The 60,948-nt window shown below is 42.9% G+C and overlaps 3 protein-coding genes across 6 annotated transcripts in view; 1 reads left to right on the top strand and 2 right to left on the bottom strand.

Moving 5' to 3' along the window:
* bcl6b (BCL6B transcription repressor) overlaps positions 1 to 15,862 on the bottom strand; it is a 16,817-nt gene extending 955 nt beyond the window's left edge. The window contains exons 1-7 of the mRNA XM_062984547.1: positions 15,573 to 15,862; positions 11,834 to 12,055; positions 9,232 to 9,657; positions 8,907 to 8,962; positions 7,231 to 7,410; positions 5,970 to 6,100; positions 3,080 to 3,217 (exon numbers count right to left, since the gene is read on the bottom strand). Of these exons, the coding sequence (XP_062840617.1) occupies positions 3,080 to 3,217; positions 5,970 to 6,100; positions 7,231 to 7,410; positions 8,907 to 8,962; positions 9,232 to 9,657; positions 11,834 to 12,055; positions 15,573 to 15,739 (1,320 nt within the window). The 5' untranslated portion in view covers positions 15,740 to 15,862. The remainder of the gene's footprint in view (positions 1 to 3,079; positions 3,218 to 5,969; positions 6,101 to 7,230; positions 7,411 to 8,906; positions 8,963 to 9,231; positions 9,658 to 11,833; positions 12,056 to 15,572) is intronic.
* A 9,142-nt stretch (positions 15,863 to 25,004) lies between these two features.
* On the top strand, positions 25,005 to 45,276 carry trip6 (thyroid hormone receptor interactor 6). Of its 4 annotated transcripts, none has more exons than XM_062984535.1 (11): positions 25,006 to 25,156; positions 30,268 to 30,396; positions 30,795 to 30,998; positions 32,348 to 32,466; positions 33,859 to 33,987; positions 35,350 to 36,006; positions 38,926 to 39,016; positions 40,110 to 40,279; positions 41,567 to 41,745; positions 42,040 to 42,160; positions 44,566 to 45,276. In XM_062984535.1, the coding sequence occupies exons 3-11, from the start codon at positions 30,806 to 30,808 to the stop codon at positions 44,695 to 44,697; spliced, it is 1,791 nt and encodes a 596-aa protein (XP_062840605.1). In that variant the 5' UTR covers positions 25,006 to 25,156; positions 30,268 to 30,396; positions 30,795 to 30,805; the 3' UTR covers positions 44,698 to 45,276. The 4 variants fall into 4 exon arrangements, with proteins under 4 accessions (XP_062840603.1, XP_062840605.1, XP_062840606.1 ...); XM_062984536.1 differs by having other exon boundaries at positions 25,007 to 25,146; XM_062984533.1 differs by lacking the exon at positions 30,268 to 30,396 and having other exon boundaries at positions 25,005 to 25,156.
* Positions 45,277 to 52,203: 6,927 nt separating this feature from the next.
* On the bottom strand, positions 52,204 to 60,694 carry LOC134300003 (protein FAM186A-like). The gene is made up of 2 exons (XM_062984532.1): positions 60,524 to 60,694; positions 52,204 to 55,086 (listed from the first exon to the last, which is right to left on the bottom strand). Exon 2 carries the CDS (start codon positions 54,939 to 54,941, stop codon positions 52,515 to 52,517), a length of 2,427 nt encoding a protein of 808 aa, XP_062840602.1. The 5' UTR covers positions 54,942 to 55,086; positions 60,524 to 60,694; the 3' UTR covers positions 52,204 to 52,514.
* Between the last annotated feature and the right edge of the window lie 254 nt (positions 60,695 to 60,948).

Below are 60,948 nucleotides of genomic sequence, written 5' to 3' on the forward strand. Positions count from 1 at the left end.
CCAGTTGGGCCAGAAGATGGGCTGCAAGAAGATGGCATGGGAATACAGGCTGATTCAGAGGCTCGAGAATTGCAGTTTGAGCAGAATGAACTGTTGACCCCAGAAGCCATAGATAACAGCCAGGATGACATTCCCATGGGAATTAATGAGCAAGTGAGCTCTCAAGTCCCGGTTCAGGTGCAAGATAACGAAGACCTTGAATTATCTAGGGCTGACTGGTTGTTATGGAGAGGATTTCAGGTCCGTAGGAGTGAGAGGCTCGCAAGAAAGAAAGAGGCCACTTCTGGGAAAAGAAATGCCTTCCTGGGGTGCTTTTAAAAGTGTGTGTTTGCAGATAGCTCTTCGTCAAAGCAAATCCTTGCTAAATCTGTGTGGATGTTCTTCTTTTCATGCCTTTCATGCCGGCCCAGTTCTATTGTGTTTTAGCGTATTGTTATTGCTTGTGGTTTATACTGTTTTAATTCTTTTAATTTGCCTTTGTTTTGTATTGTTATATTGTGTGTTGAGGCCTTGGCCTTTGTAAGCCGCATCAAGTCCTTCGGGAGATGCTAGCGGGGTACAAATAAAGTTTAATAATAATAATAATAATAATAATAATAATAGAAGTTTCCTGGATCTTTGTACCTTTGGGACTTTGTTTTTGGGATAAACTGTCTACTGCCTTGACTTATGGATTATTAGATTGCTATGGTTTATGGACTAATTGATTTTTATAGCTTATGAACTAATTGGATTCCTATTGACTCTTTTACTGCAACTTTGAAAGACCTTTCAACTGCCTGCTTTGATTTATATATTTGCTTTTGCTCAATAAAACTTCAAAAGACTTTCTTGTGTGTCTGACTGAGTGTCTATAGCAAGGTGAACTATTCTGACGTGCGACACATGGGGTTCTGTGTGCCAAGTGTGGTCCAGGTCTATCATTAGTGGAGGTCACCGGTTCTCTGGTTGTGGGTGAACTACAGCTCCCAGAAAGGAAGGTCAGTTCCCCCTAAACCCCTCAAGTAATCAAATTTTGGCCTATCAGGTATGTGTGCCGAATTTGGTCCAGACCATCCATGTTTGGGTTCACAGTGCTCTCTGGATGTAGGTGAACTACAACTCCCCTAAATCAATGTGAATTTTCCCCAAAGACCTCCAGTATTTTTTGCTGGTCATGGGGGCTCTGTGTGCCAAGTTTGACCCAATTCCATCTTTGGTGGTGTTCAGAGTGCTTATTGATTGCAGGTGAACTATACATCCCAGTATCTACAACTCCAAAATGTGCAAGCCAATTCCCCTCAAAACCCACCAGTATTCAAATGTGGGCGTATCAGGTTTGCATGATAAGTGTGGTCCAGATCCATCATTGTTTGGGTTCATAGTGCTCTCTGGATGTAGGTGAACTACAACTTCCACAAAACAAGGTGAATTATGTTGGGAATCATCCTGGACTACTCAAGTCTAAATGTAATTAGATAGATGATAGAGTTAGATTGAGGGAATCCTTTCCCTGTTTCCAAAGTATGCCTAGACAGGTTTTACTGTGTTTCACTCTATCCTGTGTTTGTCACATCCCTTACTTTGAAGTTAGTAGAAATGTGAATCTTTAGGGACACTAACTTCTCATTGGTCAGAATGTCTTTTATGGCCCAATAAACCGGACCATGAGGTTGGAACCATTTTGGTTCAGTCTCTTCTCCCTTTGTTTTTCTAGCTAACAAGAAGCATCTTGCTGTCTCTCCTGGCAAAATGTAACTATTTAGATGTTTGTTATTTCTCCTTTCTTATTTTTCCTTAGAAACCAGTCTAGAGTAACTAGACAGCTCCCAAGCCTTTCTATCTACAATGGAGTTCTTTTTACCTGAATAAATACTTTTTGAACTTTTATTGAGACTCTGCACTCCATTGCAATCCTAAATAGACAAAGGCCTCTCTTTGCTCACCCCGTGTAAGTAACTGCTGCATTTGAAAGCTTTGTTTTTGCTACTCTGCTGATTTTGGTGGAATCTCCCCCAGAGAGGGTTAAATTGAGTCTAACCGCTCAGAGTTTCCACAACAAATTATTCCCAAAGACCGCCAGTATTTTTTCTTGGTCGTGGGAGTTCTGTGTGCCAAGTTAATTCCAGTTCCATCGTTGGTGGAGTTCAGGGTGCTCTTAGATTGCAGGTGAACTATACATCCAAGTACCCACAACTGCTATAAATTATGATGGTTTCTCCCCAAACCTGTCTAGTATGTTCAGTTGCTGATCTATTTCTCTGTTTGCTGTGTGCCACAAAAAAGGAATAGGAAAGGGTTGTGGGAGAGGCAGTGGGCGGGGTCATGCAAATTCCACATCAATGGAGAGAATCAGAAACACTGGGATGTCTGTGGTGGAGGACAAACAGAAAATCTAGGAGGAACTTGTCCCCGTATGAAAGCCTTCACTTGGGTGGTGAGTAGGATGGTGTTTGTGGAGGACATTGGCAGGGCTCTTGGACATGTTTACACCGCTCACTATAACCTGCAATGTCATTGAGGATTCTGGATGAATGGATTCTAATCTTGGACATGCTTAAAATTTGATATAATGTGATTTTATTTTCTAATGGTATCTGTTTTATATGAATTGTTGTTTTTACATTGTTTTTAGGCATTGAATTTTTGCCTATTTATTGTAAGCCGCTTTGAATCCCCTTGGGGAGAAAGGCGGGGTAAAAGTGATGTAAATAAAATAATAAATAAATAAATTGGAGGGAGGGCCATTAGTGGCTCCTGAATAGTGAGAGTTATAGCTATATGTGGAAGTGGGAGCTTGGCTGTGGAAGTAGACACCCCAGCCACATGCACACACATATTTTCACATTTATTATGTGTATAGATTGTTATGATGTTTATTTATACCCCGCTTCTTCTCTCCACAAAGGAGGCTCAAATCAGCTTTATTTGAGGGTTGATTGGATCAATTAGGTCTCTTTAAGAATCGAGGCGCTCCAATGCGATGCCGTGATCCATTTGCGCCAGAATGGCTAACAGAGTCATCCTGGAGGAGCTTGAGATTCCTATCTGGTCCCTACCCAACTTTAGGGTTCATTTGATACCCCCAAATGGGACTCACCTGGTAGGGCTTCTCTCCGGTGTGGATGCGGATGTGGCTCTTGAGGGTCTGGAGGTGCCGGAAGCGCGTCCCGCACGTCCCGCATGGGTACGGCTTCTCTCCAGTGTGGATCAGCACGTGGGCCCGCAGGTGGGCCACCTGCAAGCAAGCCATGCAGTAAGCGTGGAGGCCTCCTCAACAGCGCCCCTAGTGGATTTTGTGCCACCTGCAGTTGCTTACCTGGCTTATAGCTTCAGCCGCCCCTGTATGTACATATAACTTGTAAGGCGCCCTGAGTCCCCTTCGGGGTGAGAAGGGCGGGATATAAATGTCGCAAATAAATAAATAAATAAGCAACCAGGCTGTTCCAAGGTGAGAATGTCACATGTCATTCCCCACCTGCCCAGTAGGTGTCGCTGTTGCGGAATGTGTCAAGTTTCAATAGACTGAGGATGAAGCATGCGCAAAGTGAACTTCTAAGCATTGCTTGATTTATTTATTGATTTAATTATTAATTAGCGACATTTATACCCCGCCCTTCTCACCTCAAAAGGGACTCAGGGCAACTTACAAGTTATAGGTACATACAATATATTATATTATTGGTATAGCACAATATAAGCATTATATATTACTATATTGTACTATACCGCTATGCTGCAATATTATTAGTAATATTAAATGTAATATATAATATACAATTATAATAGTGTATTATTATTATTATTATTGTATTGCATTATAATATTATCAATATTACAAATATATATTTATATATATACACACACAATATATTATATTATTAGTATAGCATAATATTAGTATTATATATCAGGGTGGCTTACAAGTTATAGACACATACAATATATTATATTTTTGGTATAGCACAATATAAGCATTATATACAGTAGAGTCTCACTTATCCAACATAAACAGGCTGGCAGAACATTGGATAAGTGAATATGTTGGATAATAAGGAGGGATTAAGGAAAAGCCTATTAAACATCAAAATAGGTTATGATTTTACAAATTAAGCACCCAAACATCATGTTATACAACAAATTAGACAGAAAAAGTAGTTCATTACACATTAATGCTATGTAATATATAATATACAATTATAATAGTGTATTATTATTATTACAGAATATTGTATTGTATTATAATATTATTATTGATATTATATGTATATACACTATATTGTATTATTAGTATAGCATAATATTAGTATTATATCTCAGGGCGGCTTACAAATTATAGGTACAGTAGAGTCTCACTTATCCAAGACTTGCTTATCCAACGTTCTGGATTATCCAATGCATTTTTGTAGTCAATTTTTTCAATATATCGTGATATTTTGGTGCTAAATTTGTAAATACAGTAATTACAATATTACTGTGTACCGAACTACTTTTTCTGTCAAATTTGTTGTATAACATGATGTTTTGGTGCTTAATTTGTAAAATCATAACCTAATTTGATGTTTAATAGGCTTTTCCGTAATCCCACCTTATTATCCAACATATTCGCTTATCCAACATTCTGCCGGCCCGTTTATGTTGAATACGTGAGACTCTACTGTATAAGCATTATATATTACTATATTGCACTATACCGCTATGCTGCAATATTATTAGTAATATTACATGTAACATATAACATACAATTCATTATAATATTATTATTGATATTACTATATGTATATACACTATATTATATTATTAGTATAGCATAATATTAGTATTACTGTATATCTCAGGGTGGCTTACAAATTATAGGTACATAGAATGTATTATATTATTGCTTTAGCACAACATAAGCATTATACATTATTGTATTGTACTATACTGCTATGCTGTAATATTATTAGTAATATTACGTGTAATATATAATATACAATTATAATAGTGTATTATTATTACTATTATTTATTTATTTACAGTATTTATATTCCGCCCTTCTTTCTCACCCCGAAGGTGACTCAGGGCGGATCACATTATATACATATAGGGCAAACATTTAATGCCCATATACACATAGAACCGAGACAGAGACAGACGCAGAGGCAATTTAACCTTCTCCTGAGGGGATGTTCGATTCTGGCCACAGGGGGGAGCAGCTGCTTTATCATCCACTGTGATGGTACTTCCTCATTCCAACGTCGTAAATTAGTTAAATTTGCCTCCCCACTTTTATAAGTGGTACCTTTTTCCTACTTGATAGATGCAACTATCTATCAAGTAGGGCTGTGGCGCAGGCTGATAAAGCAGTCAGCTGCAACAAATCACTCTGACCAAGAGGTCATGAGTTCGAGGCCAGCTCGGAGCTGCATTTGTCTCTGTCTTTGTTCTATGTCAAGGCATTGAATGTTTGCCTCTATGTGTGCAATGTGATCCGCCTTGAGTCCCCTTCGGGGTGAGAAGTGCGGAATATAAATACTGCAAATAAATAAACTATCTTTCAGCTTGCTAGGTCAGCAACGAGCAGGGGCTATTTTTTATTTTTTAATTGACGGGTGGTCACCCCACCACGGGCTGGCCTCGAACTCATGACCTCATGGTCAGAGTGATTTATTGCAGCAGGCTGCTCACCAGCCTGCGCCACAGCTAATACTATTGCAGCATAGCGGTATAGTACAATATAGTAACGTATAATGCTTATATTGTGCTATACCAATAATATAATATATTGTATGGACCTATAACTTGTAAGCCGCTCTGAGTCCCGTTCAGGAAGAAAAGGGCGGGATATAAATGTCGCTAATATATAAATAATTCATCCCAAATTGCACATTATTGTGCCCTTACTTCACACCTGTCTCTATTCTTTGGGCCTTGCTTTCTCCATCTCTGTGCATTGCCCAGTATGCCAGGCTCCTTTCTAACTCTCCACCTATAAGTACAACCTTTACCTGTACAAATCGGGATCCGCAGGTTTCGCACTTGTAGGGTTTTTCGCCGGAATGGATGCGCAGGTGGGTCTTGAGGTTGGCCGGCCGGTTGAACTGCGCTCCGCAAATGCCACAGTGGTACGGCTTGTCTCCTAAATGGGAACGGAAAGTGGGACATGGTAAAGGAATGGGAAATAGTGCGCAAAAACATGATTTGAGGGTGCAAATCCCCCCCCCCCCCATTTTGGAGGGTTATGCTCCTAAAGGAAAGAGCCCTGTGCAATTATCCAGCTTCTATTTGCAAGCATTAACTGATTTGCAACTTGCAAGGACTCTCTAAGGAACCCTACAGAGCTTCTCCCTTTCCTCTTAATGTTTTTTGGGGTGGTGCCAGGGCTCACCCTCTACTCTGCTCTAAATCAAACTTCTGGCTAAAAACAAATAGACTAGGACCCCATCTACCGTGACATATAATGCACTTGCAAATGGCATTATATGATCAGTGTAATAATAATAATAATAATAATCATCATCATCATCATCAGCATTCTTGCCCACCTCTTCTTGTGGTTCAAGGTGGGTTACAACACAGTTAAATCACACAGACATTGCAAAATGCAGTGCACTTGCAAGCAGCATTATATGATCAGAATAATAATAATAATAATAATAATAATAATAATAATAATAATTCTTGCCCGCCTCTTCTTGTGGCTCAAGATGGGTTACAATACAGTTAAAACACACAAACATTGCAAAATACAATGCACTTGCAAATGGCAATATATGATTAGTGTAATTATTATTATTATTATTTTATTTCTTACCTGCCTCTTCTCATGGCTTGAAATGGGTCACAACACAGTTAAAACACACAATGTACTTGCAAACAGCAATATATAATAAGTGTTGTTGTTGTTGTTGTTGTTATTATTATTATTATTATTATTATTATTATTATTATTTTATTTCTTACCTGCTTCCACTCATTGCTTGAGGTGGGTCACAACACAGTTAAAACACATAAGCATTGCAAAATAAAATTCACTTGCAAACAGCAAAATATGATTATGATGATGATGATTATTATTATATTTCTTACCTGCCTCTGCTCATGGCTTGAGGTGGGTCACAGCCCAGTTAAAACACACAAACATTGCAAAATTCTATAAACACACATGTTAAAATGTCCTATAAAAGACATATTAAAACCTTCCGGAACCAGTGGGAATCCCATCAGCCGGCCAGTGATTTGAAGGCACACCTGTGCAAAATGACACACCTGTATGCAGCGTCCGATGGCTTGCCAGGTTTCCTTTGTAGCGGACGCCTGAGCTGCAGAAGTGACACTTGTAGGGCTTCTCTGGGGGGCTGTCAGAGGCTGTTGGTGGACTGGGCCCTCCAATATCTTCCTGAAGTATTGGCAGATCAAACCCCCCACAGTGGTACGATCCTCGGCCTACTAGAAGAAGGTAAGATTCAGGTTGTCATTTCCCCCCAAAAAATCAAAACTACTTTCTGTTTACACTGTGGAATTAATGCAATTTGGCCCCACTTGGTTTCATACTTGGGCATCCTGGGAGTTGTGGTTTGGTGATGCACCAGAAGAAGCTGTAGACCCAGTTATTTACTATTCAGAAATGGAGTTATTATTTTTGTAAATACACCTTTTGCAATGTTAAAGACAGAACTCTGCACGTCTGTTTCCTAAGCTCTAAATTCTCTACAGCCACGTGACACTTCACGCTCTGCTTGTTGTGAGCTGAATGCTTAACAATAAGTATATCCAGTGTTTGTACATTTTTGGATGCTCTGCTGACCTAATTGTTTACTATTTGGAAATGTAGTTATTATTTTTGCTAATATACCTTTTGCAATGTTAAAGACAGAACTCTGCATGTCTGTTTCCTAAGCTCTAAATTCTCTACAGCCACATGACACTTCACACTCTGCTTGCTGTGAGCTGAATGCTCAACAATAAGTGTATATCCAGTGTTTGCATATTTTTGGATGCTCTGCTGACCCAGTTGTTTACTATTAAGAAATGTAGTTATTCTTTTTGTTAATATACCTTTTGCAATTTTAAAGACAAAACCCTGCATGTCTGTTTCCTAAGGTATAAATTCTTTACAGCCACGTGAGACTTCACACTCTGCCTGCTGTGAGCTGAATGCTCAACAATAAGTATATCCAGTGTTTGCATATTTTTGGATGCTCTGCTGACCCAGTTGTTTACTATTAAGTAATGTAGGTTTTTTTTGTAAATACACCTTTTGCAATGTTAAAGACAGAACTCTGCACGTCTGTTTCCTAAGCTCTAAATTCTCTACAGCCACGTGACACTTCACGCTCTGCTTGTTGTGAGCTGAATGCTTAACAATAAGTATATCCAGTGTTTGTACATTTTTGGATGCTCTGCTGACCTAATTGTTTACTATTTAGAAATGTAGTTATTATTTTTGCTAATATACCTTTTGCAATGTTAAAGACAGAACTCTGCATGTCTGTTTCCTAAGCTCTAAATTCTCTACAGCCATGTGACACTTCACACTCTGCTTGCTGTGAGCTGAATGCTCAACAATAAGTACGGTATATCCAGTGTTTGCACATTTTTGGATTCTCTGCTGATTCAGTTGTTTACTATTAGGAAATGTAGTTATTCTTTTTGTAAGTACGCCTTTTGCAATTTTAAAGACAGAATTTTGCATGTCTGTTTCCTAAGCTCTAAATTCTCTACAGCCACGTGACACTTCACGCTCTGCTTGCTATGAGCTGAATGCTCAACAATAAGTACGGGATATCCAATGTTTGCAGATTTTTGGATGCTCTGCTGTTGGACCCAACTTTAGTTTAGTTTAGAGGCTTGTCCATCCTCAACTTATGAGAGTCAAGGTGACAACGACCCCCAACCCATCATTCACTAAACAGCCCATCATCCACTTCTCTTCTGGGACTCACCAACCCCAAAGGAGTCTCGGTTGCAGACAGAACAGCGGGGCAGAGCCGGGGAAGTCCTAAAGAAAGAGGGAAAAGATATTTATAATCCAGGAACAAAAAGTATAATTCAACTTGGGCCTACTGTGCAGTTGTTTTGGACTGCAACTCCCATCATTCCTAATAGCCTCAGGCCCCTTCCTTTTGCCCCTCCGCCGCTTAAGCGGCGGAGGGGCATAAGGAAAGGGCCTGAGGCTGTTAGGAATGGTGGGAGTTGCAGTCCAAAACACCTGGACGGATGACATTTGCCCATGCCTGGGTTAGATATTAAATTTATATTTTTTCCAACCTGCGAAAGATGCTTTGTCCCGTTCCCGAGTTGTTTCTATCCGTATCCATGTGGTCAGGGGATTTTGGGGTGTCCAGTCGTCCTTCCTCCTCCTCCTCGTTGTCTTCGTGCATCCTGGAGTTCAGGATGATGAATTTGTACTTCTTCCAGTTGCAAGCCTTGGGGTCCGGGGTGCTGGACCCCCGAGGCGAGGCCGGCCAGCCAGGAGGAGACTGACTCCCATTTCCAGGAGAGAAAAAAGACCCATATGGCTTGTCTTTGGGACTGTAGGATACGGCGGGCAAGGCAGCGGTCACTGCGGCCGGAATGGGACTATCGGGTGTCCGTCTTTGCAAATGGTCAGCGGATGGGTCTTCTACAGTCTGGAAATGATGGTGGAGGAAGTCCGCCGTTGGAGGAGTCAATAAAGAGCTGACGCGGTCATAGCTGCAAGAATTGGAAAGAAATCAACTGCATTGTTATCTCTAGATGTTGGCACTATCACACCACAAAGTTCCCAGCATCTCCAAGCAATGTCCGCTCCAGTTTTTAGTCAGAACTCCGAAGAAGCTGTTCAATGTGCTGAACCAGCCATGGCTATGTTTGGGGGGTGTTAACTCACACTTGATAGGGTTGCTGTGAGTTTTCAGGGCTGTCTGGCCATGTTCCGGAAGCATTCTCTCCAGACGTTTCACCCACATCTATGGCAGGCATCCTCCTTCTGCTGAAAACTAGGCAAGTGGGGTTTATATATCTGTGGAATAATGTCCAGGGTGGGAGAAAGTGGGTTGCTGTGAGGTTTTTTTGGGGGGCTGTATGGCCATGTTCCAGGAGCATTCTCTCCTGATGTTTCGCCCACATCTATGGCAGGCATCCTTAGAGGTTGTGAGGTCCGTTGGAAACTAGGCAAGTGGGGTTTATCTATCTGTGGAATAATGTCCAGGGTGGGAGAAAGTGGGTTGCTGTGAGGTTTTTTTTGGGGCTGTATGGCCATGTTCCAGGAGCATTCTCTCCTGATGTTTCGCCCACATCTATGGCAGGCATCCTTAGAGGTTGTGAGGTCCGTTGGAAACTAGGCAAGTGGGGTTTATCTATCTGTGGAATAATGTCCAGGGTGGGAGAAAGTGGGTTGCTGTGAGTTTTTTTGGGCTGTATGGCCATGTTCCAGGAGCATTCTCTCCTGATGTTTCGCCCACACCTATGGCAGGCATCCTCAGAGGTGGTGAGGTCCGTTGGAAACTAGGCAAGTGGGGTTTATCTATCTGTGGAATAATGTCCAGGGTGGGAGAAAGTGGGTTGCTGTGAGTTTTTTTGGGCTGTATGGCCATGTTCCAGAAGCATTCTCTCCTGATGTTTTGCCCACATCTGTGGCAGGCATCCTCAGAGGTTGTGAGGTCTGTTGGAAACTAGGCAAGTGGGGTTTATCTATCTGTGGAACAATGTCCAGGGTGGGAGAAAGTGGGTTGCTGTGAGTTTTTTTGGGCTGTATGGCCATGTTCCAGGAGCATTCTCTCCTGATGTTTCGCCCACACCTATGGCAGGCATCCTCAGAGGTGGTGAGGTCCGTTGGAAACTAGGCAAGTGGGGTTTATCTATCTGTGGAATAATGTCCAGGGTGGGAGAAAGTGGGTTGCTGTGAGTTTTTTTGGGCTGTATGGCCATGTTCCAGGAGCATTCTCTCCTGATGTTTCGCCCACACCTATGGCAGGCATCCTCAGAGGTGGTGAGGTCCGTTGGAAACTAGGCAAGTGGGGTTTATCTATCTGTGAAATAATGTCCAGGGTGGGAGAAAGTGGGTTGCTGTGAGTTTTTTTGGGCTGTATGGCCATGTTCCAGAAGCATTCTCTCCTGATGTTTTGCCCACATCTGTGGCAGGCATCCTCAGAGGTTGTGAGGTCTGTTGGAAACTAGGCAAGTGGGGTTTATCTATCTGTGGAATAATGTCCAGGGTGGGAGAAAGTGGGTTGCTGTGAGTTTTTTGGGCTGTATGGTCATGTTCCAGAAGCATTCTCTCCTGATGTTTTGCCTGCATCTGTGGCTGGCATCTTCAGAGGTCTGTCTGTTGGAGGTGAGGCAAGTGGAGTGTATATATAATAATAATAATAATAATAATTATTATTATTATTATTATTATTATTATTATTATTATCAACACAACGACGTTGTATGGCACACCAAACAAGATAGATATGCTGGATTTCGTTTTGCAAAACCACAAGTCGAACACTTCCCAAGTGTCTAGGACTGTGTGATGTATTTTCTGATGATGTGTGCAGATCCCAGTAGGGTGGCCTTTTGCAGTTGGCAGATGGTGATTTTGTCAATGTTATTATTATTATTATTATTATTATTATTATTATTATTATTATTATTATTATTTATATACCGCCCTATCTCCCCAGGGGGACTCAGGGCAGTTTCCAACCATAAAACAACAACGTACACTAACACACAATATTAAAACAAGATAAAACTATATGATTAAAATAAACAATAAATAACAATTACAACAAGCCATGAACGAGGGGACAGGGATCATTAACCAAATATATTAACATAAAACGGCTCAAGCCAACCAAGGTCCTAAACTTTGCTCCTCCCGCCCCAACCCGAATGCCCGTACCTGGCTTGGATGAAGCGGTGGCAGCTTTCGGCCACGTGTTCCATCTGCAAGTAGGACGCGGCGGCCAGGACGGCCGGCACGGTGCCCGGCGTGAGAAGCAGGCGAGACGTGTACATGAAGTCCAGGATGGCCTGGAATCCGGCCGGCTCGATGGAGCTGGGGAGGGTCAGGACGCTCACTTGGTGGCCCCCTTGGCCCAGGAAGATGGAGTAAAAGAAGCCGCTGTTGGGGACGGACAGAAGGAAAGAAGCATTGGTCAAGGAGAGAGATCTAAGCCAAGGCCCTCTGACATTTTGCAGGTGCAAACCAGGACATGATGGCAAAAAGGTATGAATATGGAAGAGCCAACAAATTAGGAGACGTTGCCGCAGTCTGCTTTGGACTGAGTCAACTGTTCTCTGGTCCTGCAGTGGGCAAAGATTTCCTTTGCAGCAGTTGAAGCAAGCTGAGGACCAAAGGGGAGGGCGGAGCGAGAAACCGGGACATTTTACAGCAGATGCAAAAAGTAGGATGGCAAGGGATTATTTCTCGCATTTATATCCCGCCCTTCTCACCCGAAGGGACTCAGGGCGGCTTACAACAGTGGCAACAATTAGATGCCCATACAAACCAATATAAAACAGCACATAAAACAGTTAAAACTATTAAAATCTATATATATAAAAGAGTGATGGCCTCACGGCGACCGACAAAACAACAAAACTACAGCCCCCCCCAACCTCGAAATTTGACAACACAACCCATCATCCACGCCTCTAAGTTGATACAACAAAAAGAAAAGAAAATTAAAGTCATAATTAGAGGGAGAGGAATAATTGCTTTTATCCAATTGCTACCAGTTAGAAGGCTAAGCTCCTCCAACTTGGTCTCCAAGCAACCCAATCAAAAATAATAAAAAACACAAAAAAAATAATTAAAAACACGAAAAAATTAATACAATAAAATACTATAATAACAGAAAATAACTAAAAATAATACAAGAAAATAATAAAATAGAATAAATAAAAAGATAACTTACAATAAAATTAATTAAATAATACAAATAACGTCAAATAAAAATTACACAACAATTTTTAACCAATACCACCACCACTTTGCCACAGCAACGCGTGGCCGGGCACAGCTAGTACATTATGAATTAAAAATATACATTTCAAACATAAAATCAGATCCGTTCTTCCTCATGCATTGTCTATGGTTCAGTCCGTGTCATTTTCACCATTTATTGATTAAAAGCCTGGGCACACAGCCATGTTTTTAAGGCTTTTCTGAAGCCCAACAGGGTTGGAATTTGACGCATCTCTCTTGGGAGGGAGTTCCACAGCCGGGGAGCCTCCACCGAGAAGGCCCTGTCCCTCGTTCCCACCAGCCGCGCATCCGAGGCAGGTGGGACTGAGAGCAGGGCCTCTCCAGATGATCTCCAGATGAACATGCAGATTACATTATGCTGTGCTTTACAACTACTAAACAAGATTATTCACATTACAATAATATTGGGGCAACTGCAGGGTTTCTAAGTCCCAGGGAGGACCACCCTTCCCAGCATGCTCTGGGAAGAAAACCACAATTCCCAGCATGTTTTGTCACGCTAAGCCAGGAGTTCTCAAACCTTTAAAGCAGTGGAGTCCTTTCTGAAGGAAACGTTTCTCGTGGAGCCCCAAGAAACTTTTGGATACAGAAGACACATCACATTTTAAAATTTGAGACTATTTCAGTGGAAAACCCCAGGCGTCATCCAGCCTTTGCAATAACAGCAGCAGCAACAACAACAACAACAACAACAACAACCCCAGGAGGCACCCAGTCCAACCTGTATCTGCCATGCAGTAAAAGCACAAAAATCAAAGCACCCCCAAACATCTCCATCCAGCCTTTGAAATAGCAATAACAATAAGAGGAGGAGGAGAAGGAGGAGTAACCTAGGGGTCACCCAATCCAGCCTGCTTCTGCCTTGCAGGAAAAACACAGTCAAAGCATCCCCACCAGATGACCAGCCAGATTTTGAAATAAACATAATAATCATAGTAATAAAAGTGATGATGATGACAGACTGTTGGAGCATAATACTCTTGACCTCATGATCGTGGTAAAAAAGTATGGATCGTTGATGTTGTGATCCGATGTGACAGCAGAATCAACAACAAGCAACTGGAAAAGCTTACGTGATATAAAGATTTAAAGATCGAACTGCAAAGATTCTGGCACGAACCAGTCAAGGTGGTCCCAGTGGTGATCGGCACACTGGACGCAGTACTTAAAGACCTTGGCCAGCACTTAAACACAATCAGTTCTGAAAAAATTATCAGCTGCAAAAGGCCACCCTACTCGGATCTGCATGCCTTATTCGTAGATATATCACATTGTCCTAAACACTTGGGAAGTGTCCGACGTGTGATCCAATACAACAGCCAACAGAGTAATCTTGTTTGCTGTGTGCTAGTCTTGTTGTGTATCTCATAATAATAACAATAACAACAATAATAGGAATGACCCCAGGGGCCACCCAATCCAATCGTCTTCTGCCTTGCACACACACATATTCAATCTTCTCCTAAGGCTAAGTTCATAGCAAGGAACTAAAATACATCAGTAATTTTGGCCTTGCTTTATCTCTTGTAGCAAACAAGCGAACTTTTTCTCATGTCAGAAGCAACTTGAGAACATACTGCAAGTTGCTTCTGGTGTGAGAGAATTGGCAGTCTACAGAGACATTGCCCAGGAGATGCATCCTGCTGGGAGGCTTCTTTCATGTCCCTGCAAGCTAGAGCTGACAGATGGGAGCTCACCAAACCGCAAGCCTTTAGGTCAGCAAACCAACCCTCAGGTCAGCAGTTCAGCAGGCACAATTTTTATATATATATATAATGTTTATTTATTTTCATTCATTCAAATATACATACATTGCAAGTGTTTGCTGCATACAGTGCAATACTTTCATCTATTAGTCTTTCATAATCATTTCTCAGACAATATATTTTCAATAAGGGGTCACAGGCTTCTATTTGTATAGTACATATAATAATATAATAATATCCAAATTTATATCCGTTTCCTCCTTGCCTTCAGTCTATTAGCTTCCTCTATGTACATTTTTAGATTAATTTTACATTGAAATGTTGGATCATTGGTTGCCATTCATTAGCAAAGTTCTCTAACGGTTCTCCTCTTAAGTGCATCCTTATTTTGTCCACCATCAGCAACTCTATAATATATTGTTCCAGTTCTGCTAAGGGAGGTACCACTGAGGTTTTCCAATATCTAGCGTATACTATCTGAGCTGCCACTGTCATGTAAAACAAAATTCTTCCATATTTCCTTTCCAATAGCTGTCTACTTTGTTGCATGACTACCACAGGTGGTAAAATGTGCCTTTTTCTTTCCCACATTTCCAGCATTTATCGGTGCAATGGTACATCTTCGCTAATCTCTCTGGAGGGAGATACCACCGCAAATGTATTTTGTAAATATTTTCTTTTAGGTTTTGACATGCCATATACTTCATTCTTCTATTCCATGTTTTTTTCCCCATTGGACCATTTTTATCTCTTGGCTGATGTTTTGAGCCAAAACCCAGTGTGCCACTGCGGAAGGCCACAGATCTGATGTGTTCCCCTAGCCACCAGCCATATGGGCTCACTTGCCCCATGAAACCACCACTTAGGAGGTTCGCATGCCCATCCGGAACAACTGTCATGCCAAAACAACATTACAAGGTTGGCGAAATGTCCCGCTGTCTTACCTGCAGGCGGTCAGGACGGCTTTGTGGGCATGCAGTGGGCACCCTCCTACTCGCAAGGTGACATCGGTCAGGATGCATCGCTTGCGCAGCTCGTTCAGGTTCATGAGGACGTCACTGGCGTGGCGGGTGAACTCCCGGACGTAGCTTTGCTCTCCCGGCCCAGCCATGTCACCTGCCTGCTGAACCACCGTGGGCCCCTCTGGCCCCCGTCCCCTGCCCGCAGGGGGATGAGGGGGTCCCAAGCCCAGCTGGACCCCCTCCCCGTGTCCCTTGAGAAGCCCCGACGCCCTGAGAACCAGCCTCAAAAGCCAGGCGGGCCAGGGAGGGTCTTTTATAAGGTCGGGCACAAAAACCGTAAAGGAAATGGTGTAAGTCACATCCTTCCTATCTTCCTTTGAGCTCCGCCGTCAAGGGAAGGATGGAGGGGGCAGCCCAGGGGTGGGTTTAATTATAGAAAGAACGGTCACTCACTTCGGAACCAGGAACCTTTCCAGCTTGGCAACCTTGCAAGTCGAAACAGCGTTAAGAAGGGACCCTAAAGGACATCCAGCCCAACCCCTTTCTGCCTTGTCACTGATTCTGAAATTCCTCCTGCCTCTGCTTTTAATATCCTTGGATGTAGTTCACTTGGCCCCAGAGACCTGACTTTATTTAGATTAGGCACAAACTCTTGTTTTGCCTCTTTACCTATTCCGTGTGACCTTTCCTGTAATGCATCTTCTACTACTCAGTTATCTCTTGAATTTATTTGGAGTAGCCAGATATTCCTGTGTTCTTCTGTACCTATTCTGTGCTGCATTCCCCTACAATATCTATTATCTCCTGAATAATAGATACAAGGGTTATCCAGAAAGTAGATTATGTTTTGGAATTAATAATGAACAAAGTACAGTAGAGTCTCACTTATCCAAGCCTCGCTTATCCAAGCTTCTGGATTATCCAAGCCATTTTTGTAGTCAATGTTTTCAATATATCATGATATTTTGGTGCTAAATTCGTAAATACAGTAATTACAACATAACATTACTGCGTATTGAACTACTTTTTCTGTCAAATTTGTTGTATAACATGATGTTTTGGTGCTTAATTTGTAAAATCATAACCTAATTTGATGTTTAATAGGCTTTTCCTTAATCCCTCCTTATTATCCAAGATATTCGCTTATCCAAGCTTCTGCCGGCCCGTTTAGCTTGGATAAGTGAGACTCTACTGTATAGGAGAAAACATTTACCATATGCAGTTGAAGGCCACACCCAAATGCCACTTCTCAACATAGTCGCCATTCAAATCTAGGCACTTACCATAGCGAGGAATGAGCTTGGCAACTCCTTCCAAACAAAACTCTGCTGATTCCAGCCGGTCACCCCTTCCCGCAACTGCCAAAATGCTGCGTAGAGGACACAAGTGGCAGAGTTTTGTAGGGAAGGAGTTCCCAAGCAAATTCATCGCTATGATAAGTGCCTAGATTTGAATGGCGACTATGTTGAGAAGTGGTATTTGGGTGTGGCTTTCAACTGCATATGGTAAATGTTTTCTCCTATACGTTTTGAGAGCGCAAGTGGCAGAGTTTTGTGGGGAAGGAGTTGCCAAGCTCATTCCTCGCCATGATAAGTGCCTAGATTTGAATGGCGACTATGTTGAGAAGTGGTATTTGGGTGTGGCTTTCAACTGCATATGGTAAATGTTTTCTCCTATACGTTTTGAGAGCGCAAGTGGCAGAGTTTTGTGGGGAAGGAGTTTCCAAGCTCATTCCTCGCTATGATAAGTGCCTAGATTTGAATGGCGACTATGTTGAGAAGTGGTATTTGGGTGTGGCTTTCAACTGCATATGGTAAATGTTTTCTCCTATACGTTTTGAGAGCGCAAGTGGCAGAGTTTTGTGGGGAAGGAGTTGCCAAGCTCATTCATCTCTAAGATAAGTGTCTAGATTTGAATGGCGACTATGTTGAGAAGTGGTATTTGGGTGTGGCTTTCAACTGCATATGGTAAATATTTCCTCCTATACTTTGTTCATTATTAATTCCAAAACATAATCTACTTTCTGGATAACCCTCATAGATTAGCCAGATATCTCCATACCTGTTCTATGCTGCATTACCCTGCTGCATCCTCAGCTCCATCATCCCCAAATGAGCATTATTAATTATTTATCACAGTGCCTTGCACAATACTTCAGTGTGGTCACCCTGCACCGTTCTTTTTGCTAAAGCTACTCAAACACACGCTTCTTCCTGCTCCGAAACACCCGATTGGTGACGATCCGCTCTCCGTTGACCATTGTTCTGTCCCGCACTTCCTTGCATTGTCACCTCCCGTGGGTAGCAGTGTGTGTGTGTGTATTTTTGTGTGTGTGTATGGAGGGAAGTGTGTGGGTGGCAGAAGGAAGCACCTGCTCGCATGAGGCCATATCCTCCTCTTCTGCTCCCAACCCTCTCCTTCCAGATCCTTTGGCAACACAATGGGACTGAGCCAAAGGAGGAGGCTTGGGGGCGCATCTACACTGTGGAGTCAATACAGTTTGACATCACTTTGATTTCCATGGCTTAGTGTTATGGGATCTCAAGAGATGTAGCTTGGTGACGCAACCAACCCCCTCTGGCTAAAGTCCTTGCCAAACTATATATCTGAAAAGTGCCATGGCATGTGTGAAAAAATGTATGAGGGTTGAATGAAAAGTAATGCCTCCACCTTCGTAACTCCTCGACAGATGGCAGTCCTGGTCTGAAGCAGGTCCTGGCTTGTTCGGTAGACTCCCCTCTACAGTGAGTTCCATTTGGCAGGAAGCCTTAGCACTGAACGGTTGTGTTGTTAAAGTGCGAAGTATGGAACCCTGCGCAGACAGGGAAGCCTTAGCCTTGAACGGTTGTGTTGTTGAAGTGCAAAGTATGGAACCCTGCGCAGACGGGGAAGCCTTAGCCTTGAACGGTTGTGTTGTTGAAGTGCGAAGTATGGAACCCTGCGCAGACGGGGAAGCCTTAGCATTGAACGGTTGTGTTGTTGAAGTGCGAAGTATGGAACCCTGCGCAGACGGGGAAGCCTTAGCATTGAACGGTTGTGTTGTTGAAGTGCGAAGTATGGAACCCTGCGCAGACGGGGAAGCCTTAGCATTGAACGGTTGTGTTGTTAAAGTGCGAAGTATGGAACCCTGCGCAGACGGGGAAGCCTTAGCCTTGAACGGTTGTGTTGTTGAAGTGCGAAGTATGGAACCCTGCGCAGACGGGGAAGCCTTAGCCTTGAACGGTTGTGTTGTTGAAGTGCGAAGTATGGAACCCTGCGCAGACGGGGAAGCCTTAGCATTGAACGGTTGTGTTGTTAAAGTGCGAAGTATGGAACCCTGCGCAGACGGGGAAGCCTTAGCATTGAACGGTTGTGTTGTTGAAGTGCGAAGTATGGAACCCTGCGCAGACGGGGAAGCCTTAGCATTGAACGGTTGTGTTGTTAAAGTGCGAAGTATGGAACCCTGCGCAGACGGAGAAGCCTTAGCATTGAACGGTTGTGTTGTTAAAGTGCGAAGTATGGAACCCTGGCAGACAGTCGGTCAATGCGACTTAAGCAACATGCAGTCATTGAAGGTGTCACCCCAAAGGAGATTCATCAGAGAATGCAAGCTGTTTATGGGGATTGTGTTGATGTGAGTACTGTGCGTCGTTGGGCGAGTAAGTTTAAAGATGTTGAGGTGGGAACATCTGACTTGCGTGACAAACAAAGAGTTGGATGTCCTGTGACAGCAACCACCGAGTTTCACAAGCAAAAGGTTGACAGATTGATTCAGGACGATCATCGTATCGCTCAGAGAGAAATTTCAAGCATAATTGGCATTTCACAAGAACGTGTGGGTCACATGATTGCTTTGCTTGGCTATCGGAAGATCTGTGCACAATGGGTCCTGTGAGACGTCGGTTGTGGAAACAGAGTGTCGACTTCTTCTGTGACGGCTTCAGAACACTCGTTCATCGTTGGCAGAAATGTATCCAATTGTCTGCTGATGATGTGGAAAAGTGAATAGTGGTCGTTAAAGAGCACATTCTAAGGATTTTTTCTGCATTTGATTTATTAAAATATTCCCATCCAAACCCAAGTCACGAAGGCGGAGGCATTACTTTTCATTCAACCCTCGTACACTGTGGAATCAATACAGCTTGACATCACTTCAATTTCCATGGCTAATGTTATGCGATCTCAAGAGATGTAGCTTGGCGACGCAACCAACCCCTTTTGGCTAAAGTCCTTGTCAAACTATATATCTGAAAAGTGTCATGACGTGTGTTTCTGTTGTAGGCCATTCTCATATGAAAAAATGTAGTAATTGTTAATTGCTAGGTTCCATGTGGAGGACAGGGGCATTATTATTTCAGCAGAATTTATGTGAGATTAGGAGTATCACGAGGTGCTTCGTCAGCATGATTTGGACAAATGTCTCCATCTGACCAAATCTGAATTTTGAAATCTGTGCTAGATCTCTCTCGCCAATCCCGCAACAACAAACCAGGGATGTGCTTGCAGCACTGCTTAGTTTGAAGGAAGTCAGCAAAGCCATCAGCCAACTAAAAAATTGTGGATGCTGAATAGGAGGGATAATTAAGGACTATGGCAAGGATGTGAATCACGCCACACTCCAGATATCCTTGGACTGCATCTCCCAGCATTCCTCACCATGGGGCTGATGGGAGGTGCAATCCAACAGCATCATCATGCAACGGGTCTGATCATTCTTTTCTAACCTTTTGGTCTATGGCTCAGTTCAGCTTCCACCCACCCAATTTCGAAATTCACCTGACTACATATCCCATCATCCCCAAACCACGTGATGGTATCTATAGTCACAAATACATTTGATGGCGGGTGCATAATTCAAAGTTTTAATTCAGGCAAACTTGGGCCCTCCAGGTGTTTTGGACTACAACTCCCACAATTCCTAACAGCCAGTAGGCTGTTAGGAATTGTGGGAGTTGTAGTCCAAAACACCTGGAGGGCCCAAGTTTAAGCCCACCGTGCCAAGAAAGGGTCGATCTGGGATTTGTAGTTCAGAGAAAGGGCATTTGGAACCCTCAACCAAGAGGTTTCTTACGGTGCTTTGCCAAACTACAAATCCCAGTATTCCTTATAGTATTGTAATTAATATTACGCTTCAATCCTGCCCTATATTTCCTAGCTTCCAGCTACTACGATGTTTGCTTATTTTATTTTTAGTGTCTGTTATACATTTTCTGAGTTGGCTGCCAAGACTGATAAGGAAGGCTGATAACAAAAAAAAGCTTGGGAAGGAGCCAAAGGCAATGGCTTCGTAGTTTATTATGGAAGTTTATGCCAAACTACAACTTCCAGGATTCCATACATTTGATGCTATTTTAATCGTTGCAGCTCAACGCCATGGAGTTCTGGGAGTTGTAGTTTGGCTAAGGTGACTGGACTCTTTGGCAAAGAAAACCGAAGTCCTTGCAAAACCACAGCTCCCAGGATTCCATATCATTTGATGCCATTTTTATAATTGCAACTCAATGTCATGGAATTCTGGGAGTTGTAGTTTGGGAAAGGCCCCAGCACTCTTTGGCAAAGACAACCAAAGTCCTTGCAAAACTACAACTTCCAGGATTCCATACATTTGGTGGTATTTTAATCACCGTAGCTCTACGCTATGGCATTCTGGGAGTTGTAGTTTGGCAAAGGCTCCAGCACTCTTTGGCAAAGAAAACCGAAGTCCTTGCCAAACTACAACTCCCAGGATTCCATACATTTGATGTCATTTTAATCACCTTGGCTCAATGCTATGGAGTTCTGGGAATTGTAGTTTAGCAAAGGTGACTGGACTCCTTGGCAAAGAAAATTGAAGTCTTTGCAAAACTACAACTCCCGGAATTCCATAGTATTTGATTCCAATTTAATCACCATAGCTCAATGCTATGGAGTTCTGGGAGTTGTAGTTTAGCAAAGGCGACTGGATTCTTTGGCAAAGAAAACTGAAGTCCTTGCAAAACTACAACTCCCAGGATTCCATATCATTTGATGCCACTTTATTCATCAATGTCATGGAATCTTGGAAGTTGTAGTTTGGCAAAGGTGGCCCCAGCACCCATTGGCAAAGAAAACCAAAATCCTTGCAAAACTACAACTCCCAGGATTCCATATCATTTGATGCCATTTTTATAACTGCAACTCAATGTCATGGAATTCTGGGAGTTGTAGTTTGGGAAAGGCCCCAGCACTCATTGGCAAAGAAAATCAAAGTCCTTGCAAAACTACAGCTTCCAGGATTCCATACATTTGATCCCATTTTAATCACCGTAGCTCAATGCCATGGAGTTCTGGAAGTTGTAGTTTGGCAAAGGCGACTGGACTCTTTGGCAAAGAAAACTGAAGTCCTTACAAAACTACAACTCTCGGAATTCCATAGTATTTGATTCCATTTTAATCACCGTAACTCAACGCCATGGAGTTCTGGGAGTTGTAGTTTAGCAAAGGTGACTGGACTCTTTGGCAAAGAAAACCGAAGTCTTTGCAAAACTACAACTCCCAGGATTCCATATCATTTGATGCCATTTTATTCATCGCAGTTCAATGTCACGGGATATTGGAAGTTGTAGTTTGGGAAAGGCACCAGCACCCATTGGCAAAGAAAACCAAACTCCTTGCAAAACAACAACTTCCAGGATTCCATACATTTGATGCCATTTTAATCACCATAGTGCAACACCATGGAGTTCTGGGAGTTGTAGTTTGGCAAAGGCAACTGGACTCTTTGGCAAAGAAAACTGAAGTCCTTGAAAAACTACAACTCCCGGGATTCCATAGTACAGTAGAGGCTCACTTATCCAACTCTCGCTTATCCAACATTCTGGATTATCCAACGCATTTTTGTAGTCAATGTTTTCAATATATCGTGATATTTTGGTGCTCAATTCATAAATACAGCAATTACTACATAGCATTACTGCGTATTGAACTACTTTTTCTGCCAAATTTGTTGTCTAACATGATGTTTTGGTGCTTCATTTGTAAAATCATAACCTAATTTGATGTTTAATAGGCTTTTCCTTAATCCCTCCTTATTATCCAACATATTCGCCTATCCAACATTCTGCTGGCCCGTTTATGTTGGATAAGTGAGATTCTACTGTATTTGATTCCATTTTAATCACCGTAGCTCAATGCCATGGAGTTCTGGGAGTTGTAGTTTGGCAAAGGCCCCAGCACGCTTTGGCAAAGAAAACCGAAGTCCTTGCAAAACTGCAACTCTCAGGTTTCCATAGTATTTGAGACATTGGCTGTGAAAGTTTGGGAAGCACTGGTTCTGAGATATATAGCAATTCCAGGGACTTTTGCACTCTGCACATGCTCTTCCATACCTGACATGGTTCTTTAGAGCCTGGAAAAGTTACTTTTTTTTTTTTGGACTGGAATGTCCAGAATCCACCCAGATTCTAGGAATTCGATGCAAAGTATAATGACGGATAAGAAAGAGGTATTTTGGAAGGTCCTGTTTGGGGAGGATAAGTTACTTTTTCCTACTTGATCTGACACTGGATCTAGACAGCTTCAGGATGCACTGAACTGGATTATACGGCAAGTGTAGACTCATGTAATCCAGTTCGGTGCAGCTCATTTGCATTCTGAAGCTGCATTAAATGTCAGGGTAGACTCAACCTCATTCTTTCTTTTCAAAGCCCACATGATGCAGTTTCAACACGCATTGAACTGGGTCATATGGCAAGTGTAGACACATATAATTCAGCTCAATGCAGGGACAGGTCCGGACATGTCAATACGAATCTCAGAATTGGGGGAAATGCGGCCTCCGTCCCATCCCTGTCCGGCAGGCATCGACTTGCCTAAAACAAAGCACAAAAAGCCTGGCTCTTAATGGTTTTGCTGGCATAGAAGCCAAGAGAGCAGTTGGGTGTTTTGGACTACAACTCCCACAATTCCGAACAGCCTACCGGCTCTTGTCGAAGGCTTTCATGGCCATGTTCCAGAAGCATTCTCTCCTGACATTTCGCCCGCATCTGTGGCATGTATTCTTAGAGGCTGCGAGGTCTGTTGTAAACAAGGCAAGTGGGGTTTATATAATTATAATTATTATTATATTATATAATAAAATTCAGCATATCTATCTTGTTTGCTGTGTCATACAATAAATAATAATAATAATAATGGCTTTTTGTGTGTTTTTTGGGCCATGTTCCAGAAGCAGCATTCTCTCCTGACATTTTGCCCACATCTGTGTGGCATGTATTCTTAGAGGCTGCAAGGTCTGTTGTAAACTAGGCAAGTGGGGTTTATATAATAATAATAACAATAATAATAATAATGGCTTGCTGTGTGTTTTTGGGGCCATGTTCCAGAAGCATTCTTTCCTGACGTTTGCCCACATCTATGGCAGGCATCCTCACAGGTGTGACAACACAATAATAATAATAATAATTTATTATTTATTTATTAGCAACATTTATATCCCGCCCTTCTCACCCCGAAGGGGACTCAGGGTGGTTTACAAGTATATATACATACAATATATTATATTATGTGACTATATTGCAATATTATTAGTAATATTGCATGTAATATAAATATACAATTATAATAGTGAATTATAATTATTATTACTTTGTATTACATCATAATATTATTATTAATATTACATGTGTAATAATAATCTTATTTTTGTATCCCGCCTCCATCTCCCTGAAGGGACTTGAGGTGGCTCGCATGGGGATAAGCCCGAACAACATAAATTAAAAACATGTTTTTATAGTTTTAATGGTTTAATCTACAGTTGTATGTAGTTTATTTAGATATGTGATATATTTTTATATATTTGTAAGGCATTGAATTTTGCCATTTATTATGTTGTAAACCGCTTTGAGTCCCCCCAGGGGTGAGAAAAGCGGTATAGAAATGCAGTTAATAATAATAATAATAATAATAATAATAAATCAGCCACTTTGATTAGCATTGAATGGCCTTGCAGATTCAAAGCCTGGCTGCTTCCTGCCTAGGGGAATCCTTTTTTGGGAGGTGTTAGCTGGCCCCGATTCCAGTGATATATATTAACCCCACTTGCCTCGTTTCCAACAGACCTCACAACCTTTGAGGATGCCTGGCATAGGTGTGGGCGAAACGTCAGGAGAGAGTGCTTCTGGAACATGGCCATGCAGCCTGGAAACAAACCTCACAGCAACTCAGCCTCCATGATAGAGTCATGCATTCATAGAGTGGCATGGATATCCAACCTCATCCTGCCAGAGATAGGAAGGCACACTCCAATCCCTCCCAACAGATGGCCATCCAGCTGTAGCTTCAGAAAACTCCAGACTCTTCCACTATTAAACTTTTAGGCTGCCCATTCGTTCGTTCATTCATTCATTCTTTCCTCCCTCTTTCCTTTCTTCCTCCTCCCCATTCACCCCCCCCCGCCCACCGGAAGTGGCAGGAATTCCCAGGCTCCACGTGACGCTTTGGAATGCGGTGGTGACGTCATCCCCGGGGGTGGGGGTCTCTCTGTCTCTCTCTCTCTTTGCAAGAAAAAAAATACAAATAAAGTTTGGAAAGGAAGCAGGAGCAGAAGCGGCGGACCCAGGTGAGAGCAGGTAGGAAAAGACGCCAGGTCTTGGGAAAAGTTACTTTTTGCAACCCACAGCATGGCTAGGAGCGAAAGCTTCTCAAAGAGAGTGTGGAAAAGTTACTTTCCCCCCACCCTCCCTAGGTTCTAGGAGCTTTCGGCCACCCAAAAAGTAACTTTTCTTAAGTTCTCTTTGATCTGATAGGAAACCCCCCTCTTCCTAATCATTCCTCCTACAATCTCTCCATCAAAAGAAAAGTAACTTTTACAAATCTCTTTTTTTTCTCTTCCTCCCACCTTTTGGTGCTTTTGGGGTCCCAAAAAAGTAACTTTTCCAAGGCCTGATAGATTCTGAATGATTCTGGGAAGTGTCAAGCAAGAAGGTAACTTTTTGAAAAGTCTGAAATCTTTTTTCTCCTTCCTCCTACTTTTTGTTGATTTGGGGGTCCCCCCCAAAAAGTAACTTTTCCAAGTCCTGATTCTGGGAAATGTCAGGCAAGAAAGTAACTTTTGCAAAGTCTGATAAGAAATCTCCCTACTTTTTGCTCCTTCCTCCCACTTTTTGGTGGTTTTGGGGTCCCAAAAAGTAACTTCTCCAAGGCCTGATAGACTGGCTAAATGATTCTGGGAAGTGTCAGGCACGAAAGTAACTTTTGCAAAGTCTGATGAGAAATCTCCTAAGTAACTTTTGCAAAGTCTGATAATAAATCTTTTTTTGCTCCTTCCTCTTACTTTTTGGTGGTTTTGCGGTCCCAAAAAGTAACTTTTCCAAGTCCTGATAGATTGGCTGAATGATTCTGTGAAGTATCAAGCAAGAAAGTAACTTTTGCAAAGTCTGATAAGACACCTCCTTTTTTGCTCCTTCCTCCTACCCTTTCGTCGTTTTTGGGGTCCCAAAAAGTAACTTTTCCAAGTCCTGATAGATTGCCTGAATGTGTCTGGGAAGTGTCAAGCAAAAAAGTAACTTTTGCAAAGTCTGATAATATATCTCCTTTTGGCTCCTTCCTCTTACTTTTTGGTGGTTTGGGGTCCCCAAAAAAGTAACTTCTCCAAGCCCTGATAGATTGGCTGAATGATTCTGGGAAGTGTCAGGCAAGAAAGTAACTTTTGCAAAGTCTGATAAATCTTTTTTTCTCCTACTTTTTGATGGTTTTGGGGTCCCAAAAAGTAACTTTCCCCAAAAGTAACTTGAAAAGTAACTCAGATTCTGAATGATTCTGTGAAGTGTCAAGCAAGAAAGTAACTTTTCCAAAGTCTGATGAGAAATCTCCTAAGTAACTTTTGCAAAGTCGGATGAGAAATCTCCTAAGTAACTTTTGCAAAGTCGGATGAGAAATCTCCTAAGTAACTTTTGCAAAGTCTGATGAGAAATCTCCTAAGTAACTTTTGCAAAGTCTGATGAGAAATCTCCTAAGTAACTTTTGCAAAGTCTGGTAATAAATCTCTTTTCTCCTTCCTAGTTTTCGATGGTTTTGGGGTCCCAAAAAGTAACTTTTCCACGTCCTGATAGATTCTGAATGTTTCCGGGAAGTGTCAGGCAAGAAAGTAACTTTTCTCCAACATTCTGGTTCCTTCCCATTTCCTCCCAAGCCATGGTTGAGGAAAGTAACTTGGTTGAACATTTCCTTTGCCTTTTTTTTGCATGCTGATTCAAGAGAACCATGAACATAAAAAAGTAACTTTTCCAAGCATCCCTGGGGGCTGGAGGCCAAAAAAGTAACTTTTCCAAGCTCTGAGATTTCCAAGACCCCAACATTTTGAAAGAATATTTTGAAGTATATTTTAATTGCTTTTTATTTCTTTGTAAACCAGGTATGGGCAAACTTGGGCCCTCCGGGTGTTTTGGACTCCAACTCCCACAATTCCTAGCAGCCGGTAGGCTGCTAGGAATTGTGGGAGTTGGAGTCCAAAACACCCGGAGGGCCCAAGTTTGCCCATACCTGTTGTAGACTGAACGGTGATGCAGAAAATATAATGTATTATTATTATTATTATTATTATTATTATTATTATGAAATACACATTGTTTATTTGAACCTGGGTGGCTGGGAAAGGATTGTACGCAGAACTTGTTTTCCGTGCAAAATGATTTTTTAAAAATATATTATAATATTACCTCCAGGCTACGTCTAGAAGGCAATTTCATGTCTCGACTTGTACCTGAATTTGTTTATTATGCACATGCAAATGTTCCAAAACACATTGGCTCCAAAACACATTTCGGATAGGCTCATGCTTGACTACACTATAAAACTAATGCAGTTTAATACCACTTTAACTGCCATTGAATGATCCTAGGTCATCAAGGGAGTTGTAGTTTTGCAAGGCCTTTGAAAGGACAGACGAGGAAGGGGAGAAATCTCCATTTTCTTTCTATGTTTCTCCTAAAATGGATATGGAGATATATATATATATATATATATATATATATATATATATATATATAAACACACAAACACATGAGATGAGATATATAATTTGCTAGCTTTGCGGCTTTCAGGGTGTGTCAAAAGAGCTTCTGCTTCTTTGTTTAGCGGGACTAAAGTTAGATTTTTTCTTGAGTCAGCCGGCCTCCAGATGTCCAGGGTGGGAGAAAAAACTCTTGAGGCAGGAAGCAGCCAGGCTTTGAAGCTGCATGGCCATTCGGTGCGAACCAAGATGGCCAGTTGCAACATTCACACTTGCAGACAACAGGCAAAAGTTCTTTCTCCCACCTTGGACATCATTCCACAGATATATAAACCCCACTTGCATAGACCTCACAACCTCTGAAGATGCCTGCCATAGATGTGGGTGAAATGTCAGGAGAGAATGCTACTAGAACATGGCCATACAGCCTGGGAAACTCACAGCAACCCAGTGATTCCGGCCATGAAAGCCTTCGACAACACTTTAATATAGATTTTTATATGTTTATCTCCTGATTGAGAGGCAAAGCGGATGTATGTCAGGAGAGAATGCCACTGGAATATGGCCATACAGCCCGGAAAACTCACAGCAAACCGTTATATATAGATATAGATATATAGATATGAGGTTTTTAGACAAATGGATCTGATTTACATATGTTTTAATTTTATAATGTATTTTAATGATGTATTTTTATAGTTTTAATTGATTATATGTACTTTTTTGTTTTATTATTATGTTCTTGGCATTAAATGTTGCCAACTGTGTAAGCCGCCCTGAGTCCCCCCGGGCGAGAAGGGCGGGGTATAAATCCTGGAAATTAAATAAATAAATAAATAAATAAAGATATAGATATAGAAATAGCTAGCTAGCTAGATAATATATTATACATATATATATTTGTGTGTGTGTGTATGTACAGACAGATAGATAGATAGATAGATAGATAGATAGATAGATAGATAGAGAATATATTATACATATATACCCTGTTTCCCCTAAAATAAGACATCCCCATAAAATAAGACCTAGTAGAGGTTTTGCTGAATTGCTAAATATAAGGCCTCCCCCGAAAGTAAGACCTAGCACAGTTTTTGTTTGGAAGCATGTCCGCCAAACAGAAGATGGAAATATTGGTAATAACAAGAAATTCTTGATAGGATTCAGAGTTTGTCTGATTATGCTGGTTTATGATGACAACTACTGTACAGTATATAGTAAATGATTATTTTTTTGTTCAACAATAAATGTGAATTCTTTTTCATGGAAAAATAAGACATCCCCTGAAAATAAGACCTAGAGCAAAAATTAATATAAGACACTGTCTTATACTGGGGAAACATGGTATATAATATTAGATACCGTGTTTCCCCGAAAATAAGACAGTGTCTTATATTAATTTTTTCTCCCAAAGATGCTCTAGGTCTTATTTTCAGGGCATGTCTTATTTTTCCATGAAGAAGAATTTACATTTATTGTTGAACAAAAAAATGAACATTTATTATATATTTCCATCATTTCTATCCCGCCCTTCTCACCCGAAGGGACTCAGGGCGGCTTACAAAACTGGCAGAATTCGATGCCAATACACAACAATACAAAAGAATAAAACATAAGCAATTAAATACAGATTATATATTATAATATTATATATTACTGTATTGAACTATACCACTCTACTGTAATATTATTAGTAATATTATGTTGGATAAGTGAGACTCTACTGTATTATTATTATTATTATTATTATTATTCACCTGACATTAAGTCTAGTTGTGTCCATCTTTGGGGGTTGGTGCTCATCTCCATCTCCAAGCCGAAGAGCTGGCGTTGTCTGTAGATGCCTCCAAGGTCATGTGGCCATGACCGAAAGGAGCGGGGTGAGCTCCTGCTGTTAGCCCCAGCTTCTGCCAACCTAGCACTTCAAAAACATGCAAATGTGAGTAGATCAATAAGTACTACAATGGCAGGAAGATAACAGCGTTCCATGCAGTCATGCCTATGGCCACATGACCTTGGAGGTGTCTATGGACAATGCTGGCTCTTGATCTTAGAAATGGAGATGCAATATATTATATTATTATATATTATTGTATATTATATTATATTCTGTATACTGTACAGTAGTTGTCATCACAAACCAGCATAACCAGATAAACTGTGAATCCTATCAAGAATTTCTTGTTACTACCAATATTTCCATGTACAACACTTTATGGTACGTACATTTACCGATCCTGCATGCTCTGGTGTTCTGTTTGGCGGGCATGCTTCCAAACGAAAACTTTGCTAGGTCTTACTTTCGGGGGAGGCCTTATATTTAACAATTCAGCAAAACCTCTACTAGGTCTTATTTTCTGGGGATGTCTTATTTTAGGGGAAACAGGGTAGCTAGAGAATATATTATACTATACATATACATACATATATAATATATAATATATATTAGATAATATATTATGCATATATATATATATATAATATTAGGTAGATAGATAATAGATTTTATATATATATATATACACACACACACATATAATATTAGATAGATAGATAATATATTATGCATATAAATTTTTATATATAATATTAGATAGATAGAGAATATATTATACATATAGGTATATAGTCTTCCAGGGAAGCAAACTTTGCTACATCTGCCATCAAAGAATGGAAATTTACAGCCTTGGAGGGTCTCTATTTCCCGCCCCCCGCCCCCAATTTATTTAGGGAAAGCAGAAACTATTTTTACGATCCTGGATCATCGTCTGTCCTGCGATTGCCTAAGAGAAATTCCTCGCCCTTATCTCTCCCTGGGTCCAAATTCAAGCCGGCTTTGCAAAGAAAAAGAGGGAAAAGGTGAGGCGAGTTTGGGCCTTCCGTCCAGGTGTTTTGGACTGCAACTCCCATCATTCCTAACAGGCTCAGACCCCTTCCTTTTGCCCCTGAGGCTGTTAGGAATAGAGGGAGTTGCAGTCCAAAACACCATGGTTTACACCAGGAAATATAATCCGATAATGGGACACACTTTACAAATGTCCATGGGAGTTGCAGTCCAAAACTCCTTAAGCGGCTGAGGGGCAAAAGGAAGGGGCCTGAGGCTGTTAGGAATGATGGGAGTTGCAGTCCAAAACACCTGGAGGGTCCAAGTTGGCCCATACCTGGTGTGGATGGACACCTTCCACTTTGTCCGTCTCGTTCTTGAATTGCAGTGTCCATAATAGGACACATGTATGATGCTGACCTTCTCCCCGCAGCCTCTCTCGTGATGTCCGGCCCCACCTGGCTCCCTCCCAAACAGGTGGGCACCCCGGACATCACCGCCTCCGCTCCGGCCACCTGCAGACCCCAAAAGAGCTTTGTCTCGGTCCCGGTCTTGCCCAAACCGTACGGGTTTCCGGAGGCGAACGGGACCATGAACGCGGCCGGACTCTCTCCTCGCTACCAGCCACCTGTGCCAGGTAAGTCGGGTAGGTACCGCTTTATGCGGGGAGGCTAATTTAACTTATTAACATAGCCTAACTCGTTGTTGACCTAAGCAACTCAAAAGATAGTTGCATCTATCAAGTAGGAAATTTAGGTACCGCTTTATGTGGGGAGGCTAATTTAACTAATTTAATTATCCTAGCTCGTTGTTGGCCTAAGCAACCCGAAAGATAGTTGCATCTATCAAGTAGGAAATTTAGGTACCGCTTTATGTGGGGAGGCTAATTTAACTAATTTAATTATCCTAGCTCGTTGTTGGCCTAAGCAACCCGAAAGATAGTTGCATCTATCAAGTAGGAAATTTAGGTACCGCTTTATGTGGGGAGGTAATTTAACTAATTTAATTACCTAGCTTGTTGTTAACCTAAGCAACCTGAAAGATAGTTGCATCTATCAAGTAGGAAATTTAGGTACCGCTTTATGTGGGGAGGCTAATTTAACTAATTAAAATAGCCAAGCTCGGTGTTGACCTAAGCAACCTGAAAGATAGTTGCATCTCTCAAGTAGGAAATTTAGGTACCACTTTATGCGGAGAGAATAATTTAATTAATTAAAGTAGCCTAGCTCGTTGTTGACCTTAGCAATCCGAAAGATAGTTGCATTTATCAAGTAGGGAATTTAGTTACCACTTTATGCGGGGAGGCTAATTTAACTAATTAAAATAACCTAGCTCGTTGTTGACCTAAGCAACCCAAAAGATAGTTGCATCTATCAAGTAGGAAATTTAGATACCGCTTTATGCGGGGAGGCTAATTGAACTAATTAACATAGCCTAACTCGGTGTTGACCTAAGCAACCCAAAAGATAGTTGCATCTATCATGTAGGAAATTTAGGTACCACTTTATGTGGGGAGACTAATTGAACTAATTAAAATAGCCTAGCTCATTGTTGACCTAAGCAAACCGAAAGATAGTTGCATCTATCAAGTAGGAAATTTAGGTACTGCTTTTAAGCGGGGAGGCGAATTTAACTAATTTACGACACCATAAAAAAATCGTCCAGCAGCGTGTGGAAGAATGAGGAAGTAATCCATCAAGGACTCGGTGTCACAGTGGATGATGAAGCGGCAGCTCCCCCTGTGGCCGGAATTGAGCAGACCCTCATGAAGCCGGAAGCTGGAAAATTGTTAAATTGCCTCTATGTCTGTGTCTGTATGTTGTATGTCTAATGGCATTGAATGTTTGCCATGTATATGTGCATTGTGATCCACCTTGAGTCTTCTTCGGAGTGAGAAAGAAGGGCGGAATACAAATAGTGTAAATAAATAAATAATAATAATAAATAATAACCTTCTCGTCTTCCGTTGTTCTTCGGCATTGCCAGGGCCTCCTCCTCCTCCTCTTCTCCGGGATTCCTCACCTGAACATCGTTACTCACCTGCAGACGAGCGCGGACCGGGAGGATCCTGGGCGGGCATCTCCCACTCCGCCTATGCCTTGCAGGTCAGTGGAGTATTTCGGTTTCCAAAGGGCCGAGAAGCAAATTCCTAACAACCACATCCTAGAACACTGTGCCTGGTCACTATGTCTTGAAGTTTTGTCATTGGTTTTAAACCTTTGTTACATGACTATATCTCTTATTTATTTATATTTATGTGGTATTGGGTTTTAATTGCTGTATGGTTTTCGCTTGTTGTATGATTTCTGTTGTATTGCAAACCTCGAGGAGAGAGGGTGGTATATAAATAAAGTATTGTTATTATTATTATTATTGACACAAAGACATAGTATGACACAACAAACGAGATATATATGCTGGATTTATTCAGGCACAAGCTTAATGGTTACAGTAACTTCTCTTTAGAGGCACTTGGACTAACCATTGCAAAGCTATATTGAGGTGTTTCAAATTCGTTAAAATATCACTTCCTTCTCTACTGCTTTCAACTGCAGTCACCCTGTGAATTTCAATCACAGACTATCTGTTCCTTATCTGGAAACAGACTACCTTAAAATAAGCCACCAAACTTATTTCAAACTGTCTCAAATAAGCACTTGAGTCTCCCTGATTCTCCAACTGAGAATCAGTCTTAACTGTACCTCAGCAGGGCACAGACTAACTGCAGGAAAATCGCATTCAAAACACCCCCGATAGATGGCCATCCAGCCTCTGCTTAAAAGCCTCCAAAGAAGAAGCTTCCACCATGCTTTCTCCAGGGCAGAGAGTTCCACTGCTGAACAGCTCTAACAGTTAGGAGATTCTTCGTAATGTTCAGGTTGAATCTCCTTTCCTACAGTTTGACTTCCCCTCATATCTTGATCCATGGCTCCTCTCAGCCTTCTCCTCTGCAGGCTCAACATGCCCAGCTCTTCAAACCGCTCCTCATAGGGCTTGTTCTCCAGATCCTTGAGTCGCCCTCCTCTGGACATTTTCCAGTTTGTCAACATCTCCCTTCGGTTGTGGTGCCCAGAATTGGACACAGTGTGATTCCAGGTGTGGTCTGACCATGCTGCTGATAAATCAATTTAAACATTGCATTTCTGATTATTCAATGGCTAAAGCACCTGGTTTGCATCATGTCATATTTGCATTGTGTCATGTTTGTTGTTAGCTGCCTTGAGTCCCTATATTGCAGGCATGGGCCAACTTCGTCCCTCCCTCCAGGTATTTTGGACTTCAACTCCCACAATCCCGAACAGCCTGCCGGCTGTTCGGGATTGTGGGAGTTGAAGTCCAAAACCCCTGGAAGGAGGGACGAAGTTGGCCCATGCCTGCTGTAGAATGAACACAGTTCGATTATCATTCCAATCCTGGGAGTTGTAGTTTGGCGAGGTCCTAGCCCTTGCAAAACCGCACATCCCAGGGTCCTCTTTCTTCCTCTCCTCCTCCTCCAGCAGGGGGCGCCCTCGCTGGACCAGGGCCCGCCGCACTCCACCAGCATCGACCTCCAGATCGACTCGCTGACCAGCATGTTGGCCGACATGGAAGGCACCCGGCAGCAACAGCGGCGAGGAGAGAGGCCGGTAAGCAGCGGGCAGCAGGGATGAAATGTCCGGGGGGATTCCGGGAGTTTCACGTTTTGCCTGCATATGTGGCTGGCATCCTCAGAAGTTTGTTCAGTGGTCTGTTGGAGGTGAGGCAAGTGGAGTGTGTGATATATATATATAATATATCTATCTATCTATCTATCTATCTATCTATCTATCTATCTATCTGTGGACTGGCCAGTTTTGGATTGTATAGCCATATTCCGCTAGCATTCTCTCTTGACGTTTTGCCTGTATATGTGGCTGGCATCCTCAGAAGTTTGTTCAGAGGTCTGTTGAAGGTGAGGCAAGTGGAGTGTGTGTGTGTGTATATATATATATGTGTGTGTGTGTGTTTGTGCGCACTGGCCAGTTTCGGGTTGTATGGACATATTCTACTAGCATTCTCTCTTGGCGTTTTGCCTGCATATGTGGCTGGCATCTTCAGAGGTTTGTTCAGAGGTTTGTTGGAGGTGAGGCAAGTGGAGTGTGTGTGTGTGTGTATATATGTATATATGTGTGTGTGTGTTTGTGCGCACTGGCCAGTTTCGGGTTGTATGGACATATTCTACTAGCATTCTCTCTTGGCGTTTTGCCTGCATATGCGGCTGGCATCCTCAGAAGTTTGTTCAGAGGTCTGTTGGAGGTGAGGCAAGTGGTGTGTGTGTGTGTGTGTGTATATATATATATACAGTAGAGTCTCGCTTATCCAACATAAACAGGCCGGCAGAACGTTGGATAAGCGAATATGTTGGATAATAAGGAGAGATTAAGGAAAAGCCTATTAAACATCAAATTAGGTTATGATTTTACAAATTAAGCACCAAAACATCATGTTTTGCAACAAATTTGACAGAAAAAGTAGTTCAATACACAGTAATGCTATGTAGTAATTACTGTATTTACGAATTTAGCACCAAAATATCATGATGTATTGAAAACATTGACTACAAAAATGCATTGGATAATCCAGAACGTTGGATAAGCGAGTGTTGGATCTGTGGACTGGCCAGTTTCGGGTTGTATAGCCATATTCTGCTAGCATTCTAATCTAGGCACTTATCATAGCGATGAATGAGCTTGGCAACTCCTTCCCCACAAAACTCTGCTGCTTGCGTCCTCAACCAGCCGGTCACCCCTGCCCGCAGCTGCGCATCATCACCAAAATGCTGCGACTTTGTTGAGAAGTGGTATTTAGGTGTGGCTTTCAACTGCATATGGTAAATGTTTTCTCCTATACTTTGTTCGTTTTTAATTCCAGAACGTAATCTACTTTCTGGATAACCCTCGTATGTTCCTGATCCCGGCCATGAACGCCTTTGACGACACACTGAGCTCTTTTCCTTTCCTCTCCTGCAGAACCTGGACCCCTCCCCTTACTCTCCGGCCCTTCCGCAGCCCGGCGTCGCCAAACCGGTGCCAGTCTACAAGCCAGGACTTTCCGGAACCTTCCCTCCGGCCAGGCCTTCCGCCTTCATTGCCACCGACAGCGCCTTCACCAAGAGCGGATCCAACTACAGTGCTGTCCAGTCCTATCCGGCCGCCTCTCCTCTTCCGGGGGATTCCTACGGCTACCACCGGGCAACCGGGGTGCCCAGGCCGTTCCCGCAGCCCATCCCGGCCTCTTACACCACCACCTCGTCTGCCACGGGGCCGCCGGTCAACGTCCAGGTGAAGGTGGCCCAACCGGTGTTGGGGTACCACCAGCCCAGGCGCCGGCCGGAGCTCGCCTACGGGCCTCCATCTCCGCGGCCCAGCTACGGGGCCAGACCACCCCCGCAGTACGCCTCGGAGCCGGGGGTCCGGGCCCGGCCTCTGGAGGCGGGGGAGCCATGGTATCCAGAGCCCCCCTCCTACGGCCGGCGGGTGGCCGAGGGCGAGCTCTACCCCAAGGGGGGGGCACCACAGCCGGGCGTCGGGCCGTTTCTGGCCGGGATGGGCAAACCGGCCAAGGAGGATGCGGCCGTCGCCCCCCAGATGCCCTCGAGCGGCGGAGGGATGAGGTACCAGCACCAGGTAAATAATAACAACACTTTTAATAAGACTTGGTTTATATTCCGCCCTTCTTCCTATAGGGACTCAGAGTGGATTATAGTATAAACAGATACAGGCAAACATTCAGTGCTTTGTTAGAATACAATGAGACACGTATACACAAACAAAGGCAAAGGCTTCTCCTTTCATTTCTGGCTTTGGAGGCCGTGCTCATCTCTGGCTCTGGGGAGGAACTCGTCTCCATTTCCAAGCCAAGGAGCCAATGTTGTCACCTCCTGGTTGTGTGACAGGCATGATTGCTTCAAGCATCTTTATACCTTTCCCACCCAAGCAGTACCTATTTATCTACTCACATATGCACGTTTTTGAATTTTTTCGTGTTAGAAATTACTTGAGAAAATGCAAGTTGCTTATGGTGTGATAGAATTGGCCGTCTGCAAGGACGTTGCCCAGGGGACATTGCCCAGATGTTTGATGTTTTACCATCCTTGGAGGAAGTTGAGAATATGTCTTCACATGGGGAGCTGGAGCTGACAGAGGGAGCTCATTCACGCTCTCCTCAGGTTGGATTCGAACTGGCAACCTTCAGGTCGGCAACCCAGCCTTCAAGTCAGCAGTCTTCCGGCACCAAGGTTTAACCCAGTGCTTCACCGGGGGCTCCGTTTTTGAGCCGCTAGGTTGACAGGAGCTAGGGCTAACAGCAGGAGCTCACCTTGTCCTGCGCATTTGAACTGCCAACCTTCAAGTCAGCAGTTCACCAGCACAGGCATTTAACCCATTGCACTACTGTGGCCCCTAAATAGAATAATGGTTATCATTGTAGTAGTAATAATAACACCATGTAACAAAAATGATGCATATAACATATTACCAAATCTAATCATAATAATATGTAACAATGTAACACTATGTAACAAAATTTGAAAACAAAATTCTGTTTCTGTTTGTGTGACCCTTACTTTGAAAGTAGTTGTTCTAGTTGTTCTATTCCTGAAACTTTTGCTTTGTAGCTGCCACAATGTATGTATTTATTTATTTATTATTTACTACATTTGTATCCCACCCTTCTCACCCCGAAGGGGGCTCAGAGCGGCTTACAAGTAATATGTACATACAATATATTATATTATTAGGATAGCACAGTATTATCATTATATATACTGTATTACTATAGTGTACTATACCACTATACGTAATATTATTCGTAACATTACATGTAATATATAATTAATATTATTATATTGTATTATATTGTATTACATTATAATATTATTATCAATATTATATGTATACAAAAGGTAAAAGGTAAAGGTTTTCCCCTGACGTTAAGTCCAGTCATGTCTGACTCTGGGGGTTGGTGCTCATCTCCATTTCTAAGCCGAAGAGCCGGCGTTGTCCATAGACACCTCCAAGGTCATGTGGCCATAGGCATGACTGCATGGAGCGCCGTTACCTTCTCGCTGGAGCGGTACCTATTGACCTACTCACATTTGCATGTTTTCAAACTGCTAGGTTGGCATGAGCTGGGGCTAACAGCGGGCGCTCATTCCGCTCCCAGGATTTGAACCTGGGACCTTTTGGTCCGTAAATTCAGCAGCTCAGCGCTTTAATACAGTGTGCCACCAGGGGCCCCCTTATATGTATATGCAATATATTAATTATTATTTATTATTGTATATTATATTATATTATTAGCATAGTGTGTATATTGAAATGATTGAGACTCCCTTGAGATAGTCATTGAAAAACTATAGCAAAATATGCTGCAGGAGGTCCCTCCCACAAAAACAAAGTTTTCGCAGGGCCCTTCCACACAATCATATAAGCCAGAATATCAAATCCCACAATATCTGCTTTGAATACGGTTATCTGAATCCACACTGCCATATATCCCAGTTCAAAGCAGGGAACGTGGGATTTTATTGAGCTGTCTGGAAAGGGCTGCAGTTTGATAAACTTTGTCCATGTGTTTATGATAGAACCTTTAGGAAATGACATTTATAATGCAGGAACAAAAATGGTAATAATAATAATAATAATCATCATCATCATCATCATCAGCCCAGGAGCAAGCCATCAGAACAAATGCAATTAAGGCCAAGATAGAAAAATCAGCTGATGACCCAAAATGCAGACTGTGCAAGGAAACTGACGAAACCATTGATCATATCCTCAGCTGCTATAAGAAAATTGCACAGACAGACTACAAACAGAGGCACAACTATGTGGCCCAAATGATTCATTGGAACGTATGCCTCAAGTACCACCTCCCAGCAGCAAAGAACTGGTGGGATCACAAACCTGCAAAAGTATTGGAAAATGAGCACGCAAAGATACTGTGGGACTTCCGAATCCAGACTGACAAAGTTCTGGAACACAACACACCAGACCTCACAGTTGTGGAAAAGAAAAAGGTTTGGATCATTGATGTCGCCATCCCAGGTAACAGTCGCATTGACGAAAAACAACAGGAAAAACTCAGCCGCTCTCAGGACCTCAAGATTGAACTTCAAAGACACTGGCAGAAACCAATGCAGGTGGTCCCGGTGGTGATGGGCACACTGGGTGCCGTGCCAAAAGATCTCAGCCGGCATTTGGAAACAATAGACATTGACAAAATTATGATCTGCCAACTGCAAAAGGCCACCCGACTTGGATCTGTGCACATAATCTGAAAATACATCACACAGTCCTAGACACTTGGGAAGTGTTCGACTTGTGACTTTGTGACATGAAATCCAGCATGTCTATCTTGTTTGCTGTGTCATAATATAATAATAATAATAATAATAATAATAATAATAATAATAATAATAATAATAATAATAATGTTTTCAGCCTCTCCTCATACCTCAAGGCATGTTGGAATGCATAGACCGAACATATAATTGAGGATTTCTTTCCTTTCTTGTCCTTCTTTCCACACACACTCAACTCCAGGCCCCTCCAAGCCGCCCCGAAGAGGAGCTGGACCGACTGACGAAGAAGTTGGTCTATGACATGAATAACCCTCCATCGGGGGAATATTTTGGTAAGCTCGTCGGGAAATTTGCACCCTTGTCATAAAGTAGCTGCCAGCTTCGATGGGTGTATCTATGCTATGGAACAGGCATGGGCAAACTTCAGCCTCCAGGTGTTTTTGTTGTGACTCAGCCACAGCATAGCCAGAGTGAGGATGAAGAAGGCGATTCTGGGTTTCAGATACAAGAGCCAGATGATGGGATGCAGGATGAATTTCAGGATAATGGCATAGGAATGGGAATGATACAGGCTGATTCAGAGGCTCGAGAAATGCAGCTTGGACCCCACAGGCCATAGATAACAGCCAGGATGACATTCCCATGGGAATTAATGAGCAAGAGATGTCTCAAGCCCCGGTGTCTTTAGCCCCGGTTCAGGTGCAAGATAAAAAGGACCTTGAATTATCTAGGGCGGACCGGTTGTTATGGAAAGGAGTTCAGCCTCGTAGGAGTGTGAGATTGGCGGGGAAAAGAGAGGCCTTCACAGGAAAGAAAAATGCATTTCTGGGGTGCTTTTAAAAGTGTGTGTTTTGAGATAGATTTTTGTCAAAGCAAATTCTCGCTTCATCTGAGTGGATGCTCCTGCTTCATGACTAAGAGAAGATTCCTGTTCCTGGATCTTTGAAACCTTTGGGCCTTTGTTCTTTGGTATCTATCGTCTACTGTTTTGGCTTATGGACTTGTGGATTCTTATGGCTTACGAACTATTGGATTTCTGGGTTGTTGTATGTCTTTCGGGTTGTTGTATGTTGTGAGGTACCTCTGAGGATGCCTGCCATAGATGTGGGCGAAACGTCAGGAGAGAATGCTTCTGGAACATGGCCACACAGCCCGAAAGACATACAACAACCCTGTGATCTGGGCCATGAAAGCCTTTGACAACATATTTGATTTCTATTGACTATTACTGCCTGCTTTGATTTATATCTGCTTTTGCTCACTAAAACTACAAAAGACTTTCTCCTGTGTGTGACTGGGTGTCTATAGCAAGGTGAACTATTCTGAGGTGCGACAGTTTTGGACTTCAACTCCCAGCATTCCTAACCACCTACTGCGAGTCCTGCTCCATCGTAAGCACTGACCAAGCCTCTCTGCCTGTTGTAGGGCGGTGTTCCCGATGTGGGGAGAACGTGGTGGGGGACGGGACGGGCTGCGTGGCCATGGACCAGGTCTTCCACGTGGAGTGCTTCACCTGTGCCACCTGCCGGTGCCGCCTCCGGGGCCAGCCCTTCTACGCCATCGACCGGCGCTCCTACTGCGAGTCCTGCTACATCGTAAGTGCGGGAAACGTGCCATCAATACTTTTCAAACTTTGGGAAGCATTAAAATTATAACTTCATAATGTTAATTATATTATTACTTATGCATTATAAAATGTGTATATTCCATCTTACTCATTTTAACATTTACATATTCACTTATATTTCATAGTTAAGCAAGTTTCTTTCTGTGCTAAAAAGTTTCTGGAACTTAAGCGGCCCCTAGTGTTCGAATGTGGGTACTGCACCATACTTTGGAAAAGTTCCTCTTTCCAGGAATTCTCCTATCTGTATGGGCAGCAGTTGTTTAGGATTTTTTTTTATATCTATATCCAAAATTTGAACTAGAACTACCAAATGTGCTAAGGGATTCTGGGAGCTGCAGTCCAAAGACATCTCTTTCCAGAGTTCTAGGTTAATAGAATAATAATTATTATTATTATAACAATAATAACAACAACAATAACAATAATAATAATATCTTACCTGGTTCTCTTTGTGTTGGGTTTGGACATGTTTGTTTTAAAACTTTTTTTCTGGAGTATTGGTATGATGGGCCTTACCAGAGCAAAGCTTGGACAAGTATTATTATTATTGATTATTATTGATGATTGATTATTATTATTGATTCTGGGAGCAGCAATCCTGAAAGAGTTGCCTTTTCCAGACACTTGCTTCCATTCTCTGTCCTGGCAGGTGACCCTGGAGAAATGTTCAATGTGTTCTAATCAACAAGTTCTATTATTATTAATAGTATTATTGATTATTATTATTATTATTATTATTGATTATTATTGATTCTGGGAGCGGCAATCCCCAAAGGCTTGCCTTTTCCATTCTGTGGCTTACATTCTCTGTCCCAACAAGTGACCCTGGAGAAATGTTCAATGTGTTCTATTAAATAGTTCTATTATTATTAGTATTATTGGTTATTATTATTATTGATTATTATTGATTCTGGGAGTGGCAATCCCAAAAGCCTTACCTTTTCCATTCTCTGGCATCCATTCTCGGTCTCAACGGGTGACCCTGGAGAAATGTTCAATGTGTTCTATTCAACAAGTTCTATTACTATTATTGATTATTGATTATTATTGATTCTGGGAGCAGCAATCCCGATAGACTTGCCTTTTCCATTCTCTGTCTTTTGTTCTCCATCCCAATAGATGATCTTGGAGAAATGTTCAATGTGTTCTATTTGACAAGATCTATTATTATTATTGATTATTATTGATTCTGGGAGCGGCAATCCAGAAAGACTTGCCTTTTCCATTCTCTGGCTTCCGTTCTCGGTCCCGACAGGTGACCCTGGAGAAATGTTCGATGTGCTCCAAGCCGATCATGGACCGGATCCTGAGGGCGATGGGCAAGACCTACCACCCGCAGTGCTTCACGTGCGTCGTGTGCCACCGGTGCTTGGATGGCGTCCCTTTCACTGTCGACGCCACCAGCCAGATCCACTGCATCGAAGACTTCCATCGGTAAGGAAAAAAATAACAACACCTTTGTGCTGAACTGCATGGATTTTGTGGACGCTAAGCAGGGCCGACCCCGGTTAGGGTTTGGATGGGAGACCATAGGCGGCAAACTTCAGCCCTCCAGGTGTTTTGGACTTCAACTCCCACCATTCCTAACAGCCTACCGGCTGTTAGGAATGGTGGGAGTTGAAGTCCAAAACACCTGGAGGGCTCCTGGCTGCCCTCTGGTTCTGATGGACTACAGCTCCCATCATCCACAGCCTGTTTTCAAGCCTGTTTTGCTTTCTGGTTCCACAGGAAGTTTGCTCCCCGCTGCTCGGTGTGTGGCAATGCCATCATGCCAGAACCCGGGCAAGAAGAGACGGTGCGGATCGTGGCCCTGGACCGCAGCTTCCACATTGGATGCTACAAATGCGAGGTGAGGAATTGAGTGGGGGTCTCCTTGGGGAGGAGCTGAATCTGTGGATTGACCTAGGAGTGCATACCTTCTTTCCGAAAATGCCACAAGCTGGTTGGAAGTTGGAAGACTTATGGAAAATGTTTCTCCAAGTGTTGCACTAGGCGCCTGGAGCCTCTTTTCATCACAAACCACACACTGTCCAGATTAGGTATGAGCAAAACAATCATAAAAGTCGTTAATCGTAATAAATTTGTTAATCATATTAATATTGAACTGGGTGATCTTGGGCAAGTCACACACTCTCAGCCCCAGAAAACCCAATGTAACAGGAAATAACACTTTCAAACCAGGAACAGATTTTCTTATTCAGAGGCTGATGGCCATCTGTCAGGAGTGATTTGATGGTATACTATGATTTCTGTTCCTAGATGATAAATGTCATTTCTTAATTGGTTCTGTCATAGAAACATGGCACAACTTTACACTGCGAAAACTTTGTCTTTGCGCAAGGGACATGATGCTGTGATAGCATATTATGGTTTCCTGGGACACTGTCGACCAATTTGACAAAGTTTCAGCCACAAAAACAAAGTTTCTGAAGTACAACAATGACTTTCAAAGTAAAGACAACCCAATGAAACAGGAAATAACACTTTCAAACCAGGAACAGATTTTTGTTGTTATTAAAAAATGTTTTTTTATGAAAACTTTGAAACATTGCCAGAAATCTGAGGATAAGTCAAACGTTCTTAGATTTGGTGAGCTAACAGTGGTTTTTGTGTTCTACCACTGTTGTAAATTTCATCAGGATAGCTCAAAAAATGAGGAAAAGATAATCCAATGTGAGAGCTTATTAAAAAGCAGAGTATAATAAAAGCTGGATATATGAAAAGCAAGCAAATATTGAAAAGGAATCAAATGTCACACATATACAGCAGAGTCTCACTTATCCAAGCCTCGATTATCCAAGCCATTTTTGTAGTCAATGTTTTCAATATATCGTGATATTTTGGTGCTAAATTCGTAAATACAGTAATTACAACATAACATAACTGCGTATTGAACTACTTTTTCTGTCAAATTTATTGTATGACATGATGTTTTGGTGCTTAATTTGTAAAATCATAACCTAATTTGATGTTTAATAGTCTTTTCCTTAATCCCTCCTTATTATCCAACATATTCACTTATCCAAGCTTCTGCTGGCCCGTTTAGCTTGGATAAGTGAGACTCTACTGTATGTCCATAAAAGCCCAAAGTCCCAAAAATCCCTTCAGAGGAAGTCTCTAAAATAATTCCAGTGATATTTGCAAGAACAAGGTACATAGATCCCAAGCAGACAAAACTATGCTTCACAAGATCAGAGATAAGGAGAGCAAGTGTGAAAGAAACGATCTCATGGGAGGGATTTTTAGCTTTTAAAAGTGATTCATGTTGATACTGTCAGAGTATTTGCAGCGCAGCAGTAGTTGGATGGAAGCAGTGGAATGCAGAACGAAGAGACAGAGACGTTGGTAAAACTATTTACAAAGTTTTACTGTATGCAGCAATAATCAACACAAACAGACTTGCAGACGACCGACGAACACAGGACTGCTCTGTTCTCCAGCAGAACTTGACTCGAACTCTAGGCAGACAGAACTCAACTGATGCAATCGTTATGCACAAACACTTGTGTCTGGATACTCCCTAGTTCCAGCCACGCATCAAGGTCATCATATCTTCTTGGCAGTTAACTCTTTCCACATTATGGTACAATCTGGATGATGCAATCAGTTGCAATACAAGCATGGCACAAATTGCATTTAAACACTATCAATACACAAATCCCACATTAACAGATACAATCGTTGTGAGACCAACATTGCATTCAGGGATAGACCTCTCGGTGTCAAGAGCCATGAAATGCATGTAACCAAGTGTCACGGCCCTCAGATTTTGTGCCATCTGCAGTTGCTTACCTGGTTTATAGCTTCAGCTGCCCCTGCTCATAAGGTGCCACCACTGAGGAGACCCTGCTCAGTTACCTTCACATTGTTCCAAAGGGTGCGGTGCAATAAAAGCCCCCCATGGCTGATTGCAGTCCTCCGATATAGAGAGGGTGGATGGGTGATAGAGTGGGAAGGATGCTGGGAGGTGTTACTCCAAGGGATCCTCCCTATGCTGAACTGTGGTGCCGATCAGAACGAGGACCTCCCCTGCAGTACTACATTGCACCACGAGAGGGAGCTTGAAATGTCATTAGAAAACAAAGATTTGCACAGCCCTAGTGTTTATGGATGGCATTTCAAGCTCCCTCTTGTGGTGTAACGAGGTATTGCAAGGGAGGTCCTTGTTCTGATCGGAAGCACAGTTCTTTGCTTCCAGGACGCAGAGATGGCTGTGGTTTGGGTTTTCATTGTGCCCTTTCTCCCGCAATTCAGGAATGTGGGCTCCTGCTGTCCTCGGAAGGCGAAGGCCGGGGCTGCTACCCGCTGGACGGCCACATCCTCTGCAAGAGTTGCAGCGCCCAACGCATCCAGGAGCTCTCCTCCAAGATCACCACCGACTGCTGATGGGATCGCCATTACCTTCTGCCCTATATCCCTGCTCCTATAAAGATCAGTTCCTATTTTATTATTCCCTCTCTGCCAAATCCCCCAATCTTAACTTTTTGCAGTCCCCCCAGACCCATAAGCTGGGCTTAGCTGGATGGTTGGGGGCTTTCCGATGTTTCCCTTCCTTTAATTATAGTCTCAATCAGGCCTGGGCCAACTTGTGGCTTCCATCCATGTATTTTGGACTGCAACTCCCAGCATTCCTAACAGCCTCAGGCCCCTTCCTTTTGCCCCTCCTGTTAGGAATGGAGGGAGTTGCAGTCCAAAACACCATGGTTTACACCAGGAAATATAATCCGATAATGGGACACACTTTACAAATGTCCATGGGAGTTGCTGTCCAAAACTCCTTAAGCGGCGGAGGGGCAAAAGGAAGGGGCCTGAGGCTGTTAGGAATCCTGGGAGTTGCAGTCCAAAACAAAAGGAAGGAAGCCCCAAGTTGGCCCAGGCCTAGTCTGAATGACTGAAACTTCCATCACTCCTGGCTTGTTATTGCAGGGCTGTGTCACAATTTGAATTAAAGATGTGTCAAACTTCGTTTCGTCTGGAACTTCTTTTTCTATATACAATTCTAGTTCTTTGGCCTCTTATAGATTATAGCAGGTTCCATTCATCTTGCTTGCTGTGAGCAGAAGGTTGGACTAGATGGCCTTTAGGGACCCTTCTGCTTCTTTGGCAAGTGCTGTTGTTGTCTTCAAGTCAGTTTTTGGGTTTCTCGTCCAGGTTTATTTGACGAAAGCAGCCCAACATTGCCTAATCTTAACTTGTTTGCCCGTCAGTTCAACTTTTCCCTAAAGTGCACACCCCCCAGATTATGCAAAATATTATTTAAATAACATTTAAAATAATAATGTATATGATAGTACAAAAATGAATTTTGTACTTAGATTTTTGGTCTGAACTCCAGCCTTTCTTTCGTGTGTGAGTGTGTGTATGAGTGTGAGTGTGTGTGTGTGTGTATACAGTAGAGTCTCACTTATCCAAGCTAAACGGGCCGGCAGAAGCTTGGATAAGCAAATATCTTGGATAATAAGGAGGGATTAAGGAAAAGCCTGTTGAACGTCAAATTAGGTTATGATTTTACCAATTAATCACCAAAACATCATGTTTTACAACAAATTTGACAGAAAAAGCAGTTCAATACACAGTAATGTTTTGTTGTAATTACTGTATTTACAAATTTAGCACCAAAATATCACGATACATTGAAAGCATTGACTACAAAAATTCCTTGGATAATCCAGAACCTTGGATAAACGAGTCTTGGATAAGTGAGACTCTACTGTATATATACACACCTTATATCCATGTTTGTGTGTGTATATATATATATATATATATATATATATATACAGTAGAGTCTCACTTATCCAACGTTCTGGATTATCCAACGCATTTTTGTAGTCAATGTTTTCAAAACATCATGATATTTTGGTGCTAAATTCGTAAATACAGTAATTACTACATAGCATTACTACGTATTAAACTACTTTTTCTGTCAAATTTGTTGTATAACATGATGTTTTGGTGCTTAATTTGTAAAATCATAACCTAATTTGATGTTTAATAGGCTTTTCCTTAATCCCTCCTTATTATCCAACATATTCACTTATACAACGTTCTGCCGGCCCGTTTATGTTGGATAAGTGAGACTCTACTGTATATATATATATATGCATGTGTATGTGTGTATATGTGTGTGCATATGCCCACACACACACATATATGCATATGTATGCAAATATTCCAAAAATCTGTAGGACATCCACATAGGAGACAGATCTCTCTTTCTCTATGTATATCCCCATATGTGTGTGTGTGTGTGTATATATATATACATATGCATATATATGCCTATGTATGCAAATATTCCAAAAAATCTGGAAAAAAAATCCCAAACATTTCGGAGGAGGGATGCTGACCCCTTTGAATCCCTGTATATATTTATTTTCTTTTGCTCATGAGCTGCCAAGGCTAATAAGGCCTTTCGCTTCACCGGCTGCTCCAGGGGGTCCCCTCCACCCCCATGATCCACGCCCCCCCCCCCCACAAAAAAGCCCAGCATCCAGGGGTGGGGAGGGATGCTTCCTCCCATTGGCTGCCACCTTTCTCACCTGGAAAAAATACAGACAGGTTCGGAAACCGATCCATTCAGGTGTGACTCCTGGTCCGCACGGCAAGGATGGCGTCTCCCCACCTGTACCTGTGGCTGCTGCTCTTCCGGCTGGTCCTGGGCACCCCGATGCCGGCCGATCCGACGGAGCTCCACATCCCCAAAATGAAGGTGAGGGGTCCTTTTGGGGTGGTGGGTGCATGCTAGGGATCCCATTGAAACACACTCTTGATGTTATGGATTCCTGGGAGTTTTAGCTTATTGTGACTGAAGACCTTGCAAAAACTACAACTCCCGTTATCCCATCGCATTGTCATTATAGGCATTCAAGTCATTTCTAATGAATTTTTAGGGGAGTTTCTTCGGCCGAATTGGTTCAGCGGGGTTGCTTCTGAGGCCGAGAGAGTGTGACTAGCTTAAGGCATCCCAATGGGTTTCCATGGGCAAGAGGGGATTCGAACTCCGGTCTCGAGAGTCAAGAGTCCAATTCTGGCCCTTTTAGCCAAATTGTTGAAGGTACTACAACTCCCATCATCACGGCTAGGGGATGATGGGAATTGTAGCCCCTCCCAAGTCATGTTTCCACACTACTTGGGTGAGTGTGTGATGGGAGTTGTAGTCCTCCCAAAAGGCATTTTCCACACACTGGAGATGATGGGAATTGTGGTCCCCAAAAATATCATTCCACACTGGCTTCAGGATTATGGGACCCGCAGCCCTCAAAATAATTGATCCACGGTGACTGATGGATGATGGGAGCTGTAATCCCGTCAAAAGACATCTTGTGTGCTGCTTGGGGATTATGAGAATTGTAGCCCCCATCATTATTCCACACCACCTGAAGGATTATGGGAATTGTAATTCCCAAAAAGCATTATTCCACACTGGCTGCAGGATAATAGGAATTGTAATCCCCAGAAGGCAGTATTCCACGCTGGCTGCAGGATGATGGGATCCACAGTCCTCAAAAGTCATTATTCCACACCAGCTGCAATATGATGGGAATTGTAGTCCCCAAAGTCATCATTCCACACTGACTGCAGGGTGATGGGAATTGTAGTCCCCATTAGGCATTATTCAACAGCAGCTGCAGGATGATAGGATTTGCAGTCCCCCAAAGTCATCATTCCATGCTGGCTGGAATATGACGGGAATTGTATTCCCCAAAGTCATTATTCTACACTAGTTGCAGGGTGATGGAAAATATAGTCCTCAAAAATGCAATATTCCATGCTGTTTGCAGGATGATGGGAACTGCAACCCCCCCAAGACATTATTCCATAAGGTCTTCAAAACAATGGGAATTGCAGTCCCCTCAAATGTCATTTTGGATATATGTATGTACGAGAAGCAACCAGATGTATGTGTATGTTTCCTTGTTTGAACCCCCCAACAGGACTCCTCCGGGCGCCTCTTCCTGAGGGCCATTTCGAGGCTGCAGCACGTCCCATCGTCCACCCAGCGCCGCTCTCCCCAGCCTCTGGCCCCTTGGCAGCCCTCCCGGGAACGCAAGCCAGGCTGCAAGGCCTTCTTCTGGAAAACCCTGACCGTCTGCTAGTCCACCTCGAAGGGCTGGCGCTCACGCACCCAGACACAGGCATCGGACGAACCGGGTCTTTGGTGCAAAAGGCTCCCCTGTATTTCCTCTTCCTGCCCTTTCCTTCCCATTAAAGATTTCCCTTGACCTTCTTGGGACAATAAAACTCAATCTGTTTGCATTAACCAGTTGTGGATTCTTTTGGCAATGAGTAATCAATATGAGTAATTGCATATTGGTAAATGGATATTGCTCATTGATACAGGAATACTCTAATAAAGGAAAGGATTGATCATTGATTGGTAATTACATTAGTGAATTAATATTGGTCTTTAATACAGGTATACTCCCAGTTAGGGAAAAGATTGATTATTGGTAATTATAACTAGATATTGGTCATTAATATAGGAACACTGTAGTTCAGGAAAGGATTAATCATTGATTGGTAATTATATTCATAAATAGCTATTGCTCATTAATACAGGAATATTCTAATATAGGAAAGGGTTGATTATTGATTGGTAATTGTATTAGTGAATTCATATTGGTCTTTAATAAATATGGATTATTAATACAGCTATACTCCAGCTAGGGAAAGGATTGATTATTGATTGGTAATTATAACTAGATATTGCTCATTAATGTAGGAACACTCTAGTTCAGGAAAGGATTGATCATTGATTGGTAACTATATTAGTGAATTAATACTGGTCTTTAATACAGGTATACTCCCAATTAGGGAAAAGATTGATTATTGACTGGTAATTATAACTAGATATTGGTCATTAATATAGGAACACTCTATCTCAGGAAAGGATTGATCGCTAATTGGTAATTATATTCATAAATAGATATTGCTCATTAATATAGGAACACTCCAATTTGGGATTGCTCATTGATTGGCAATTATATTCGTAAATAGATATTGATCATTGATTGGTAATTATATTTGTAAATTCATATTGCTTATTAGTACAGGAACACTCTAGTTCAGGAAAAGATTAATAATTGATTGGTAATTATATTCATAAATAGATATTGATCAAAATTGACTAGTAACTATATTCGCAAATATTGATCACTGATTGGTAATTATATTCATAAATAGATATTGATCATTGACTGGTAATTATATTCATAAATTAATATTGCTCATTAGTACAGGAACACTCTAGTTTAGGAAAGGATTGATCATTGATTGGTAATTATATTCGTAAACAGATATCACTCATTATTACAGGAATACCCTAGTTTAGGAAAGGATTGATTATTGATTGGCGATTATATTAGTAAATAGCTATTGCTCACTACAGAAATACTCTCATATAGGAAAGGATTGATCATTACTTGGTGATTATATTTATGGACCGATATCACTCCTTAATACAGGAATACTCTAGTTTTGGAAAGGATTGATCATGGACAATTGGTCAAATGATTTGATCACTAATACAGGCATATTCCAATTAAACAATAACAGTAATAATAATAATAATAACAACATCACACAGTCCTAGACACTTGGGAAGTGTTCGACTTGTGATTTTGTGATACGAAATCCAGCATATCTATCTTGTTTGCTGTGCCATACAACATCGTGTCAATAATAATAATGATGATGATGCAATACTATATTGAGATGGGAATATTATGGGTTATTTTTCCATTGGGTTCTTATTGAAAGTCTAATAAAAAAAGTATTAAAAGAAAGATAGCAACAACTTGTTTCAGCAAACTTTTAATCCAAAATTTAAAAAACAAGCACACATGAAATGATATAGGTCAGCAAAGCATTGCGTAAAGGGGGAAAACAAAACAATGCTGGGCATAGTTTCTTGACAAGGTTGTAAAGCATATTGAAACTAGAGAGCGGATAATCCATCTAGACCAGGCATGGGCCAACTTGGGCCCTCCAGGTGTTTTGGACTCCAACTCCCACAATTCCTAACAGCCTACCGGCTGTTAGGAATTGTAGGAGTTGAAGTCCAAAACACCTGGAGGGACAAAGTTGGCTCATACCCAGTCTAAATACTCTAAAGATCATCCTGTCTGGTCTAAGTAGGGTCAACACTGGTTAGCATTTGGGTGGGAGACCCCCAATGAATACTGGACACGAAGTTGCAGAGGAAGGCACTGGCAAAACAATCTCTGAGCCTATAAGGTCTCTATACGTTCACAAACCGAAAGCACATGTACACACGTCTGCAAGGAGAGAAAGATTGGCCTGCAATGAAGTCCCAACGCATTAGGAAAATCATCCAAACTCATGAGAAACTTAAATTGCCTTCATGCTCAGGGGTTCAAACATACCGTCGTCCAGTAAAATAAGACCATAACGATGCAACCCATTGAGAACATGGGAACAGGGTTGTTGTGTGTTTTCCGGGCTGTCTGGCCATGATCCAGAAGCATTCTCTCCTGACGTTTCGCCCACATCTATGGCAGGCATCCTCAGAGGTTGTGAGGCATATACCTACCATAGATGTGGGCAAAACATCAGGAGAGAATGCTTCTGGAACATGGTCAGACAGCCTGGAAGACACACAACAACTCTGTGATTCCAGCCATGAAAGCCTTCGACAACAAAATGGGAACATCCTAGTACAGTAGAGTCTCTTTTATCCAACCTTCGCTTATCCAATGTTCTGCGTTATCCAACGCAGTCTGCCTTTTAGTAGTCAGTGTTTTGTAGTCAATGTTTTCAATAAATTGCAATGTTTTGGTGCTAAATTCGTAAATACAGTAATTACTACATGTTTCCATGTATTGAACTGCTGTTTCTGTTAATTTGTTGTAAAATATGATGTTTTGGTGCTTAATTTGTAAAATCATAACCTGATTTGATGTTTAATTGGCTTTTCCTTAATCCCTCCTTATTATCCAACATATTCGCTTATCCAACATTCTGCCGGCCCGTTTATGTTGGATAAGTGAGACTCTACTGTACTTTTAGAGACTAGGACACAATGGAGTAATAGATTCAAATTGCAGGGAAAGGAACGTTATAAGAACTTGACGGTGAAACTATGGACTGGGAATCCAGCGGAGTCTCCTTCTCTGGAGGTTGGATGGCTATCTGTCGGGAGGGATTGGGTTGTGTCTTCCTGAATGGCTGAATGGGGTTGGACTGGATAGTCAGTGAGGTCTCTCCCAGATTCTATGATTGTCACCTATCTACCTATATTGGGGGGTGGGGTGGACTAGATAGCCTTTGGGGGTCTCTTTCAACTCCTATCCTTTTCAGAATTGTGCTGAAATGGGAAGACTACCACTGTCTCTCTGGAGGTTGGATGGCCATCTGTCGGGAGGGATTGGGTTGTGTCTTCCTGAATGGCTGAATGGTGTTGGGACTGGATAGCCAGTGAGATCTCTCCCAGTTCTGCAATTCTATCATCTATCTACCTATATTGGGGGCGGGGTGGACTAGATAGCCTTTGGGGGTCTCTTTCAACTCCTATCCTTTTCAGAATTGTGCTGAAATGGGAAGACTTCCACCCTCTCTCTGGAGGTAGGATGTATTGCGCCAAATTGTTATGTGTGTGTGTGTGTGTGTAAAGAAATCCTTGCAAAGTTGCTTGCAAAAAGATCTCTGCAAAAAGGGAGCTAACCTTTTTGCAGAGGCAAGCCAGGCCTCAAACAATGTATCGGTTTGCTGGCAGATGGCTGGGTTTGTCAGTTGGTAATCTGAGCTTGCAGGGAGAGCACTGAAATGGAGAAGCTCTCTAGCTACGGTCAAGTAGCAGTTTAAATATGCTATGCTGGATATATTGAATGCTGATTGATTAGTTATTGATCCTATGCAACTACAAGGACATTGTACAATTGCTGAACTGTTTATTTAACTTCAACTCAACAAGTAAAGTTTCTTTGTTCTTTCAATTCCTCTGCCTGGTCTGAGTCCTTTGCACATGGTGTTAACTGGACGCTGCTGGTTCCGCTATACACACCTGCTAACAGGATGGCCATCTGTCGGGAGGGATTGGGTTGTGTCTTCCTGAATGGCTGAATGGGGTTGGACTGGATGGCCAGTGAGATCTCTCTCAGTTCTGCGATTCTACGATTGTCACCTATCTACTTATATTGGGGAGTGGGGTAGACTAGATAGCCTTTGGGGGTCTCTTTCAACTACCACCGCCTCCCTGTGTTCCAGTAACAATCTCGCCTGAAGTGGCCCATCTTCCCGCACAGGTAACAGGCCCCGTTCCTCCACCCTCCTCTTCCTCCCCTTCTTCTCCCTCCGCCCCGACCCCCTCGGTTCCCGTATACTTCCCGGACCACCGTCTTGACCATCTCGGCCATCCGCTCATCCTCTTTCTGCTTCTCCTTCTCCTTCTCCTCTTCCCAAGCGGAATGGGCCACCTCCAACAACGTCTCAGTGCTGTATGAACAATACCCGGGACAGTGTTCTTCGAAATATTCCCGGATGAACTCATGAGATTGATAGACAAAGCGGAATTTCAGCATAAACTGGTCATTAGGATCGTCTATGTCCACACAAGCCAACTTGGCCACTTGAAGAAACCGGCTCCAGAACTGTCCAGGAGACTCGTTATGCTCCGGCCGGCAAGCCATGACCTTGCTCCACTTTCCCTCTTTCCCCATCTTCCTCAAGTGCGACAACAACCGTTTCTGGTCCATCTCCATCCGGACCTGGTCCGCTTCTCCCCGAAGGCCGTCTCTCGCCAATCTCTTCCCTTCTCCCCACCAGCCTCCATCGTAGCACTTGCGCTCTTCTTCCCGGAGGCGATCGAGCTCTTTTCGGGTCAACATCCTGGCCAACAGTTGCTCCCAACCCTTGTAACTCAGCTTGTAAGAGGAGAACATTATTTCCAGTAAATTGATGACCGAGAGCGGATCGGTCTCGAAAGTTCCAGCCAATTTCTTGCACTCTTCCAAGTCCCACGACAACCAGATGTGCCTATTCAAGACCTCTTGCTGATGTGTCTCCAAGTCCTCCAATGAGGAGCTCATGGTGGTCTTTGAGGAATGGGAAACTTGAATGGCTTTGTTGGTGTCGAAAGTGGTGGTCACGTTTTGGAGAGGGCTTGGAGTAGCCAACTTCTCCGCTGGCCCCATGGAAGCTGGTGGTGATGGTGATGGTGGCAACGCAGCAGGAGCTGGAGATGTTTGCACCACATTGGGAGCTGGTGATGGTGATGAAAATGGAGCAGAAGCTGAAGATGGTGGAACCACATTGGGAGCTGGTGATGGTGATGAAAATGGAGCAGAAGCTGAAGATGGTGGAACCACATTGGGAGCTGGTGATGAAAATGGAGCAGAAGCTGAAGATGGTGGAACCACATTGGGAGCTGGTGATGGTGATGAAAATGGAGCAGAAGCTGAAGATGGTGGAACCACATTGGGAGCTGGTGATGAAAATGGAGCAGAAGCTGAAGATGGTGGAACCACATTGGGAGCTGGTGATGGTGATGAAAATGGAGCAGAAGCTGAAGATGGTGGAACCACATTGGGAGCTGGTGATGAAAATGGAGCAGAAGCTGAAGATGGTGGAACCACATTGGGAGCTGGTGATGGTGATGAAAATGGAGCAGAAGCTGAAGATGGTGGAACCACATTGGGAGCTGGTGATGGTGATGAAAATGGAGCAGAAGCTGAAAATGGTGGAACCACATTGGGAGCTGGTGATGGTGATGAAAATGGAGCAGAAGCTGGAGATGGTGGAACCACATTGGGAGCTAGTGATGGTGGTGGCAAAGCAACAGAAGCTGGAGATGGTGGCACCATATTGGGAGCTGGTGATGGTGGTGACAATTGAATAGAAGCTGGAGATGGTGGTGACAACACTACAGGAGCTGGAGATGGTGGCACCGCCCTAAAAGCTGATGGTGGTGGTGCCAATGCAAAAGGAGCTGGAGATGTTGGCACCAGATTGGGAGCTGGTGATGGACATGGCAATGCAGCAGGAGATGAAGATGTTGGCACTGCATTGGGAGCTGGTGATAGTGGTGGTGATGCAACAGGAGCTGGGGATGTTTTCACCACATTGGAAGCTCGCCTTGGACGTGGCAATGCAACAGGAGCTGGAGATGGTGGCATCACACTGGAAGCTGATGGTGGTGGTGCCAATGCAACAGGAGCTGGAGATGTTTGCACCGCATTGGGAGCCAGCGATGGACGTGGCAATGCAACAGGAGGTGGTGGCGGCGGCGCACGACGAGTTTTCGACCTCTCGTTGACACCCAAAACTGGGGAGTCTTCCTTATGGGTGTTCTTTGCCTCCGAAACATCCTGATGAAGGGCAGCCCTTTCCTTACTGACCGTTTCCCACAAAGCCAAGTACTCCAACTGGCTGAGGTGATGCTTTAGTAGTTGGCACCGGATCCCCCGGAGAGGCCCTGGTTCGAAGGATCCCGAGGGTCCCCAATGCTCCTCTGGGTTTTCGATCCATGCGTTGTATCCGGGCCACGTCTCGGTGCACAACTTGATCATCTTTCTCCGACGCAGACCGTGCCTCCGCCATCGCCCCGTGTCCCATAACCGGCACATGAGGTCCAAGGGGCTCCCCGGTGGGATGCTGGCGGCCTGGCCCATGTTGTTTGGAGCAGCTTTTTGCAGCGGACGACGACGTCGCTTGTGCAGTTTAAGTCACCCAAAGGAACGCAAGTCTGAGTCTTGAGGGTCCAAATAGTTGGCACGACTCAAATGTCCACTTTCCGCTGATGAAGAAACTCTGGATCTGCTCAGAAGAGAAACACATACGGAGATTGTTGTTGGATCCAAAGGGCTGCTCAGCCTGGGGCAGTTTCCAAAGCCAGCAAACTCCTGCGGTTTTTAGCAAACAACAGGATATAGGTTTTACAGCCACAACTGCGCATGTCTAGACAAGACATCTGGTTTCCTTTGTGCACTCAAACCAGTTTCAGGCTGTTCTTGGAGGTACATACTTCCCTTATCTGACTTCAGCACACAAAGAAAGGATACACAAGAAATGGCTGCGAGGCAGGAGAAATGGCTTCGCTTCAGAAATGGCTTCGCTCCTCTTCCTCCCTCCATGCATCTACACTGACCATTGAATCCAGTTCCTAACCAATTTGGCTATGCAACTGAATCCTGGAACTGTTTTGAGGACCGGATGTTGATGAGACAAAACTAGAGATTTCTGCACAGTTTTGTGGGAGTTCGTTGTCTGGTTGCCACAGTTTGAAGCTAACTTCAAACTGCATTGAATGATATTGTTGTTTATTTAGTGCTTTACGTCTTTCACATATGGGACAAACAAATAAATACAGTAGAGTCTCACTAATCCAAGCTAAACGGGCCGGCAGAAGCTTGGATAAGCGAATATCTTGGATAATAAGGAGAGATTAAGGAAAAGCCTATTAAACATCAAATTAGGTTATGATTTTACAAATTAAGCACGAAAACATGATGTTATACAACAAATTGGACAGAAAAGTAGTTCAATACGCAGTAATGCTATGTAATAATTACTGTATTTACAAATTTAGCACCAAAATATCACGATGTATTGAAAACATTGACTACAAAAATGCGTTGGATAATCCAGAACATTGGATAAGCGAGTGTTGGATAAGTGAGACTCTACTGTACATAAAAGACAGATTATTACATACAATAAGGGGCCTGAATTCACCAAGTGAATACTTTTTGAACCAATTTGCAGGAGTTGCTGTGAGTTTTCTGGGCTGCATGCCCATGTTCCAGAAACATTCTCTCCTGATGTTTCACCCACATCTATGGCATGCATCCTCAGAGGTTGTGAGGTCTGTTGCAAAACTATGCAAGTGGGGTTTATATACAGTAGAGTCTCACTTATCCAGCACTCACTTATCCAACGTTCTGGATTTGTAGTCAATGTTTTCAATATATTGTGATATTTTGGTGCTAAATTCATAAATACAGTCATTACTACATAGTATTACTGCGTATTGAACTACTTTTTCAGCCAAATTTGTTGTCTAACATGATGTTTTGGTGCTTAATTTGTAAAATCATTACCTAATTTGATGTTTAATAGGTTTTTCCTTAATCCCCCTTTATAATCCAACATATTCGCTTATCCAATGTTCTGCCGGCCCATTTATGTTGGATAAGTGAGACTCTACTGTATCTGTTGAATAATGTCCAGGGTGGGAGAAAGAAAGAACTCTTGTCTGCTTGAGGCAGGTGTGAATGTTGCAATTAGCCATCTTGATTAGCATTGAATAGCCTTGCAGCTTCAAAGCCTGGCTGCTTCCTGCCTAGGGGAATCCTTTGTTGGGAGGTGTTAGCTGGCCCTGATTGATTCCTGTCTGGAATTCCTCTGTTTCCTGAGTGTTGTTCTTTATGTACTGTCCTGATTTTAGAGTTTTTAAAATAGTGTTAGCCAGATTGTGTTCGTTTTCATGGTTTCCTCCCTTCTGTTGAAATTGTCCACATGCTTCTTGTGGATTTCAATAACTTCTCTGTGTAGCCTGAGGTGGTGGTTGTGAGAGTGGTTCAGCATTTGTGTGTTCTCAAAGCAGCCAAGGCCATTCAATGCCAATCAAGGTGGCCAATGGCAACATTCACACTTGCCTCCAACAGACAAGAGTTCTTTCTCCCACCCTGAGAGGATATATAAACCCCACTTGCCTAGTTCCTAACAGAAAGAAAGAAAGAAAGAGAAAGAAAGAAAGAAAGAAGAAAGAAGAAAGAAAGAAAGAAAGAAAGAAAGAAAGAAAGAAAGAAAGAAGGAAAGAAGGGAGGAAGTAAAGAAGGAAGGAAGGAAGGGAAGAAGGGAGGAAGTAAAGAAGGAAGAAAGGAAGGGAAGAAGGAAGGAAGGGAGGGAAGGAAGAAGGGAGGAAGGGAGGGAGGAAGGAAGGAAGGAAAGGAAGGAAGGAAGGAAGGAAGGAAGGAAGGAAGGAAGAGAGGAAGAGAGGAAGGAGGAGTAAAGGAAGAAAGGGCAGAAGAAAGAAAGAAAGAAAGAAAGAAAGAAAGAAAGAAAGAAAGAAAGAAAGAAAGAAAGAAAGAAAGAAAAGAAAGAAAGAAAGAAGGAAGGAAAGAAGGGAGGAAGTAAAGAAGGAAGGGAGGAAGGGAAGAAGGAAGGAAGGGAGGGAAGGAAGAAGGGAGGAAGGAAGGAAGGAAGGAAGGAAGGAAGGAAGGAAGGAAGGAAGGAAGGAAGGAAGGAAGGGAGGGAGGGAGGAAGAGAGGGAAGGAGGAGAAAGAGAAGAAAGGGAAGAAGAAAGAAAGAAAGATGGAAGGAAAAGAGGGAAGGAGAAAAGGAAAAAAGAAAGGAATGAAGAAGGAGGAAGAAAAAAGAGAGGAGAAAGGAAAAAAGGTAGGAAGGCAGGAGAAAAGGAAGGAAGGAAGGAAGGAAGGAAGGAAGGAAGGAAGGAAGGAAGGAAGGAAGGAAGGAAGGAAGGAAGGAGAGGGAGGGAAAAAAGTCGAAGGGGAAGGCGAGAGGGAGAAGGAAGGGCGGGATGGAGGTAGGAGGAAGAGAGGAAAAAGCGAGGGAAGAAAAGAGGGAGGAGGGGGAAATAAAGGAAGGGAAGGAGGGAAGGAGCCATTGCAGTGAAAGTAACTTAAAAACTGCATTTATTGTACAGTACAGATGCACCCCATCTGGTAGGGATTTTTTTTTCGTGTCAGGAGCAACCGGAGTTGCTTCTGGAGTGAGAGAATTGGCCATCTGCAAGGATGTTGCCCAGGAGACGCCTGGGTGTTTTGATGTTTTTACCATCCATGTGGGAAGCTTCTCTCATGTCCCCCGCATGGAGCTGGAGCTTACAGAGGGAGCTCACCTGTGCTCTCCCCGGGTGGGATTCGAACCTGGCAGCCTTCAGGTCAGCAACCCAACCTTCAAGTCATGAGTCTTTAGTCCACGACGCCATCGGGGGCTCATCTGGTCGGGATGGAGCCATGGGAGTTCTAGTCCACAGCTAGAAATATTGCAGTGTGACCAGGGAGATGGTTGCATGGATGGAGGCGGATGGGTTTTATAACTTTTTGTGTGTGCGTCAGGAGCGACTTGAGAAACTGCAAGTCGCTTCTGGTGTGAGAGGTTTGGCCATCTGCAAGGACCTTGCCCAGGACATTGCCCAGATGTTTGACCATCCTGTGGGAGGCTTCTCTCAAGTCCCCACATTGGGAGCTCCCCAGATTTATAATGGAAAGATTTACAATGGAGAGGGAAGGAAGGAAGGAAGGAAGGAAATAAAGAAGGGAAGGAGGGAGGGAAGAAGGAAGGAAGGAAGGGAAGAAGGAAGGAAAGAAAAGAAGAAGGAAGGAAGGAAATAAGAAAGAATCAAAGGGAAGAAGGAAGGAAAGAAGGGAGGGAGGAAAGAAGGGAGGGAGGAAGAAAATAAAGAAGGAAGTAAAGAAGGAAGGAAGGGAAGAAGGAAGGGAGGAAGCAAAGAAGGAAGAAAGGAAGAAAATAAGGAAGGAAGGAAGGAAGTAAAGGAAGGGAGGGAGGAAGTAAAGAAGGAAGGAAGAAAATAAAGAAGGAAGGGATGGAGGGAGGAAGTAAAGAAGGAAGGTAGAAAATAAAGAAGGAAGGGAGGGAGGGAAGAAGGAAGGAAGGGAAGAAGGAAGGGAGGAAGTAAAGAAGGAAGAAGGGAAGGGAAGAAATAAGGAAGGAAAGAAGTAAAGGAAGGGAGGGAGGGAGGAAAGAAGGAAGGAAGGAAGAAAAGAAGGAAGGAAGTAAAGGAAGGGAGGGAGGAGGTAAGTAAAGAAGGAAGGAGGGAAGGAAGGGAAGAAGGAAGGAAGTAAAGAAAGGAAGGAGGGAAGGAAGTAAAGAAGGAAGGAAGTAAAGAAGGAAGGAAGTAAAGGAAGGGAGGGAGGAAGAAAATAAAGAAGTGAGGGAGGGAGGATGGGAAGAAGGAAGGAAGTAAAGAAGGAAGAAAGGAAGGAGGGAAATAAGGAAGGAAGGAAGTAAAGGAAGGGAGGGAGGGAGGAAAGAAGGAAGGAAGGAAGAAAAGAAGGAAGGAAGTAAAGGAAGGGAGGGAGGAGGTAAGTAAAGAAGGAAGGAGGGAAGGAAGGGAAGAAGGAAGGAAGTAAAGAAAGGAAGGAGGGAAGGAAGTAAAGAAGGAAGGAAGTAAAGAAGGAAGGAAGTAAAGGAAGGGAGGGAGGAAGAAAATAAAGAAGTGAGGGAGGGAGGATGGGAAGAAGGAAGTAAAGAAGGAAGAAAGGAAGGAGGGAAATAAGGAAGGAAGGAAGTAAAGGAAGGGAGGGAGGGAGGAAGGAAGGAAGAAAATAAAGAAGGAAGGGAGGGAGGGAGGGAGGGAGGGAGGGAAGAAGGAAGGGAAGGAAGAAGGAAGGTTTCATTCCCCTCCCGGAGACCTTTTCCTGCTCATTAGCGGCTCCTGATTCCGGGGTGGGGGGGACCCCGGCTGGGGAGGCGACCTTGATGCCGGCCCCCCCCCCCCCCCGGTCCTTCTCACGCATCTCCTAACCTTTTCCTCCCTGTGATGGAAATTAAAACTGATGAGATTTTTTTTTCTCCCTCCAAGTTTTAATTACATCTTTGGAAGAAAGAAAAGTGCTTGGTGGAACAACAGGGGCGTCCATACTGCAGAAGTTAAGCCGTGTCAACTTTTTTTTGTTTGTTTCTATATATCTTTCTGGATCCAAAGTTGCATTGAATTGCATTTCATGCAAGCCACTTTGTGCCTCCTTTGTGGAGAGATATAAACAACAACAACAACAACAACAACAATACCTGCCGTCTATCCAATGCAGCTTTCTGAATCAAGAGCCCCCAATAACCCCAGGGATAAGTCTTAAAACCAAGACACCAAGAGCAAAAACATTTCGTTACATTGGATTGTGTTATTATTACAGTAGAGTCTCACTTATCCAAGCCTCGCTTATCCAAGCTTCTGGATAATCCAAGCCATTTTTGTAGTCAATGTTTTCAATATATCGTGATATTTTGGTGCTAAATTAGTAAATACAGTAATTACAACATAACATTACTGTGTATTGAACTACTTTTTCTGTCAAATTTGTTGCAAAACATGATGTTTTGGTGCTTAATTTGTAAAATCATAACCTAATTGGATGTTGAATAGGCTTTTCCTTAATCCCTCCTTATTATCCAAGATATTTCGCTTGTCCAAGCTTCTGCCGGCCCGTTTAGCTTGGATAAGTGAGACTCTACTGTATTACCATCACCATTACCATCATCATCTTACCATTAAGTTCCACTGTTTTCCCAGTTCCGGCTCCAATGTTTCCCAGTCAAGGGCAGGATCAGGGGTCAGTTTCAGGGCTTCAGGAAGGAAGGAAGAGGCGGCATCCCAGTCCTTTTAGGGTATCCCCAAAACAATGGGCTTTGCTCCAATTGGCTCCGGGTTCCAATCCGGTTCCCCATTGGTTTGATTGTTGGCAGTGATGGAGAAGTTGGGCAGTGCACGGTGGGAGTTTTCATTGGCCCTTCCCCTTCTGTTGCCCTCAAGGGATGGGATTTCCTGTTTCCTCCTAAATGGGGGTGGATGGATCCCCTTCGATGGGATTAATGACATTTGCCTGGGGCTGTGTTTCACTTGCGACCTGTCCTGGAACCATAACAAGAGACCCCCAAAGGCCATCCAGTCCAACCCGCTCCTTCCAGGCAGGA

This window comes from Anolis carolinensis, chromosome 6, assembly GCF_035594765.1.
Source record: "Anolis carolinensis isolate JA03-04 chromosome 6, rAnoCar3.1.pri, whole genome shotgun sequence".
Classification (NCBI taxonomy): Eukaryota; Metazoa; Chordata; class Lepidosauria; order Squamata; family Dactyloidae; genus Anolis; species Anolis carolinensis.

What these genes read in the sequence shown, in the direction of transcription:
- trip6 (XM_062984533.1), top strand. Translation starts at nt 30,806, where the DNA reads ATGTCCGGCCCCACCTGGCTCCCTCCCAAACAGGTGGGCACCCCGGAC. An exon ending in TCCATCGGGGGAATATTTTG is followed by an intron (nt 39,017 to 40,109) that starts GTAAGCTCGTCG and finishes TGCCTGTTGTAG; the next exon opens with GGCGGTGTTCCCGATGTGGG. An exon ending in TTGGATGCTACAAATGCGAG is followed by an intron (nt 42,161 to 44,565) that starts GTGAGGAATTGA and finishes CCCGCAATTCAG; the next exon opens with GAATGTGGGCTCCTGCTGTC.
- LOC134300003 (XM_062984532.1), bottom strand. Translation starts at nt 54,941, where the DNA reads ATGGGCCAGGCCGCCAGCATCCCACCGGGGAGCCCCTTGGACCTCATG.